At 33.7% G+C, this 72,089-nt stretch overlaps 1 protein-coding gene, 1 long non-coding RNA gene and 2 other non-coding genes across 4 annotated transcripts; 2 read left to right on the top strand and 2 right to left on the bottom strand.

The window, feature by feature from the left end:
• Nucleotides 1–1,459: 1,459 nt before the first annotated feature.
• Nucleotides 1,460–1,620, top strand: LOC145033063 (U1 spliceosomal RNA). The gene has a single exon (XR_013677308.1). It is a non-coding gene; the product is annotated as a U1 spliceosomal RNA (small nuclear RNA).
• Nucleotides 1,621–26,081: 24,461 nt separating this feature from the next.
• Nucleotides 26,082–26,184, bottom strand: LOC145033085 (U6 spliceosomal RNA). The gene has a single exon (XR_013677328.1). It is a non-coding gene; the product is annotated as a U6 spliceosomal RNA (small nuclear RNA).
• Nucleotides 26,185–47,140: 20,956 nt separating this feature from the next.
• Nucleotides 47,141–48,788, bottom strand: LOC145031410 (uncharacterized). The gene is made up of 3 exons (XM_078979954.1): nt 48,567–48,788; nt 47,644–47,748; nt 47,141–47,507 (listed from the first exon to the last, which is right to left on the bottom strand). The coding sequence occupies exons 1-3, from the start codon at nt 48,579–48,581 to the stop codon at nt 47,319–47,321; spliced, it is 309 nt and encodes a 102-aa protein (XP_078836080.1). The 5' UTR covers nt 48,582–48,788; the 3' UTR covers nt 47,141–47,318.
• Nucleotides 48,789–66,417: 17,629 nt separating this feature from the next.
• Nucleotides 66,418–67,461, top strand: LOC145029025 (uncharacterized). The gene is made up of 4 exons (XR_013676323.1): nt 66,418–66,568; nt 66,881–66,985; nt 67,066–67,136; nt 67,210–67,461. It is a non-coding gene; the product is annotated as an uncharacterized LOC145029025 (long non-coding RNA).
• Nucleotides 67,462–72,089: the final 4,628 nt, after the last annotated feature.

The raw sequence follows: 72,089 nt of genomic DNA, 5'->3' as shown, positions 1-72,089 counted from the left end.
TTGGGAAATCCAAAGAAGGTTTTCCTGTGCGTTTATCAGAAAATATTTTTAGATCCTAATACACTCAATGTCAGATTGCTGTCAAAAAGCACAACCCGGAAAACACAATATGCGCTCTGGCCACACCTTCATAACTCCATACCTGGATTAACCACCCCTTGAATTGGTTATTCCTAAACAATTCATGAAGGGTATAACGAACATACCCAGTCTCCACATTGGATCAAGAAAAGGGTCAGAAGGATCAAAAACCATCATGGAAGAAAAAAATAAAGGAAAACTAGGGAAAAGGTTAATGTCTAAATACATTAAGCCATGTTTTTTTTCCACTTAACCCATCAAGTCATTATCTTAGGATTAAGTAAAGAAGAAAACAACTATATATAGATGTCCATATTAATAATTTGACCCATTAAGCTCATTAATTCCAAAAGAAACAAACCCTTACCCTCATTCCATCAAAAAATAAAGTCATATTTTTTATTCAACATCACCTGTAAAGAGAAAGATAAAATGATAATTTACTGTTATTGAGCTTCACTTGTACATGATAGACATAAGCCTAAAGTGGTCCTTTAATTACTTTTTTTTACTCTTTTCTTCCTTCCAGGAAGCCTAGTTATAGAACCGGAGAGGAGAGAACGAGAGGTGTACATGGAAGTTTGCTTACTTTCATAAATGTCTACAAGAAAATAGGGAAGATACGACCACTCAACACAATATGATCACCTAAGACGAGCATATCAATTCAATAGCAAAGCCAAAAGACGTCAATACCTTCCATAAATTGCAAATAATTTCAATTTTTATTTTACAGTTTTAATATTTACAAATAAGTGAAAATTTTGGTTGTAAGAACACAACTCACTATTCACACAATTTTGTTTTCAATCAAGTATCGACTTATATATTTGAAAATTTGGTTAATATCTTAATATTCCTTATTGCATGGACTCAACTAAGTACACACTCATCAAACGTCAAAAGAGTCTATGCTCCAAGTTCAATAGCTCATTCCATACCCATCTCACACTATTCCAATGTTTTCTTTTGTATGCTTCCAATGATGTGTTGAAATCACATATTACTGACCTCTCCAAATGAAAAAATAGAAAAAAGATTCTCATTTACAAAAAAACTTAAAATTATAGTCCCTAGGTCCTACGAAATACACAACCTATCATTATTTTGGCTTATACTAGGCTTTATAAAAGAAAAGCTTGTCGTGTTTATCAAAGCTTATTAATTTTTTACTAAATGAAAAGTATAATGCATCATGGTTTGAAGTATTAATGCGTTTCCGCAAGCTGTTATAAGTAAACGTGTAGAAGCCAATGAGCTTTTCAGATTTTGAATGTTGAGACTTGAGATGCACTTTGGTGTGCTCCCACATCGGCAAAAAGAATAAATTGAAAGGGAGAGGGAGCTGAATAAAAATGGAACGAGGCCATCGTTTTAATTACTTACCTGGATGGGGTCAATGAGTGGTCAAGATGGCTCATGGCTTAGAGTAGTGACCTTCATTGCACTTTGAAGGGGTGCTGCTTTAAGGTCGGCCCAAGTGGTCGAACCTACATCATAATTTGTGACAGAGGGGGCTTGCGTTCGCGCAGCCCCTACCAAATATATTAGTTTAGATTTTTTATCTTCTTTATTTTGTAATGAACAAACTAAATCAACATTGCTAATCGCATTATCTTCTTGATTCTAGTTGATAGTATATGTTTTATTAATTCGAATTAATGTAGTCATTGACCTTACAATAATTCTTTGTACACGAATTATGATAGTCTTTAATCACATTTTGATGTGTAGGAGTGGGACTCTGGCAAAAGAGATTCCATATAATCCATCAACATAAATTTTCTATTAGATTTAGGAGGGTTGAGACTTGTGGGCTAACATGTAGTTTTAAGTAAGTGGTATGTATCAATTTATATTAAAAATAAATTATGTAATGAAGTGAATTATAATTTGTAAGGTGGTATTTCGAACTTGTAACGAATATGAAGTAACTACCAATCCTTTTTTCTCTTTTGAGTTGCTTTGTTGGATCCACAGAAGGAAGAAGACGAGAACGCTTGGAACAAATTATCTGGTATATCAAAGATGATGGTCATGAAACAAGGGTTTAAAAGAAAACGAAAAAAACTATACATCCTAAATTTAAGCAACTATCCTAAGAAAAAGGAAGATGATGGCCATGAAACAAGAATTCATGAGGGATGAAGACTACTAGACAGCAACGCCCCTTTGATTTATCCAACTATCGTTGGGCTAATTCTGGTAGCGGGTTGGCAATATCTGGTTCCTTTTGGGCTGGCTCTCAACAACTTGGCGTGCTTGAGTGTCGATGTCCACAACATTGTATTACCCTTCGACTATGACCTTGTCCTCAGGTAGCTAGCAATACTAAGAAAAGGATAGTTGCGATGCATTGTTGCAAGATTCACCCATGATACCATGTAGCTTCGGCATTAGTGGTATCGCAACACTACAACAAAAGACACCATGTAGCTTCATCGTCAGTGGTACCAATACTACAAGAAAAGACTCGTATACCGACGACATCTATGCCTATGACACATGTTGTCGCTACAACGTACGCTATACCGACGACATGTTGTCGATATAGGCTTGACCAAATTTGTTTGACCTAGGTATCTGTGCCGATGACATGTCACCGTCATAGCTTAGGCGAGAATGAAAAGGGTTACACGGTTTTCTCATGTCATCGGCATAGGTTACGGAAAATATAATTTATATTTATCTATAATTCATGTTTGCATAAAAAAACGTTTGTTGAAAGCTATCCAAACGGCATGTTATCAATTCCGGCAACTTGTTGTCGAAACAAATATCTTTTTATATTTATTTGCAAGTAGGATATAGCGCTATTTACTTTAACCTAATACCGACGATATGTCAATTGGGTCTAATCTCAAGGAACAGGTCAGTTGACCCATTTGCAACTGCACATCCACACACATTCTCTCTCAATCTCTCCACCATGGATTCTACACCCACAACCCTCCAAACACTCTCCTTCACTACCAACCACAAGTAACTTCTATGTCACTTCTATTTTCACTTTTTTTTTTTTCTGGTTCGATTTTGAGATTTTCATGTTTTTTTGCTTTATTTCCCGATAAGGCAGTCATTGGAGGACCATCGGCGACGACATCAAGTTCGAGCCGCTCTCCTTCATCGTCGACAACAAATAAATTTTTGTGATTTTTCAAGTTTTTTTATTTATTTAATTTTTTATTTGGGGTTTTTCAGTGACCACCGGCGCGCACCGGAGGACCACCGTCTACTGCCCGCCAATGAATTCTGGGCACCATAACAGGGAGAATAGGTAAGGTTTATAGCTTTTTATTTTAGTTTTGTCTTTGATTAGGTGATGTTTTTATGTATTTAGAATATTTGATTATGTAATTGTTGGTGTTGACCGGTTGTTTTGGATGTATAAAATATATAATATGTAAGATTGTGTTATTTGTTTAGGCTTACTAGTTTGAGTACATATAAGATGAAGTGGAAAAGTGCTTGTTTGATCGGTGTTTAAAGTGTTTCTATTTAATTTCATGATAAGTGCTTAGTGATTAATTGATAAAGTGTTAAATTGAGTAAGTGCTTAATTGTTAAGTGTTCAACGTGTTTCCATTTTCATGATAAGTACTTACTTTGTTTTTTAAGTGAATGCTTAATGAATAGTTGTTATTGGTTTGTATTGTAAAATGCTTAATAGTTAAGTGTTTAATATGTTTTTATTTTCACGATAATATGTTATGAAAGTGCTTAATATTTTTAATGACTTAATTGTAATCATTAGGAATTTAGCTTAATTAGGTAATATGATTAATTAAAGTACAATGTTGTAATTGAAACAAAACAAAAGTAAATTGTTATAATAGAAAAAATTAAAAATATATATTTAAAGTACAATGCTATAATAGGAAAAAACAAAAATAATATAAATATGAAAAAGAAGTGAAAATAAAATGTTTTATCAAACTAACTAATAAAAGCATGTTGTTATTAAAGAGCCTAACTGCAAAGGTTAATAATTACAACATACTTTTATTAGTTTGCTTATTAAATCATTCTATTTTCACTTGTTTTTCATATTTATAATAGAAAAAAACAAAAATATATATATATTTAAAATACAATGTTATTATGTATAATCTAATAAAAATACATTCCTATTAAAGAAACCTAACTGCAAAGGTATGACTATAATTAACAAAAAGATTAAATTAATAAGAAATTAAAATTAAACGGTACATTATTTAAACCATAATATTATGTATTATAATACTAAAAGTAAGATGCTATAATAGAAAATAAACAAAAGTTTGATGCTATAGTTAACAGAAATATGAAAAGACGTTTAATCATTTATTTTAAGTTTAAGTCTCTTATGTATAACCATCAAGAGCCTAGAAATATCCATCCAAAATTGATTTAGAGATTAATTGTGGGATGTCCCCATTTCTGGACTATTTTTTGACTATTTTATCTCATTTAGGATGTGAATATGTATTGCATGATTGTTTGTTTAAGAAAAATTTGGTTGTCATTTTTCTTTGCTGCTCGGGTATAGATTTATTTATATACTTGTAGAGTAAACTTTAAACTCTAAATTATGTTTTGTAGCCTAAATATAATTTAACTTTCAATAACTATGTATATAATATAATTTTCAATGATGAAATAGTAATGACGATCGATAAGAGTTGGATTAGAGAGAAGAACCAAAAGTCTTCAAATTTTTTGGAAGGTCTTAATAACTTTATGAAGATTTTTGAGAAACATGTCATTTGTGAAGGCAAAGTGCGGTGTCTGTGTAAAAAGTGTGTAAATATGTATCAAATGTTGTTGCATATGGTTTATGCCCACATACATGATTGTGGGTTTCTAGAATCGTATACTATGTGGGATCATCATAGTGAGAAAACATGTTGCTTTAGATTTAGGCTACAATTCGATTCCAAGAATAAAAACTCGAGTAACTAATGAGATGTTTTATGTAGTCAATGATGTTATGGTAGAAAAAATACAAATAAAGAAAATATCGATGAGGAGGAACGAGGTATAGATCCAGAATTTGATGTTTTTTTTCGGATCTCAATACTGAGTTATACCTGATTTTAGTGACATGTCTTCCCTAAACATTTTGGAAAAGTTGTTGCATATTAAAATGATCAATAGATGGACAGTGTAACGCCTACTCATTTGGTATGTACCTTTAAGATATAGTAAATAATCTTAGCTAAAGATGTTGTAGTCATAATTATGATCTCGGGGATATAAGGAACACATAAATCTAACTTCGTTTGATGAAGTTACGGTCCTTTGAAGTTTTGCGTTCAAACCTATATGGCAAAATGCGTTCTAAATAGCAAATCAGAGATTGGTTACTTATTAGCTTAATTGATCTAAAATAAAGTCGTAGTAAACGTAAAAGTGAACTCGTGCATATAAATAACATCCAAATTTGACTTCGTATAAGGAAGTTATGATTTCTTAAAGTTTCAGCGTATCAGTGTCAACACAGAAACCGAAATTAAAATCGGTTAATTGTTAGGCTAAACTATCAGTGGTATCAGAGCCTTGATTGGTTTCAATTGTATTGATGCATTGCATATCTAAAAAATTCAATTTTTGGTGTTTTAGAGGCTGGACTCGACGAGTCCATAGCTGAACTCGCCGAGTCCAGGGTGACTCGACGAGTCCAGGCTTGACTCGATGAGTCAACTCGTCAGATAATGCTTATCTCGGGATTTCTTGCTGTTTTTGCATATGGATAGTTACCTTATCATGTTAGATCAATATTAATCCGATTATATGATATATTTGACTATATTTTTGATCTAAATGAAGATATTTATCAATTAATAAGATAATTGTTTCCTTATAAGATAATTGATTAATTATTTTGAGTAAATTGATAAATTGTTTTGCAAGAAATCATTGAATAAATCAAATATGGATAATTATGTGATTAAATGTTAATTTAAAATGATTGGTTATTTGATCCTTGTTGTTATGAAAAGTTTCTTATTTTCCCCTTTAGGTTTTATAGTTTAAATTTGAACCCAAAAGTTTTGAAGTTTTGAAATTTAAAAACCCTAATGTTTTGAAAAAGGTTTCAAAACTTGCCCTCAAGTTTTGGAATTTAAAAGTTGATTAAAAGTTCAATTAGGAATGTTAAATTCTAAAACCCTAGTAATGTTTTGAAAATTTCAATTTACACCCTTATGGTTCTATTAATTAATTAAGGTGTATAATTAAAAGAAGTTTAATAAATCCATAAATGTTTAGGTTTGCAATTTAATTGAATTAAAAGTATAATTGTTAAATTTGACCACCTACTATTTTAAAAGTGTAAAATACACCCTATACTATATATATAACATTAAAAGTCTAACATTATATATATGTATGAGTAAAAGTCAGTCTTACCGTTAGTAGGCTTCATTCACGAAGCTGGTCTATAAGGGGTGTTTAAGGAAATTGCCTATAATATGGAGATTGAATGGGTATCCACTCTTACCCACCACACTCTTTACTAGTGGAGGGTCGTTAGCCGAACGGGTAAGATAGGACGAAACCTTCCATTATAAGTATAATGAAATACAAAGTAACTAAATGTTTTTCAAATTCCCAATCTTAGTTACTTAGGAAAAAGTGAATTGATGCAATTCCATGAAATTACACTTTGTGCCCTTGCGAAGACGTTAGTGGAGCGTGTGTGGTTTACCGGCACACTAAATGGTTCTAAGCAAAGGTAGCAAAGGGTGACTCAATGTTTGTCATAGTTCGGTGGAGCGTGTGTGGTTTACCGGCACATCGAATAGGTGATTGTAACATGTGAGGGCACCATGTAAGTTTGCATGGTTATTCACACCCGCTTTGTGATCCTCGGCATCCCAGTCACAAACAAGAGGGGCATATCGACATTTAAACATGCCATTGAAAGTTCAATGAATCTCAAAGGATCTAGGAGTTTTCATAGATTTATAACTTAAATTTCTTTTTCGTTTTTCATGGTGGAAATTAGTGAATCGTCATTCACTTACCTTTAAATATTCTGCAACTAGATTACGGCATCCCTTTTCTTGGTTGTAGCGTATTGTGTTGGGTCCTAGCCTTAGTATCTCATTTGGGTAATTTACTAAGGACTCAATCGATCAACTAACTTGAATTTGTTTTCTCCCGTTTTGTAGATGTCAAAGTTCAACAATCATGGTCTTCCCAAATCCCGTGGAACAAGAATTCCACATGAAGATGATATTCCATGATTCGATCGAGGAACAAGAAATCATGCTTCACTTCCTCCTCCTCCTCCAATTGTTCTCCCTAACCCACAAGATCGAAGAATTGAAAGGTTCAATATCACTAAAGCCCTATTAGAAATGAAACATGAAGATGGTAAGCCCGTGTGTGCCCACGTTCTAGGAATGAAATCACACATTGATAGGTTGATAATGTTGGGTGTGTCATTCCCGAATGAGTTGGCTGTAAATTGGGTTTTGCAGTCACTTCCTGAATCATATAATGAGTTCAAAAGAAAGTATTATATGATGGATCATGACGACAACCTCATTGACCTAACCTACATGCTCATTGCTGCTGGATCAGAAATGATTTGGCGAAGCAATGGAGCGTATTTGTTGGGAGAGTCAACCGACCATGCTTCCAAGGACGTTCTAGGAGAACCGACCTGCGTTTGCTGCCAAGAGAAAGGGCGTTGGATAGAAGTCTGCCCCAAGAGCCTGAAAATTCCAAAGATGGGAGAGTCAAAGAGTATGGCTGTGCTTCAGGTAAAATCCATTATCTAACTTAATTAAGTTCCTATTCATTGATTCTTAATACATGATGTGATAAGATTTCATTTGAATGTTTTGAAGGATCGGTGAAAAGAAAGGAAGCTTGATAAGAGAGCAAGATGAATCTAATCACAAGAGATGGATCTTGATCGCATGGACTTGAAGATTGGATTTTGAGCTTAGATAGTTATGATAGAGTTGTTAGAAATTTTCTTTTTACATAGTTTTCAATAGATTTTGCATTGTAAGGACAAATGTTTTTCCGCTGCTTTTATAAATAAAATAAATTTTGTTTGACTTATTTATTTATTTGTTTACTTCCTTGCAATGAAATCGTTATGAAAATTGATGTTTTCATATTTCTACAACGAATGGATATGATTCTTAGTTATGTTATTTATGGAAATGTCGAGAATTTACCAAATAGGGAGAGTTTCTCATCGCCCAAGTTTCCATTGGATAGAAACTTGGAACCATGCAACTTGGTTGCACGATGAATGAGAAATTTCATATTTTGGAAATTAGACTAGTTCATTGACAAAGTGTCAAGTGAAGGACTAGGAGACCAAGTACACAAAGTTGCGTGTTGATCAAAGTCCACCATAAGAGTAACAAAGACATTCGTCATGATTTACTAAAGGTTTAGTAAATATGATTGAGTGTAATTCTAAATTGATTGAAAATGTTTAAATCAATAGCAGAACGAATAAGAAGAGTCAAGTAGGCAGAAAGATAAAAGTTTCTCCATTCTAAGAAGAAGGGAGAGTACCTTTTATGCTTTATGATAGGTCTTAATGATTAAGAACCATATCTCAATTGATCCTCTAAGTAAGTCTTAGTACAATTGTATGTTTGAGAAGAGGAATCAAGAATTGAAGAAATGAAAAAATCAAGAAGTCTATCATACTTCGTTCCAATAACAAGTCTTAAAGTTAAGATTGTGGCAATGAGTGAAAAGTATTAAAGGTTTATAACATTCATAAAATGTGGAAAGTTGTGATGTCTTGAATAAGACAAAGACCAACTTGGACCAATTTATGAAGTGTTTTGATAAAAGCTACACTAACTCTTGAATATTTGATTGTCAACAAATGTTTATTGACAAGAGAATCTTATATGTCAAGGAGTTAGTGGGAGTCTTAATTGTCTTGAAAGGTTTCAAGAACAAATCAAATAAACCTTATCGATCATCAGTAGCACACGAGTTGAGGTTTACAACCTATCGTGTTGAGAATATTTTGATTCTGTGTTGTTCCAATTGAGTTAATTATGCATGTGAGTCCTATGTGTACTCATTTTGAATGCATAAAAGGCAAAGCACCTTAATCAATGAAAGGTACATTGATAGGAAAAGGTGAGCTGCTTAACTACTTGGAAGACGTGGTGGGCAGCTGTACTACCATAAGGCAAGAAATCAAGATTAAGAAAGTTTGGTCCATATGAGTTTGAATTTGTTGTAAACCTTGGTTTTAACAAATTCACATGGATAGGAACAAAATACACCATTTAAATCTAAGTGTCATAAGGTTTCCTCCTTCATGAAAATGATTGTGAGGAAATGCTTTCACTAAGAAAGATTTTAAAAAGATAGTGATTGTACATTCTCGAATTCGATCATGGTTACGGTATTCCTTTCCATAATTTGAATTGTGAGATTTGGCAATTAGTCTTAATTGTTGATACACGCATATGAACTATCTAAAGGAAAGGTGTATAAGTTCAAGAAGCCTTGATAAAAGATTATCAAAGCATTAAGTATTAGAAACATGAACTTAAGAAATTCAATAAGTATTGTTTTTCTGAATGTTAAGATGTTTATGAATACATGTCGAAGCTAGTGGGAGCATAAGTGTTATGTTTTATAGTAATCACCATGATAGTGGGAGCATAAAAGTTATGATTGTATGATTATTATGGAAAGTTTTGCAAGTTGGCAATATTAATTATAGAAAAACAACAGTTATACCTTGCAAAGTCTTAAGGTTGTAAAGTTGTTTTGCTATAATTAAGCGAGAGAATATTACTTCATTTCAAATCTAAAGGCTTAGGTTGAGAAATGTTAATAAATTTAGTCAAAGGTACATAGTGTGTTCTTAAAATTTCGATTATGATTACGGAATTCCTTTTCACAATTCGAATTTTGAGAACATAGCAAATAAAACATTATGTGTCGTGTCTCATACGCTTCGGGTATAGGATCGATTGCAAATGCTTTAATGTTTGACCATTCTTAAATTTTCCAAATGTCTAGCGCATTTAGTGGGAAAAGGGACTAGAATCGGTTTTGACTAAAATAATTAAACAACCATCAAAGGACAATCCAAAGTTCGACGAGGATTGGTTGCTTGTGAGTAGTTGGAAGCATGGTATTGAATGGACCATATCGACATTATTATGAATAGATAAGATTTTATTAAGAATAAGTTGTCATATGGAAAATATGGAAGCGTGTCCATATTGGAAATTGAATATTGAAAAATCTATGTCTAGATTAGAAACTTTTATGCAAAAGGACGTTCAAAGGAATGTACCTTGAGAGAGAGACATCATATCTAAGGAATTGTCTTGTAACAATCTCCGATAGAGGACTTTGTAATATCATTGGCAATAGTCTTTGTGACTTTGGTGCAGTAACATTACGAAAGGATCGTTGCATAAAGTGTTAGAATCTAGCATATTCTATAAGTAGCGAGAATTTGATATTCTCACACTTATGAAAAAGGATTTGGAGTTGTGAAATGAGAATGATTGGAAATGTATTCAATTTGGTCTATTTCACAAAGTAAGAACCATAGGTAAACATTGTGTGCATGCTAGGAGCATGGGACAAGTGTTGGAGTTCAAGTAAGAAGTTGATTACCCGAAACGACAAATAATGAGTAATCGATATGGTGATAAATAAAAGGAGTTTTATTTATACTCAAAGGGTTGAGGCCATATGGGATTAGTATTATTCTTGTGTTTCACTTTGCATGTTTTGACTTCCAGAATAATTGAGTTTATTAAGAATAATCGAATTATTCAAACGGACCACAGTCGTTCATATGTTGGAAGTAGATATGAATGAAGACTGTCGTAAATTGGTGTGTGGATTGTCTAAAAGAGTATTAGACATAAGCAAATGTTTGCTGCAACGTTCATGAGTGCTTATGAATATGAATTTGAGCATTGGATTAAACCCACGCTCGCTTGCATCACTCCATGAATTGTATTACGAGTGATTGGTGAGACGATAACATCTTATATTCTTGAAACCGAGATGTGTGAGTTGTATCTTGCGAATCAGTTGCACATTGATAATATGTAAACGCACTAGTAACTTGGTGTTATAAAACATATTGTTGTGTGTGATTTGGTTAGTAAGTGCAAGCAAGCATTGTATCAAAGTTTATCCATTCCTTTTATCCAAAGTAGGATAAAAGCGATATCTTTGGGCCCCTCGATGATTTAGTGATGACAAACGTAAATGCTCGGCCGGGCTAGGGCTAATTTGATTTGTTCAATTAGTCAATCGTCATAAATCGGAAATCGAGATATAGTACAAAGAGAATGGTTTGAAATCATATCTCATATGATATCTAGAATGGAGGAATATATGATCCCTTATCTTAAGGACACGCGTATTTGATATTATCAGAGTTGACAGCGGCTTTGGAAAGCTACGATTGCAGATCAGGATCTGAAGTCATACGCATAATAGTTATTAGACTTATCCAAGTAGGAGACTGTTGGATTAGTGTCTAAGTCCATAACTATTTTGGTATGTACTTGACCCGATGGTGCATGGTCCTTTTGGGTTGCCTTCACCAAAGCAACTTGATTGGAGAAATAAATAGAGAGAGAGGTTGTTATGTTTTATTCATATGTTATAAGAATAATATATTATAAGAGAAATCATATTTGTTTAATTAATATTGGTCAATAATTAATTAGGAATTAATTTTGTGATCAAGTGTAATTAATTAAACTAGAGGGGCTGCTTTGTAATTATGTGATAGTTACAAAATAAGGTAAGGATTATCTTAAATATAGGGTGAACGAATTTAAGGTGATAAGGCCTTAGAATTCGACTATGATAAGGATTCAAGGATTATCTTATGGGTTGCTTGGTGGATAAACAACTAGATAAGGATAATGACTGAAACCCTATCTCTACACCTATATAAAGACCCTAAGGCTCATGAATTCGTGTATCCCTTCCCAAGGAGTCCTAAGGACGAATTCTAACCTCTCTCCTCTCTCTTTATACCTTCTCCATTTGCTCTTGGTGTTTGTAAGCCATTAGAGGAGTGACACTTGTGACTCTAAGCATTCCAAAGTCAATTTAAGGAGGAATTGGGATTGTTATTGCAACATAACACTCAAGGTAACATCTTAAACCTAATTATAAATTAGGGTTTATAGTCTTGGACTCAAAGCATGTACAATTGAGAAACCTAGATCCAAGCTTTAGGGTTTGTATGAGCACATAGGATGTCTTATGACCAAAACCCATCATAAACACCCTAAATGAAAGTTGAAGATCAGTATACAAATCCGTTGGTATAAATACAATCGAGAACAAAATTTGTATGAAAGAGTTATGATTTTTATTTGGGTTCTAGCAGTCTAAGCCCTCTAAAAATATAACTTTAAAAATAAATTGATAATTCGCCGATAGAGTCTAAATGAAAGCTGTAGTATTCGTCTATAGATACATGTGGATATAAAGAGCATAAAAATGGAGCTCGTATGAGAAAGTTATGTAAAAAATGACATGCTTGGTCAAAAATCAACTATAAATAACAGCTCATCCCCCCATTCCTCTTCACACTTTCTCTGAATTCTCTCTCAAATCCTTAGGGCGATTTAGAGGTCTTTTCTTTTAGGTTTCGAAGTATCTTAGCTTAGCAAAGCCTTGGGCATATGAGATTCCGACAAATAGAAGCTCTCGGGTTAGAGTTATGCTTACATAATTTTTTGGTTTTTGCTAAAATTTATGTAAGTTAAGCTGCACATACTACACTTTAAGTGTAACTTATATTTATATCCATAGTCGTTATTATGAATTTATAAATAAGATTTATCAATTATTCCAAGTCATAATACTGCTTGATCTACTTACGGGAGTGATGTCTAGGCTAGATCTAGTGAGGTGTTTATGTGGGATTTCCAAACAATATACTTTGTGTACCAAACGGACCCTACCTCCGGTATGATCTTATTTGGTTATTCCTTACTTGATGTATGTTGATGTAGACATTGTGATTAGTGAGGAATCTAGACTATCATTAGTCGCTAGACATATAAAACTAAGATTTAGTGATGTGTATACCTAGGTCATATCAAAGGAAAAGCTAAGGTGTTAGGAGAAGCTCTACCCAAATCACAAGTGATCTACTTTTAAAAAGTGAGTGAATGGTTAATTTCATCTTTCACATATATATATATATATATATATATATATATATATAAAGTATTGATATAGTTAAATGCTATATGTTCTTATTATCTGTGATTAAGATGTCATGTGTTAGATGAAACAATGTGAGATGATTTTTATTTAGTTGAATATGTATTTTCATACTTATAATATTGGGTAGCGATGGGTGATGAGAGATGAAAAATGACGAGAAGAGGCCATGACTTTACTATGTGATATGCGATGTAGTCCTCTAACAAAGTATATATGACGCCACAAACTATTCTAGACAGTCCAGTAGAACACTAACAAGTTCGCAACTTGTAGGTGATGAACTACGTGTACATGCGATGTACTCTTTTCTCCTATGGTTTCCTTATTGCTACGAAATCCCCAAAGCAGTATTGCAATGTTTTGAAAACCGGACCAGACATCGAACCGGTCATCTTAATGGGTCGATGGTTTAGCTGGTCCGACCGGTTGGACCGGTCCTAAAAACCGGATAAACTGGATATATATATATATATATATATATATATATATATATATATATATATATATATATATATATATATATATATATATATATGTAATGTATATGTGATTTAAATATATGTGGTTCATATATAAAATGTGCAGTTGTATAAAAATTATGTGAGTGATTTATATATGTATATTAAATATACGTGATGTGTGTGATTTAAATATATATGTAATATATAATGTGTGTGTGATTTAAATATCTTTACTATATTATTAAACATATTGCCTCTTTCTTGAAAATTAAGAGGTACAATATGTATTGCCTGGTGTACAATAATATTAAGCATATAATCAATCATATACGTATCACACTACACGGTATTACCTTACCCTAATCTCCTAAACAAACAATAGCCGCCATCAAACCAATTCTCATCAGTCTCCACCAAAGATGCAGTCCACCTTTTCCGTCACACACAGTAGCCCTAACCCTAGAAAACTTAGATCAACCAAGAAAAATTGGAATCGAGATCAATCATTTTCCCTCGTGGGTCAGATGGGTTTGAACTGTTTTCAAGATTCTACTACAGCAATGGCGAAATCAATATCTCAGTATCCAACGTCTCCCACCGAAGATCCACGGCTGCCGACCTCCCCCACCGAAGACGTCCCATCATCCAAAAATGAAGTTAAGTAAAGAGCTTTACGTTGCGGGAATGTCCTGGATTCGTTGTGGTTCAAACCAAAGAAGATAGAAAAATCCTTAAGAGCTCAGGGCTTGAGAGGAAACTCTTATAGATTCCTCTTCGGAGACCTGAAAGAGATGACACAACAAGCCAAATCTAAACCCATCGATTTCAAAGATGATCCCGTGCCTCGTGCTTTGCCCTTCGTTCATAAATCCGTTACTGCTTATGGTACGTTTGAATGTCTCAGTGCCAATGGGTTTACTTCTCCCTCCCCCTCTCTCTCTCTCTCTCGCTCTCTCTCTTTCTCGCCTCTCTTTTTATCTCTCGATCGCCATCAGAAGGAAATGGAAACCGTCTTCTTTCCATCTCCTTCCTAATCAATTCGACAGGCGTTTCAATTTGACAGGCGTTTCTACTCATGCCTTTCTGTTAATCCCATCCATTTCGGGGAGCCAAATTGAGAGGGCTCTGCCGAAACCCTAATTTCAAATTATCAGCGATGGTTAAGCTCGAATTGTCAAGCACATTGAAGAACTTGAAGGTAACTATAAGCCGATTCTTGATTTTTTCAGATACTTTTCAGCCTTTACTATGCATAACCTTGTTCTCAATCCCCAGATTTTGAGTTAAGACTCAATTACGTTGTTCGTTTTTCAAATTTTTAAAAATACTTTCTTTTTTTGATTTTCTCTGTGAAATTTAAGGTGTTGTTCTTATTTATCTGTATGATAGTTCATGCAAAGGGGAGCTAATAAAGAGGAGAAAACCAAAAAGGAAGAAGAAGTCACTCTTAATGGAAATTTCCCATCCTTTATTACTACCAAAAAATGGTATAACTCTTCGTTTTAATTCTTTGGTTCTTTGAGTTGTTTGACTCTGCATACCAAAAGAAACCACACTTCGCTTTTCCGGATCCATGAGCCATATTTCACCACCTTATGCTAATATTTTAAGTTATTTGCACAAAAGAAAAAATCTACATGTATTGAACATCATAACATGCTCTTGGTGTTTTGCTTTATATTTTTCACACTTCTCGTATTTGCACAAAAGAAAAAATCTACCTGTATTGAAAAAATCTACATGTATTTTTCCTATTTTGATACTCTTTTATATTTTGCAAAAGAAAAAAACCTCAACCAGTTACCCTAACTTAACTATATGTGTGTATATGTTTACAGGTATTGAAATGAGAACCATTGAAGTACCCATGTTCAAACCATCATGGGTCATGTTGATCATGGAAAGGTAATAAGTAATAGTTAGTGGATTAAATTGTTTATAAAAGACTATTTCTTGCTAATATCATCCTTAAATATATGTATATATGACTAAAATGAAACGGTTTTCAGTTTTCTCTATCACAACATCATACCTTGGTCATTTTATTAAATTATAACCTTTTTCATTTTTGTCTATTTACCCTACTTTCAGTTCCTTTATGGGAGGTTGAACAGTTGTAAAGTGTTGTTGGGGCTTTAACAGGAAGGATATGCTGTCAAAAGTTCAATAAGGAGAAAGGGTAATTTCATCTTATTATTTTTAGGTACAATATTGGGATTTTACCATTGGATTGCAATATATTAGAAGAGATGGTGTGTCGGGATATGAAAAGGGCATTATGGTCTATTTTGATAATATGTAAGAAAAAGGCATTATGCATTTTGGTTGCAGTTAGAGTAGAATCCATGAGAAAGAAGAAAAAAGTCATGAATTCCTGAAACGACCTTGCAAGTGTAGAAGGGGTTTTATATGGACATTTTGATAGGTGAGGCCTCTATCACTGTATATTAATCAAGAAGTATTCAAGCTCTTATTTTTGTTCATATTTTAATGCTTTTATGAATGTGGCAGTTCCCTGTGTCATTTGAACTTCAGTGGCTTACAATGATCCTAAGCCAGAGTGGAAATAAGGTGTTTCAAGCTCGTATATTTCTATCCTTTTGATATGTGTTTTGTCTATTTCATTTTTTTACCAGGAGCACATGTCGAGTTGTCCAAAAGAACGACAACGTGATGTCATTATGGTATTTTTTTTTGCTGTTGGATTAGATTTATATGATGTTATAGCCATTGCTGGAAACTATAAAGTATGCGTATAAACTTGGCTAAAATTATAATTACAACTTTTGTGCATTCTTTTTTGTGATATAAATCGGTGTTTATAGTTAATTGGTGGAATTACAATTACAACTTTCATGTGTGTGTTGTGTGTGAGTATGTGTTTGACCAAAATACCTTTGGGTTAATTCAAGGAAAAACAACTTACTTTAATTATTATTTTTATTATATCATCCTACTTTTATTTTTTTCATGTTCAAATTTTATACTTAATAAATATAGTGTTGTAATAGAAAGAAAAGAAGTAGGATGCTATAATACAGTAAAGAATGAAAGTGTGTTGCTTTAATTGGAAGTATGACAGTTTAATACAAAGCCCTAATAAGAAAGAGAATTGGAAGTACGATAGTGTGATAAATAAGAAAAACAAGTAAATATTATTAAATTGTTTACAAGCTTGATAAACCAATCTCTAAGATTGAGGTGAAAGTTTGAGTTCTTAAGGTTAAATTTGTTATTTTAACCATCATTACGATTGACTTTCACCATTTTCTAACATTAACCAGTCTTTATTCTATACTTTTTTTTCAAAATTTTTGAAGCCTTGAAATTGTAAGAATTCATATCAATGATAATGCATGTACGGTCTAAATTCTTAATATATATAACTCTCTTTTTGCATATACAGATTCATGATATTTAAGCAATTAAGCAATTTGAAAAAACATGGAACCATTACTATTAGAAAAACATTATAAGCGAATTGTAATTTTAAATAACGAGTGTTTATAATCCAATTTAATCATTTTTTTAAAGATAGATGCAAATAGAATTGTAACATTTACATTTACTCCTCGGATACGATGGGATTGGACCTAATTAAATGATCCTTAAAGTGGTCAAAGGCGTGAATTTAGCTTCGTTGAAAATGGGATTTGGGCTATTCATATTTAAAATTAGTCATATTTCTATTTTTTACTAAATTAATTAAACACCAAGTATAAAGATACTATTACTTTAACAAAATAGTCAAAACATAACATCATCACTTCCAAGAAAGAAAAAACGATGGTTTCTTGAAAATGAAGGCGAATACAACAATCAATTTTATCTAAACGCAATTTGAAGTTTTTTTTTTTTTTTTTTTTTTTTTTTTTTTTTTTTTTTTTTTTTTTTTTTAAATAACTATGTAATATTGACCATCATGATAAAAAATTGTGTATCAAAGTAATCTAATTAATAATTTTTGTTTTTAGTAACAAGTAATTTATAAATGTGGTGCTAAAGCTATTATTGTTTATCATATTAGTCCAAGCTTAAAAAATATACGATTTTTAAAATAAAAAAGAAAGCAGTTAAATATAATTAACAACTTTGCAAAATGAACCCACAGTGACTTTTAGACAATCAATTTATTTCTACAAACTGTGATTTTCAACAAGCTAAGTAAGAAAAATGTGTAATTTCAATATTTTTTAATCTTCATTTTTAGTTAATAAAATATCTATTGTATTTTGGTTGAACTATGAAATTTCAAATCTATTGCATTTTCGTTAAACATTATATTTTTGTTGTTGGTCGTGAGACGTGGAACATGAGCACAGACTGTGGATTCTAGCATAGAAATGTCGCCTTTTTGGTCTTCGATTATCAAGTTGCGGTGAACCATAAATATGAGCGCACTAACCAATCCATGATTCTTAGACTATCTATTACGTGTCGGTAATGGAATTGAATAAACGATGCACGGAAACTTTATTCACATCTCTATGATATGGTAATTCCCTTTCCTAAAATAGGAAAGTCATTGAATGTTTTGATTGATACAATATTTCCATAATTGAAAATTAATATACCTGAATTAGATTTTATTATTTAACGTGCAATATTATCCACAAGAAATGACAGTGTCGATGACATTAGTAATTATTTGATGAGTTAATTCCATGAAGAAGAGAGAACTTACTATAGTTTTGATGAAGACATAGACGATATAAATTACTTATATATTGTGGAATACTTGAACACATTCTGTTTACCACCTTATTATTTACATTCTAACAAAATAAGTAAATAAAAATAAAAAACTATCATATTTATTAATTTTATTAGTATATAAAGTGTTGCTTGACCTCACACAACCGCTTAGATCGATTAAGGGACTCCTTTTTGGCGTAGATTTATCAATTACCCTTCTGTTGTGACAAAATAACACAAATCATAATTATACTGTAAAAATAAAGATTTGATCATATTTATAAAAAATAGTACATTTATACTAAACATAAAACAATGTACATTTATTTTCAATAGAAACTAATTAATGTGAGGTCGTTTGGTTTATTCTAATCCTGTTAAAAGATGAGTAATAATACATTCGCTTGGTTTTATCGCATATTAGTGGCTTAACATATTTTGAAGATTTTTATATTGTCAACAACATAAAACACCCAAACTATTTGTACAAAAAAACTAATCGTCACTAGAAAACTAATTTCTGACTAAAATATTCACACCCGGCGCTTGGCGCGGGTAAACGACTAGTATATGTAATATATTAAAAGATATGTTGTGTAAAAGCGTAAAGGAATTGGAAGCATATCGGAGGAATATGGAAGCATTTTGAGGCATCCCACATCGGCACAGAAGAAAAAGCTAAAAGGAGTATTGAGTCCATAAAAGGAGCCGTACCAGTCTTTGTAAGAATAATCAAAAATCCCGTTCAAATCGGCTGGCTCTTATAAGTCGGCTTACTGCCTTGGGCTATATATTAGAAAACCAAAATTTTGATCAGTAAACCTGTTTCATTTCTGGTTCAACCAGTCCGGTTTAATCCGATTTTTAACAAAACCAGTGGTTTTTAGCAGTTTGGTTTTCAAGCGGTTTTTGGATGTTAAGACCTGACTGGTTCAACTGGCCTGTCCGGTTCAACTGGTCGTTCTGGTTTGGTTTTTAAAACATTGTTAACCTAATAATTGCAATGATCCTTAGGATCATTCCTTAGAGATGAATATATAAGAAAAAGAGGATAGGTAACCGAGTTAATTTTTTGATGTGAAATGTGTAATTAAACAAATTAATTATGTTATAATTGGTTGAAAATCTTAATATGTGAAATGTGTAATTAAACAAATTAATTATATTATTGTTGGTTGAAAATCTTATGTGAGGCCTCACAGACTTACTGAGTTTCTTTGTATCATAGGTAGTGGTACAAAAGGTAAATGGATAGTGATGTTTGGATTTGATAAAAGATCCGAGGAGATGTGGGTCATTAATATAATAGGATGTTGTAATGCCTGTTAAGAAAAGCTTATGCTTATGTTTTGTATCAGTATGACATCCCAATTTTTTATATATTAATAAAAATCGTTTATTCGGAAATGCTTTGACTAAAATAACATTTTGAGACAAATTCTACACAAACGAAAGAATATTGTGAATTAAATAAGCATAAAGAAAAGTTTTTAATTGGCCGTGAAAATGAGGATGTCATAGTTGGTATTAGAGCATTAGTTTAATCGGTCTAAGGAATTATGAAGATTTCTAGACTTAAACTTAGAGATTAAGTGATGATGGTGAGATGTGTGTCTAATATATTTAAGGTTGAATACCTAAATAGACACAAGCATTAGATTACTTTATGATATATTCCTTAATAACTATCATGCCTTAGGTTAAATACCTTACTATGATGTGCGCTAGCATACTTTATGATAGATACCTTATGTGATAATATGTGCTATATGTTATGAAATACAGCATGCCTTATGTTGCTTACCTATATTGCTATTATTATAATGAATTTTAAATGTCTATTGCCAACCTGGAAAGGAAGAAAATAAATTTTATGTGTGTAGATTCTAAATGTTTATTGTACTTTGCTAAGTACAATAAGCATTACAAGAACATACATTCAAACTATAATGGGTATAGTTTGGGAGACACTACACTATTTTACATCATAAAATTAGGAGATATACATGTTGAAGAAGATTAGAGTTGTTGGAGAGAAGTTGCAATCTTAGTGGAATGACCGCTGGAAGCAGTAGGTCGTCGAAAGAGAAGGAGTAGGGACCGACGCTAAAGTTGTTCTTTCTCTGAGGTAGCTGGAAAGAAAAAACACAAACACACATGAAATTAAAAGAGAGAGTAAGGTGAAGCAGAGTTGTGATTGCATTTTCCGGCCACGAGAAGTCGTGAAAGCCAATAATAAAAATCCAAAAGGAATCAATTGGAATCGGAAGCCCTGGTTTGATGTATATGTGATTTGAGGAAAGTTTGAGGGTGGTTAAGGGGGGGGGGGGGGGGGGGGACAGGTGTGGAGGTGAGAGTGATGGTAGTGGTTTAGATGTAGAAGTAGTAGTAGTAGTAGTAGAAGAAGAAGAAGAAGAGGGGAGGTGGTTACCTAGTCGTCGATGTGATGGTGGGGAGAAATGAATCACCCTCTAGAAAGAGCGAGAGAGAGACCAGAACAAAGGGGAAATGGCTTATAATACCTATGGGGACAACTTGTCGTCCCTATATCCTCAAATAAAGCGACGTCGCTTCCTATTTTCCAATTAACTAGACTAATATATATATATATATATATATATATATATATATATATATATATATATATAATTTTATTTATTTCTAGTACAATATGTCGTCCTTATAAATTTTCCGTAAATGCGCCAAACATTTTTCGTTCCCTCCTTACCTATAGAGGTGATGTATCGTTGTTATAGCTTCAAAAGTCAAACATTATTTGTGAACTCTATAGAGACAACATGTTGTCCCTATAGGTCATCTATAGGGACAACTTTTGTCGTTTGTATTGGTTTCGTCCTTATAAATGTTTATTCTTGTAGCGTGATTAGGATGGTAAGATGTAATTTTTAGCCTATCCCCCGAGTCCGAAGGAAGATCATTCAAATCAAAAGTTTGTGGCAATTGTGGTTTTTGACTAGAGTCATTAGGATGTGGTCTTTATGGAACATGTGGTCTTTGAGTATGTTCATTAGGTTGTGGTTCTTGCAGAACTTGTGCTTGTTGAGTAGGTTATTTAGGTTGTGGAATTTGTGGAGTTTCATTAGGTTTATTTCTTTTTGAAGTTCCTCCACCGTTATCATCTAATTGTCTTTTGAAAAAATTGTTAATAGAACCCTACAATAAAAATATTTCAACTATAAACTTGATTCCATGTTTCAATAACAAATAATCACTAACTATTAACCGTAAGTCCCTGATTAAACAAACCTAATTGTTAATTTCTAATTTTTCAACAAAATGAAAAATAATGGAAATTTGAAACAACCTACTAATAAATAATAGGATTGAGTAATTGACTTGATTGGGTTGCTTACTTGTTTCATTGTGCAAAGTATGGGAAAGCTCAAATGCAAAGATCGTTGGCTGAAGTTGGGAAGACGTCGACAACAGAAGGATCGTCGGCAACAACTACAACCTACAACAACGAGCACCAAGGAGGAGGGAGCAGGGCTCGATGAATGCTTTGATTTCTTGAATCCATTCCCGTTTTTCTTTATTTTGTTAACAATTGGGTACAAAATTTGAGCTATGACTTATTTCTTTACAAGGTTTTGGGTTATTAATTTTGAGATTAAATATTTTAGGCTACTTTTAAAAGAGTTGGATATTAAATTTGGACTTTAAGCATTTTGAATTTATAAATTACGGGAAACCCATATTTTTTTCGGGATAACGCTGCAATATAAAAAATTAAAAAAAAAAAATAATAATAAAAAAAAAAAAAACCGTCCAAAATAAATTATGCTTCTAGATGAAATTTAAGGGGTACCTGACTATCCCGAACATCTTAGTGAATCTGCCGATGATTTCATATGCAACATCACTGGTAACGATAAATTCAATTATTCTTGTTAATTTTCTTGAACTTTTTTATTTTATTATTTTTTTAGTTTTTAAATTTCTTTTTAACCGTATTCTAAAACAACTTTTAATTTCATATATGTAAACCTTCGACCTCAAAGATAAAAAAATCTAATATCATTGAGCTAAAAGCTCTTTGGTTCCTTGAAGTTTTGACTCAACTAAATATTATCTCATACAATCAAGATGCACTATTTAAGTATTTCGATGTTTTTTTTATATAAGTGAACGGTAAGTTCGAAACAAAATGTTTAGGGTGAATGACCAAAATAATATATATATATATATATATATATATATATATATATATATATATATATATATATATATATATATATATATGTTCAAATAAGATCAAATCGTATTTTGAGAACAAATGAGAACAAAATATAATTAAATACATTATTTTTTTTTTCTTTTTCACAATATTACATCCCATTTGAAACTTCTCTACCAAGACTGGCAGACCACCGCCTACAGTCGTCTGACCGCCACCGACCGATGCTAGACAGCCACCGGCCAACGCCGGACAACCACCGGCCGATGTCGGGCAGCCACTACATCGAATCTTCGTGAAATGCCGTTGCGAACCACGTCTAATTGTTTCTTCTCTTCCTAAACCAACTCCCTCTGCCCCTCATCTTCCTCCGCCGGAAAAGAACCTCGTTGGAAATCACCTCTTTCTTGTCTCATTTTCTATCTCATTTCATCACTGGAGTTTGTTTCATCGGCCACATATCTGAAGCAGAAGGCAACCAGATCTAATTCCCAATCTGATTGCACCAGCATCCGACATCGCGATGTAGAGGTTTTCCCAATCTAACGGTGCTTGTACACCTCGGAAACTGTTCGCCATATGCAAACCATAACTCAGTCGGGCAAGACTTCTAGACTTGAAAAACCTAAGGAAGACAATCATGTTTCTAGGGTTTCGCAGACTTCTAGATCTGAAAAACCTTTGCGACGACGACGATGTTTCGATTATATGGTGACTATGACAGACGTGGTCCTACTTGGTGAAGATAAACAGATTTCCGGCGGAAAAGATGGATGTATGGCGGAGAGGATTTAAGATTACAGATCTCCGGTGACTGTAGTTTTCTTACAAACCAGATGAACGTCTCTGTCACCTGAAGCTTCTAAGATTACGTTTTTGCTACTATACGATTAAGTTTTCATTGTCAAGATCCTCGGTGGGTTTCATTTCAATCTCTCCATGAATTGCTTTTGTTTGAAAAGCAAAATTGCTATTAAGGAAAGGGAAAATGACTTAGGAGGGTAACTACCTCTTATCTGTGTTCACATATCGGTAACTTCTTCTTTCTTGTACATAATAAAGCAACTAACTTGTTTTAACTGTTTAAATTACACCAATATTACCGGCTAATACCTGTTTTAACCGGTAACTCAAAGGGAAAAGGACTTAGGAGGGTATCTACCTTTTATCCGTGTTCACATATTGGCGACTTCTTATTTTTTGTACATAATAAAGCAACTAACTTGTTTTAACTGTGTAACATCCCAAAAATCATGACAAAAAATTTCATTTTTAATTTAATACTAAAACCAAAATTGTGAATCTATTAATTTAGTACTCCGGCATCGGGCTTCGCCCAGCAACAGGCCCCGCCTGGCATCGAGCCCCGCTCGGTATACTGATCTGTCTCTCTTAGGCCCCGCCTGTCTCCAGGCCCCTTCTCTAAACACATACAATCATATAACATGCTAACACATAAAGAAACATACTCTACTGTATCCATGTCCTAAGAAAACATACTCTACCAATAATGAGATACGGAACTTCATCCGTACTCAGCTAGTTCTTGCCAGGGATTCAACAGTGCAAGGTGAGTCTCCTCACTGTGTGAATGGGTTTAAGGCCACAATGCCAACCCATGTAGTTTATGAATAGGAAGTCCCGGGGGTTAGCCCTAGACATTGCATGCTAGTATGTTATTCCAGACCAAGGTCTGATGTGGGCGAGTGGCCAAGGAATGTTTGCATGTTAGATTATACTTGTTGTCTGTGTGATACTTGTATGTGCCTGGTAAGAGGCGAGTGTGGGTGAGGTCCCGTATCTCATCACTAGTTGAGTACGGACGATGTTCTGTATCTCATTATTAGCAAAGTATGTTTCTTAGGACAAGGATACAATAGAGTATGTTTCTTTATGTGTAGCATGTTATATGATTGTATGTGCTTAGCGGGCTGGGCCCAAAGACAGTCGGGGCCTAAGAGAGATAGATATGTATACCAAGCGGGGCTCGATGCCAGGCGGGGCCTGATGCTGGAGTATTAAATAAATGGTTTGACAATTATGGTTTTAGTATTAAATTAAAAACGAAATTTTTGGTCATGATTTTTGGGATGTTACATAGTTAAAACAAGTTAGTTGCTTTCTTATGTACAAAAAATAAGAAGTTGCCAATATGTGAACACGGATAAGAGGTAGTTACCCTCCTAAGTCATTTTCCCTTTGAGTTACCGGTTAAAACACGTATTAGCCGGTAATATTGATGTAATTTAAACGTTAAAACAAGTTAGTTGCTTTATTATGTACAAAAAATAAGAAGTTGCCAATATGTGAACACGGATAAAAAGTAGTTACCCTCCTAAGTCATTTTCCCTTAAGAAAATAAAGAACGATATTTGCTGAAAAAATACAAAACTATTTACTTTAAATGGCTTTAATGCATTTACAAAGCACTTTGAATATAATTTCGATTCTTGATGCTCACTATTTACTTTCTTATCCTTAATGGTGTTTTCCATATATTTAAGGGATAATGACTTAGGAGGGTAATAAGGTTTCCAGCTTGTACGTATTAGGTCACTAAGATTTTTTTTGTGCGTATTAGACCAATATGGTTGTTATTACCGTTTAGAAATAGTCATTTTACCGGTTAAAACCGGTAAAAGGACTATTTCTAAACGGTAATAATAACCATATTGGTCTAATACGCACAAAAAAAAACCTTAGTGACCTAATATGGACAAACTGGAAACCTTATTACCCTCCTAAGTTATTAACCCTAAGTATTTAGAAAACATGCTTACTAATCAATATGACTGATTTGTTTGACTGAAAATAGTTGCTTCCATTTAAACTTATCTCACAACCCTTCCAGAACTTCTAAGTCCATAAACTCATATGATTGATGATCTTCATTACATAAATATGCAACATTTTATCAATAACTTCTTTTTTGTCATTTAGATGTTTATATGAACACATCCATATGTACAAAAACAATCTCACTTTGATACCTCCCATCAATGTCTACATTTGATAATGAATGAAAATGTAAAACCAACAGGAACTTGCAGAGGATGTCTATTATCAATTATTTTATAAAAAGCAAAACCACAACATGAACTAAGAAACTGAAGTTGCAAAATGAATAAAAAAAATCAGCACATAAACAAATACATACATACTATATACAACACAAAAACGGAAGTTTATAAAGCATGAAACTTAATGATAGGAAAAGTAAAAAACTTAAAGGAGACTTTATAGAAAGAAAGATCACCCTTACTTACCACAAATGGTTGAAGACATCAACAAGAAGATCAATATGACCATAGAATCCACATGTTGTCTGATCATGACTTCAGTAGATGAACTACTAAAATGTAAGAATTGCAATTGAACTCTATTAACATTTGAAAAGGGAATTAGGGTTCCAGAGAAGACGAAGAAGGGTTAAAAAAAATTTGGACCATTTCTTGATTTGTGTGTGTCATCCTTGCGCAGGGGCCATGCTAATCTTCTTTGTATCGTTTCAATTTTATCGGATGTCCCCAAAGGGACGACTATAGATGAAGAGCTTCGCCATATAGAGGAGTAGCAGGTTATCTGGGATGACACGAGTTCTAAACGAAGTAGTTTACTGTTGATGGTCATATATTCTCAATGTCTTTAAAATTAGGGTTAATGACTTAGGAGGGTAATAAGGTTTCCAGTTTGTCCATATTAAGTCACTAAGGTTTTTTTTTGTGCGTATTAGTCCAATATGGTTGTTATTACCATTTAGAAATAGTCCTTTTTACCCGTTAAAACCGGTAAAAGGACTATTTCTAAACGGTAATAACAACCATATTGGTCTAATACGCACAAAAAAACCTTAGTGACCTAATACAGACAAACTAAAAACCTTATTACTCTCCTAAGTCATTATCCCTATATTTAATTTCTACCTGTGCCAGGTGTAGTTATCATTTCTTTTTCTTGAAAATCACTTTTTTCCTTCAAAAACTTGATGTGCACGAACGTACCCACTAATTTTAATATTTATAACCTAACAAACTTAGACTAACTATGCACTTATAGGCAGTGTACCTAGTCAGATTACAGTATAGCTTAGATAAGTCGGGTGTCGATCATAGGGAATGGTGTTATTAATTAATATATTCACTACTAAATTAATCTAATTATTAACAAGCTAATAGGGGTTTTTATCTAATTTTCCAAGTTTAGATGAACTTAATCCTTTAACAGAAACTTAATCAATAAACAAAACACTTCTGTTAGTTTGAATCCACTTTCACTCAATGGTTGTACATTAGCTATAACTATTACTGTTGGTGACCAATTAAGAAAGTATTAGTAATTTAGTTCTAAATCTACTAATTATTAATCAATTCATGTAATTCTATTTATGTTCATACAATAGTTAACACATAATCAATTATTAAATAAAATTGGAGCCATGAAGATTGATTAATCAAAACACAATTACAGTCATAATATGAGTTCTCTAACACAACTTAATTTAATTATTCAATTACTAATCTAAGATTGGTTTGATCTTAGCTCCAATAACTAGTGTTCACTATATTATTAGGTATTCAAGTTCATGCAGATTTGTGTTCACTAACTACACAGAACAAGAATTCAAGGCAATCAAATAACTAATTCAAGCATGGTAGGTAAAATCGATCAACACAAGCATATCACCAACAAGTAAAGTTAAGTCTAATGCATTAAAACCATGAGTTCCAGCTTCATCTAGCTAACAGAAGCAGCTAGATGTAGCTGGACATATTAACAGCTAAACAAATGATTACTATAATCCAAAACATGTTAAAGTGTACCAAACTATGAATCAACTTATGTACTTCTGCTTCCTTAGTGTTGAAACCAGCTTCCAAGTCTTTTTCTCCTCTGAATTTTCATCTCCAGGAACCCCTATTAGCCACCAAAGTTGTCCGAGTCGTAGGGTTCAATGATATATATAGTTTTATTTCTCCGGATTCACCTCGTGAATTCGTAATATTCGTATTCAACACGGATTCCTGATCCACGATGCTTATCCCTCCAAAAAGCCAAACTCACGACGTGAGTTTTATAAGATTCACCTCGTGAACACACTTTTTCCTGATTTTTTTGTCCTTCAAGTCTTCAACCTCCAAAGTTCCATTCTTTAACGCTTTTAGTCCCTTTTCTTCAAAATGTCTTCTTTTTTGCTGGAAAATACAATATAACCTTATAAGTACCATTATTCTATGCAAATAACCAATATATATATATATATATATATATATATATATATATATATATATATATATATATATATATATATATATATACACTTAAATATTACCTAAACAATATTATAAATATGGCAATATCACTAGATCAAGAGTTTTAAAGGTTTTGTCTTTTTGTCTATTTGTTGCTATAATACGATTGACATGATTGTTTTCTCATTTGCATATAATGCTTATTTTTTTTCCCATATCTGCATGTAATTCTTATTCTTTTTCACATATTTACATTTAGTATGTTGACATATCACAATTATTAAGAATTGTTAGTTATTTATGGACATATTTTTATTCAAACAAATATAATGTTTCGTAAATATAGTTATTGAGACAAATAATAATAAAGTGACATATTAAATACATATCATACGATCTCAATTACTGAACTGAAAACAAATTTTGTTCTCATGTAATTTATCATATGTGATTATGGGTGTGTTTGGCACAGAGCTTTTGGAAGCGTTTAGGAGTTTCTAGCTTTTAGCTTTTGATAAAACGCTCTAATTTAAACAAAAAGCTCCGTTTGGCGGTACGAGCGTTTAGCTTTTAGTTTTAACAAAACGTTACGATTCTAAAAGCTACTTCATGTAGCGTTTAACAAAACGCTCTAGAGCTTTTGAAATCAATTTCCATAATTACCCTTAAAAATATATTTATATATTTATTTATTTTTAATCAATTGTATTTTTATGTAATTTTATATATTTCAAAAGCTTCCAGCTACTTTTTCCAAACATTCATATAACAAATAAAAGCTACAGCTTCCCGCTACTAGCTACCTGCTACACCCTACCAGCTACCCGCTACCTGCTTCCAGCTACCAGCTACTTTTGCCAAACACGCCATATATGTATAATCGTATGTGATTAAGTAAATGAGCACAACTAATGAATCGAGAAGGAAAACATAAATCTTGTCCACATCAAATCATATGTGATTATATACATATAATCATATGTGATTAATTACACAAAGCAATTATTCAGTCAAAACCGCAAAAAAAAAATTTATCTACATAAATCATATCTGATTAAATACAAATAATCACATGTGATTATATGTATCCAATCATATATGATTTATGTGGATGAGATTCATTGTCACATTCTCGATTCAATAATTGTTCTTTGTCCACTGTAATCATATGTGATTAAATACATATAAGCATATGTGATTAGATACATATAGGGTAAATGACACACAAAACACTATTTTTACTCATAAATTCGATTTTCACAGCGTGTTTTTTTTATGTCAATTTTGACACTGTGTTTTCCAATTTGTTACAATTCTGACCACTTGACCGGTTAACCAGGTGACGTGGTATGCTGACGTGTCAAATTTGATTTTTTTTTTTCACAAAAAACACTAAGTTTTCACTTTTTTTTTTCCGATTTTGACACTAAGTTTAATTTTTTATTTCAATTTTGACTCTATGTTTTTTTTTGTTTCAATCGAACATCATTTATCAAATTTTGTTCAATTTTATCTATTTTCCATTTGATACCGTATGAATATATTTTTTTCTATTACATTTTAAACCGTCTAAACATATTTTTTTCTTTTAAAAACCATATTTTTATTTAGATACAAGGTGTTTTTTTTCTTACATTCAAAGCATTAGTTATATTATGAGAATCAAACTAACCATAAGATTCTAATAAGATGTAAAATTTTGATGGGTTGCAAACTTGATATCCGAGTTTTGATCGACTACACGCCTCCAAACCTCCAAACACATTTTAAAGTTGCATATGTAATATAAAATACAATTTTTATGTAACTAATACATATTTATACATAAAAATATGGTTTGAGTGTAAAAAAAATGTTTTTATACAAAACTATGGTTTTTATATGAAAAAAACATATTTATACGGTTTGAATGTATTAAAAAATATTTATACGGTTTCAAATAGAAAATTGTCAACATTAAACAAAATTGGAAAAAATGATGTTCGATTTGGAACAAAAAAACGTAGTGTCAAAGTTGAAAAAAAAAATTAAACTTAGTGTCAAAATCGAAAAAAAATGAAAACTTAGTGTTTTTTGTGAGAAAAAAAAATTCAATTTTGACACGTCAACATATCATGTCAGCATGCCACATCATCAAAACCGACACGTCATCATGCCACATCAGCATGCAACCTGGTTAACCAGTCAAGTGGTCAAAATTGTAACAAATTGGAAAACACAGTGTCAAAATTGATACAAAAAAAACACGGTGTCAAAATCGAATTTCTGTGTAAAAAGAATGTTTTTTGTGCCATTTACCCATACATATAATCACATGTGATTATATGCACAAGAACAATAGTTGAATCGAGAATACAAAGATAAATATTGTCCACATATATCATATGTGATTAAATGCATATAATCACATGTGATTATATGTATCTAATAACATATGATTTATATGGACATAATTCATTTTTGCTTTGTCGATTGAATGCTTGTTCTCATGTATTTTATCACATGTGATTATATGTATAATTGCCTGTGATTATATGTATAATTGCGTGTGATTAAGTACTTGACCACAACTATTAAAACGAGAAAGAAAAAAATAAATCTTGTCCACCTCAAATCATATGTGATTACATACATATAATCACATGTGATTAATTACACAAAAGCAATTATTCAGTCGAAACCGCAAAAATAAATATTGTCTATATAAATCATATGTGATTAGATACATATAACCACATATGATTATATAAGATACATATAATCATATATGATTATATACACAAGAACAACTATTAAATCGAGAACTCAAAGATAAATATTGTCCACATATATAATATGTGATTAAATGCATATAATAACATATGATTTATGTGGACATAATTCATTTTTGCTTTGTCGATTCAATAGTTCTCATGTAATTTATCACATGTGATTATATATATAATCGTATCTGATTAAGTACATGAGCACAACTATTGAATCGAGAAGGGAAAAGTTAATCTTGTGCACCTCAAAACATATGTGGTTATATACATATAATCACATGTGATTAACTACACAAAAGAAATTATTCAGTCAAAACCGCAAAAATAAATATTGGTGGTGGTGGGTAGTGATGAGTGGTGGTGGCAGGTGGCGGTTGGTAGTGGTGGGTGGGTGGTGGTGGGTAGTTATGGGTGGTAGGTAGTGGTTGTTGGTGGTGGTGATGAGTGGTGTAGGTGGGTGGTAGTGGTTAGGTGGTGGTGGTGGTGGTGGGTGGTGGTGGTTGGGTGGTGATAGTGGTAGGTGGTGGTGGTGATAAACATATCATTTTTATGTTAATTACATAATTTTTAATCACACATTATCTAATTTATTTCTTTTTTTTTCTTTTATTAAACTTTGGTGTATCATTTTTAATAAATCTTTCAAGTGGTTGATCCTACGTCATAAACAATCAAGCTCCACATAGCCCCTCGTCTCTTCCTAAACTTGCCTTCATCAAACCACTTTTCATATACTATTACATACAAAAAAAAAAACAGTAAAGATATGCAGGGCCAGCTTTAGGTGTATACAAACAAAGTTAGGGCTTAGGGACCCCATTTCTAGAGGGCCCATTTAACCAAATTTTGAGTCCATGTATAGTGTTAACCGGCTAAGCTAATCGCAACACCTAAAATAACACGACAGTTAAATTTCTGATCTTCTTCCTCTCCATTCTTCAATTCTGTATACGGATTCTAGACTTCTCTATTGTTGAACAATCAGATTTTTGGTTTTGTGAACCACTGCTGAAATACATTGGACTATTGTGTTTCTTTGAAAAATATAGAGAAAAATGATTTGAAAGGCTTTAGATTATGCAAACGAATTGACTTTAGAAATGAAAGTAAAATCGGCATTTGGTGAAAAATGTATCATTCAAAGAAATAAACGATGTGATGAAAATGTTGCTAATGAAACTATTAAAACTCCTCTTCAATTATTTAAAACTGGTTACTTTTTATATATAGTAGATAAAACTATTATTTCATTTGAGAATTCTTTGAAAATCAAATTTAGAGTATGTACGCAACAAGGTGACCAAAATACATGTTTGTATACCTTCTCGACTTCTCTTCCGGTGGCTTTGCAATTACCCTCGTTATCCGTGACCACTTGCAAAACGTTGCTCGGTCCAACCTCATCGATAGCTCCAAGAAGATACTTAGAGATTTCCACTCCTGTTTTTTCGACCCCCGAGAAATCATCCGCGTACATGAACATAGCACCCCGGACATTCACCGCAAGAACATTGATGAGTGGCTTATGTTTGACATTAGACCACCCATCAGAAACTATAGAAACCCCTTGCATGTACCAATTATCTTTGACTTGAGTTAGGTCTTTCTCAACATCTCTCATGCACTCATCTAACAATACGGTTCTTGTTTTTTCACTAGACGGAGGTTTGTATCCCTCTGGTGCCTTCTTGAGTGCATTGAGCATTTCAATAAATTGTGGATTCCGCAAGAGAATAAACGAGATACCATTAGCACACAATCCTCTAATTATTTTCATGTCAACCACATTTCACTCCATAAGACCAAAAGATTCCTCAATTCCTTTTTTTGATGTTGCTTTTTTCGAAAGTATAGAAATCTTCAAAGATTTTGAAACACCTTCGCTCTCATCTTTTTTTAACCTTGCTCAAAAGTCTTTGTAGCTTTTCCCGGTCCTTAATCATAATTGGACAACTTCTTATTTCTATAGTCTTCCCAGGTTGAGCCTCAAAGAAATGTGTGTGAATTCTAGTATAGGAGCTTGTGTTCTGGACTTTGCAGTGTTTGCAAATCCATATCTTTGCCCCCCCCCCCCCCACACCCCTGAATTTTTACCAGTTTCAGAACCAGTAAAAGTGACTTCTTCCAACAGAGGCCTGCTAGCATCCTTATTATTCGTTTTCTTGCTTCCTAATGTACCTAATGCTCTTTGGTCCTCATTCTCAAGATCAACAAAAGCTTCAGGTGGTGGTTGTGTTTCACTATCTTCTATGCGGTTAAAAGATTTGCCAAACACCATTTTGACACCAAGAAAATCAATAAAGAAACAATATAGTGGAAAGGGTCGACTGTGCGATGAAGAAGAGTAACAGAAAAAGAACCACAATAGAGTAATCGACTTAGAATAATGGGTGAACCGGTGAGTAGTGATGTGGGATAAGAGCCATGTTAAATAGTTATTGGCATCGAGATTTAATGGAAGAGTCGACAGTAGGAATTGAAGAAACATACCAGGAATCGATTGGATGATGACTTTATCGTAGAGTCAAACGTCGTTTTTTCTGGGAGAAGTACTTTCCCGCTCAAACCAAAATCGGCGACCCCAAGTCCAAAATTGGTGATCCTAATCACGTTTTTGTGCAATCAGGATCGCTGATTTCATGCTTCCAGGACCGAATTGAAGATTAGACGGGATCGGAGGGAACACGTATCAGAGAGCGTTTCGGCCACCGATTGGAATGCAATCGAACTACGTTTGGGAACGGGGATCGTTACTCATATGGCGATCTATGTGACTATGTTTCAAACTATTTGATCCAACTTCAGATTACGAATTTTTGTTTTGGAAAATGTACCCATTTATAGCAAGAATTTCCAAATACAAAGGAATTTTCATTGTCAAAATTGGATATAGTTTTTAAAGTACAACATCTTAATGAGCAAAATATCGCAAGTGCAGTGTTTTTCTAAATTGGGTAGATTATCACAATACAATGCCTTAAGGAGGGGAAAAGCAAACTATATTGTCCAAGTACTTACTAAATAGGATTTCAAGATTAATATTACTGTTAAATGCAAGAACTGTACTTTCGGTCAATTTTCAATCTTAGGAATGTACATCTAAAATCAACCTTTTAGGGCTTAATGGGATAATGCATGGTAGCTGTGTATGAAAATGATAAACTGTGAATACTTAAAAATGAGAGTTTATAAAACTAACAAACATATATAAAACTAAACTGAATACCTTCTAGGAACCTTTTTTTCATCGTCTAATTAAGTGAATTCGAAAAAACTAAAGAGTCAACATTAGATATGGCGGGTCGAACCAATAAAAACTGTCCGGTTTGCAAAAACAGACTTTCAAACAGACCAATCAAACGCCTTAAAATCAGTAAAAACCGTCCTATTTAACCCTCAATATTGGATTTTTGAAAAACAATTTCCTACAACCAAAATTGTAGGAGTATGTGTGTCGTTGATTTTTTTTATTTTGCTCCAATATTTGCTTAAAATTGTTTATTGTTTCCTATAATAAAGAAATGAAACAACTAAAATCAAGGAAACATTTTTTTTCTTCCCCCTGTCTGTCTGCTTTTTTTTTTCACAAAAAAAATCAAGGTGCGGTTTTTTCACAAAATAAATCAAAGTGTGATGTTCTTCTTCACTGCCATCCTTGTTTCTTCACAAAGGAAAATTAATAAAAGAGTCTTCGATATTCATTTAGTTGTAGTTGTTTGTGGTGTATTGCTCCTAATATATTTTAAGTTAGTTTTTGCACTATCAAATGGTCGACATAAGTTGTAGTTTCACTCGGGGTGATAAAAATATTTATTGTATTGTTGCTCTCTTTTCTGTTGAATATGTTTGAAGCAAATGTTAATCCTCTATCATTTTTTTCTTTAGAAGCATCATCTTCATCAACCACCACATACACATTCATATGTTTTCCTTCAACCGCTTTAATTACATCGATCAAGTGTCTAACATTACCATCATCAATTATGGCTATATAATAATGCATTTTAGGATGTTAACAAGGAAGATTAATATTAGATTTATTTAACAAACCAAGCTTCCTTTTCACCAAATATAAAAATTCACTAAAATAGTTAATATACTCCAAAAAAGTCACACCAAAATTGCATATTCTAAAAATCCCCCAGGTGTCCAAACATATATTAGTTGAGACTCAACTATCTCTCACCTCCTACCGATTACAAACACAACAAAATATGAAGTAGAACTCATTTAGTAAAAAAAAATATAACACGGAAAATTATAAAAACTAAAAATACCGATAAACTAACATTTTTTATAGAAATATTTTTATATATACTAGTGTAAGAAAAAAATATTATGGTAGACTTTCAAGTTAATAAGAAAAGTTAAAAGTAGGATGATATAGTAAACATATGCACAAAAGTATGTTGTTATTTTTTTCATTTAATCATTTATGATTCGTGCTTCACATGGGTTGCAACCCTTACTTGCTATAATTGGGGTAGATTTTTCAAAGTACGCTACAATGATCAGAAGAAACAACCATTAAATGCTATAATAAACAATTAAGTTTTAAATGGACTACTTTTTGTTTTAAACCTTGGGTTGGATACACACAATATACAAAGTTAACATTATCATACGTGGCCCCAAAAAAATATGTAATACATAAATATATTGCCTATAAATTTAAATTTTAAAATTTTATTTTTAATTCCCATGAAAAGATAGTTTTTCCTAAAACTTATCATTCAGTGCAAAAAATCGCCAAAGAGAAAAAAATATCCAACAACAACGTAAAGAGAAAACAATCTCTAACAACAACGCTTTGCATTTGTTGTTAATTATGTGTGTTTTCAAACTCTACCACTATCGGTGATTCCATCTACGCTTTTGGATTAAAATTTATGTTTTGAAAAACACTACTATGCATTTTATTCTATGGTTATAATCACAACACATACATTCCTCACCTACATATAACAATGTTATTGTTTACTCACTTTCCCCAATTTATCATCTACATATCGCGGATTTCATATGTGCTTTAAGTTCTTAAACCATAATGCGTTTGATTCTATTGTTATAAGCACAACACTACATTTATCACTTATGTTTCAACTAGGGTATTGGTTAGTCACTTTCAATAATTTATTATCATGATTTATAATAGTAGGTCTAGTTTGACCTTAAAGAGTAATAACATAATGAAAAAAATTGAATTAACCCTTTGATTCCATTAAACCTCTAAATAGACTAAGACATCTTGCTAGAAACAATGCTCAATGTGTTAACAATTTCACATCCCAACTGAATTAATGAATATTCTTTGACCAAGTTTACTGAATTTAAATCTAAAAAAGTTTAATACAACATCTTTTTCCCATCCGTTAGTGGATATCTACTGTGTTTAAGCTATTTCTTTTTCTACAACTAAACAAATAATGTATCTGTGAGGCCCTTTTCTATTTTCTCCTCAACCAACAAAATTCTTTTACTCCATTTTCCCAAATAAGCAACATTCTTTCACATACTTGTGCATAAATACTATGAAGGGGAAGAGGTTATTGTCGATAGAGGACCTCATAAAAGAAAAAATAAGTTATGTCAATCTTACTGATGTCATTGTGTTTGTTGATGGAACGATACAATCTCCTTCGCTTATTCTCTTCTTAGGAGAACAAAATTACATCCTAGTTGTGACTTGTAGATAATCCATATGCTTTCATTCGATCTTCATGATGCCAGCAGCCCATCTGATGCAAAAGTATGTTGTCATGTTGGGGTGGGGGCACATGTCAATGCATGGAGTTGCCAGATGACCAGATTTTCCTTTTCTTTTTTCTTTTTTTCTTTTAATCTTTTTTTGGTCACTTATACCCTCCAGACAATTAACCTTCCCTAAAAATTATAAAATTTTCGCAATTAATTACCAAAATGTCATATCATCTCGTGAGATTTTGAATATAAATAAAATCAAATCTTGACCATTTATTTTTTCAATCTTAACGGTGAAAATTGTCCTCGTTCTTACATGTAGGGGCCAAATGTGTATAGTGATGAGTCAAAGTGTCAAAGTCTATAAGGAGTCGAAATCATTATGACTTCAACTCTCTATCTATTTTACAAGGCATTGTTATATCGATACTTAGATGTTTAGTCCTTGCATTTTTTTGTAAGTCAGATGTACCCTATAAATAGGATAGGTGCATAGAGTAGAGTAACGTTCAAACACTTGGTGTATTTTTCTCTTGTATTCTTTTCACTCGTGTACTCATTCATACATAATCGAGCGAACATATATTATTTACATCTTGTGTTCATTTACAACTTTGATCATCTTAATCATTTGTGTTCGTAATCATTTCTAACACACTTCAATTAGTATCAGAGCGGATGTTCTTGAAGTGTTCTTGAAGTTTTCAAAATTTTGATCCATAATGACAACATGATTTGGTGAATCATAAATTGTTGTGAGTTGTTCATTTTTTAGAGTATTTTGGTTCTAGAAATCGAATGTTCTTTGATGTTGATTCAAATTTGATTTTCCCTCTCTAGAATTCATGTGATTTTCACTTTCTCTCTCTAGAAGTCATGTCGAAATCACTTTCTCTCTCTCTAGAATTTTGATCAATTTTGCTTTCTCTCTCTAGAGATTTCATTCAAATTCACTTTGTCTCTCTAGAAATATTCAATTTATTGTGATCTTTTCATTTTTATTCGAAATGGAAAAAGAATCATGTGAAAGATGGCTTGTATTTCATGGAGATGATCCATATCCATATAGTTTTTAAGGACTTGTCCATTGTTTTACAAACGAATATCTTAAAGAATATTCACTCATTTGTTGTGGTGAAAAATATGAACATGGAAAGATGATTTTTTATCCTTTTGATCATGATAATCATAAAGTGTTGCTTAATCGTTTGGTTACAACTTATCATGAAAGAAGGAGGAAGAAGAAAGAAGATGAAGTCATTAAAGTAATTCATCTTGATGAATGCAAATATGGTGTCAATACGCTTGCACTTTACCCAGATGTTCATGACAAGGGAATTCAATGTTAATCTCATGATGTTGTGAATTTTTTTTGTTCAATTAGATTTCAAATCGATGATTGTTTGTATTCTTGTGATTTGTTTGAAGGAATGGTTCAATATTGAAAGCCTTCAATCCAAGATGTTCAAATGTATCAAACTCGAAAAGATTTGATTCAAAATTGCAAAGTTGAAGTTGAGAAGAATGAGGTTGTTCTTGAAATCAAAACTTCAAGATCTAAAAAGATGAAGAGGAAGAAGAAGAATATAAAAAACAAGAAAATTTGGGTTTCTAAACAAAATTATTCAAATGTCATTTTGAAGTCGAAATCAATGAAGAAAATTTGGGTTTCTAAGCAACAATCATCAAATCTTGCAATGATTTCGAATTCCAAACCCAAAATTGTTTAAGATTCTCAACTTCGTTATGAAGATGAAGTTAGATCTTGTAGAAATGAGAAGAAGTTCCATGGATGGTACAATGTGCATCATGGGTGGTACAATGTGCAATTTGGGGATTTCCTGATTCCAACCAAGGAACCTAAATCTTCGATGTTCAATTCATGCATTGCAAATGGAAAAAGGATTTTCAAGAAGGTTTCACAAATTCTTGACTAGATTTCGAAAAATTCTTGTTGAATTCGATAACTAATATTTTTTGAAGATCCGAAGATGAACGATCCAAGTTTACTCAAAATTCAAAACAAATCAAAATTTCTATTTGATTCAAATTTTAAAGCCCAAAACTAAAATTCGAGCCACTGTTCATTTGATCCAAAATTCGATTCACATAATTGAAGCCCAAATCCAAGTCCATTATTAAAATCTCATTACTTTTTATTCTATTAAGCCCAAGCAAAGCACTATTTATTCACATATTCTTTTCTTTCGTTACTATTCATCGCTCATAATTCACGCTCTTCAACGAAAAGAAAATTTCAAGTTGAAATTGAGATGTTTTGGTGTCAATTTTTGAGCAGAAAGAAGAACTGGAACGGAAATTTTGATTGTGATGTTACGAAGTCGATTCAATGGAAGAGTCAAACTAAAAGTCAAAGTTGATTTTTTGGTTGTGATTCAATGACTAGAAGTTGAAATTGGTTGTTGGATGCTTGAATCAAAATTAGATGTTGAGATTTTTGGTATCGAAAGTGAAAAATTGATGTATTTGATTTTTTTTACTCTTGATTGATGTTGAGAATGGATGTCAAGTTCGAGTGTAGATTGTTCGGTTGAGTCGGGAACACGTCAATTGATTCAGGGCTATGCCAAGCACTTCAGACGTTGACAACAAATCATCGAGGGTCCCAAAGATATTGCTTTTCCCGTTAAGATAAAAGGAACGAATAAACTTTGACTCATATGCTTGTATCTTTTACTCACCAATTAATACATGACAGTACGTTTTATAATTTCATGTTATTAATATGTTTTCGTAATACCAATGTACAACCGACGTGTAAATTACAACTTATATATCTCAACTTTAAGAATATAAAATATTATCATCTTAGAATTGCTCATGATAGAACCCATGAAGCAAATCTCAGAGCATGGGTTTATCCAATACTTAAATCTCCATTTCTAAGTACTCGTGAACGATGTATCAATTTAATTGCTATGTCTAACCTCCTTAGACAATCTACAATCCAATTCATGACAATCTTAATTCACTACTTGCTGTCTTGAATTTGACGTTGGGTGAAACTCCCTGTCTTTATTGTCCCGATAACCTTCACCGTTGTGATCTTTTGAGCACTCCATGTTTCGTATTGAGGCTTTCCACGCTAGAGATAGAACTCCAACAAAGACTTATTTGCTTTCGCATTGGATGGACCTACGTTCGCTATTGGATCAAAGCATCGGAAGAGGAAGGCTTTTGTAGTCATAGGCATATCGAACTGCGAATCAACGATATTATCTAACTCGAACGAGGAAAGAGTTTCGGTCCAATGAATGTTTGGATATTCAATCGTTTCATTCACAATATGTTCCATAGTCCATACCAGAAATAAGGCTTTTCGGCTTTTCAAAGTAGCATGTGCTTCACATTCAGCCCGTTCTTTCTCTTCAGCCTTTCTCGCAATGCGAGCATTCTCATTCAAGACCTCATCACGAGCCTTACGCTTAAGCTTCTCAGCTTTGTTTTCTTCTTCTTCTTCATCATCATCCTCCCTAACCTTGCCTTTACCCGTTGAACTTGAAGTTTCATTAACCTTCGGTTCATTCGCCTTTGGTATCTCCTCATCATTACCTGAGGAGCCTGTGGGAGGTTTCGTTGTTTCTCCCCCTTGTTTCGGATGGTCTGGAGACACCAAAACACCCTCTAATCTGTTCAACATGGCCACTACAGGATGAAGTTTTTCAGCGGGGTACCTGCGAGTGGTGAGGAGAGATGAAGCGCCAAAACCCTTTTATACGATTTGTTTGGTGAGAGAAATCCGGAGAGAGTGCATCGGTTACTATAAGGTCGCCTGTAAAAGTGTGGCTAAAAACTGTTGACGTCAGAAACATGTGTCAGGCGGCGTAAAAGTAGCTGTCTGTTCAAATCTTCACGCGCCCAAATCAAATCTTATCTCTTCAAATATAGTCGTTTGAAATTCCCCCTTTCGCAGTCATTGCCGTGTTAACACTTTCGCAGCAAAACGTGAATTTTCAGATTTAGACTGTTTTGATAGATCTGTGAAATTCAAATGAAGTATGAGAACCACGAACCAGACTTTGGAAAATCATAAGGATCTTCATCCAAGAGTGTGCCAAAGATACAGAAATAAAGCAAAATTAATTTATGGGATATTAGTGATGTCTAATAAGACACGAAGTAGTGGATCCCAGGCATGAATCTTTTCCTTCAAAGTTAAGAGAGACTGAGAAGTGTCTGTGGGGTATCCCTTTGAAATACGATCAATTGTTTATTAGGAAACATTGAAAGGCTTCTTTTGATTAGGCTTTAAAATTGGATTCATCTTCAATCACACTACGAAACTTGATATAAGTACGAAAGTTGGATGAAGTACTTGTCTGACCAATGTAGTCATAATAACAAGTAGGTTTGAAATTATTTCAGTGACTTGGTTAATTTGAGAAATCTAAAAAAAACAATTAGATCTTATGTGAAGAAATGTCTTAGGACTAGAGCATTTCATAAAGATCTCGCAAAAGAAAAAGAGATTCCTTGGAATAGACTACGAAAGCGGACTTTCGTAAGTGCCTTAGTGAAAAGTGTTGAATCGTTTATTTATTCACCATCAATTCATTAAAGTGTGTTGGATTTTGGGTTTCACTTAGTTTGTTGTGAAACTAAACTAAGATCATTAACACAAATGTTGTGTAACCGTAAACCTCAGTGGTAATGACTGAGAGTCTCAAGGGTTACATTCATGAAAGCGAAAGAGATGGAGAAATTTGGAGGTGGTTCCAGAGAAGCAAATGTACATCTGCTATGCGAAAGTGACAAAGCAAATAACTCTTAACTCAATGTGAGAAGAGTAAGTTAGCTCATGACTTATGTGAACTTAACAGTCTGATTGGGAAGAAACAATTGGTAGAATCGATTCATTAAGCCTTCAGCATAGAGTTGTTGAGGCTTAGGACAACATGCAACAATATGCTTCTAGGGACACTTAGCTAGTACATAGGTAAAGATATCTATACCTGCCCCATCATGTGAACTGAGAGTAACTGCGAATGTGAGCTTTCATGAACTTCTCAACAATATTTTTGGTATTTTTAGAATTTTGTGAAAATAGAAGAAATATTAGAAAATAAACACAAAGAAAAATATTTTTGTATTTTTGTTTTTCTGAAAAAGAAATAAAAACAGAAAGACATAAACTATTTTTGAAATTTTGGATTTTTTGAAAATGAATTAAAAACAGAAAATATGAAAAAACGAAACCATGATAAGCAATAATATACATAATATACAAAAGGATACAGGAAGAACTGAACCACACATGAACAATTGACTATGAATCATTGCGAACGTTCACACCGATTCACAGCGTCAAAGTAGACTACGAATCACTGCGAGCGTTCGCACCAAGTCGCAGTTGTAAATTTATGAGTGCGAAAAGTGGTTTCGGAACTGATTCAACTCCCATTATTCCTAGACCTTGAAGGATTCTATTGAAGGTTGTTTCAGGCAAGTCTTTCGTGAATATGTCAGCTAACTGATCAGCAGATCTCACAAAATGGATTTCAATGTTGTCATCTTCCACATGATCCTTGATGTAATGATACCTCAGTGCTATGTGTTTCGTTTTTGAGTGTTGCACTGGGTTGTGACAGATGCGAATGGATTTTCGGAGTCACAATATAGTGGGATTCGTTTCATGTTCAAGCCATAGTCACGCAGTTGACTATAAATCCATATGACCTGGGAAGTGCATGAGATTGCAACAATATACTCAGCTTCAACTGTTGAAAAGGAGACACATGTTTTCTTCTTGGATTGCTAACTGACAAGTTTGCCATCAAGAAATTGGCATCCTCCAGTGGTACTCTTTCTATCCAACCTACATCCTCCAAGATCAGCATCATTTTCATACATGATGTGGGATGTACGTAACCAGAAAGGTAAAAAGAATACCTTAATAAAGTCAAAGGTTAGTCATTGTTATACTATAGTTTGTAGTTACTTAATGCGGTTATGCTTTTAATTTGTTTTATTTGAGGAATTTAATATAACTTACTTAAATCTTGAAGTAGGAAGAAATACTATTTTGCACCCTAAATTCAAATTAAAACACCTCTTGAAAGGTTGAAATGTTGGTTCTTTATTTGACACTAAATTATTATTATTATTATTTTTACTTTATTTTATGCTTGCTTATGTCTGGTTCCAATATGGATTTGAGTAGATAATAATGTTATATTGTTCTTTATAATTTAAAATTGGATTATGGGATTATGATAGGTGGTAGTGCTTCTATTTATTTTCTAAATTTCTAATTCTCCAAAAACCAACATAAACATATTCTTTTTTTTTTGAACCGGCAAATCTAATCTACTCCTAAGCTAACAACACCTATTCCACCTATGTTCATGACGGGACTTGAACCCTCGACCTCAAAGAGGGAGGGCACCACCTGATACCGCTGGGCTACAATCCCTTTGGTAACGTAAACATATTCTATTTCTAATGTTACTATGGTTTTATCATTAAATCTCTCCATCACAAGTTTGAGTGGGGAATTGGCTTGGCATCTAAAGTCTAAACATTAAAAGTAGGGATGAGCAAAAGGACCGAACCGGCCGGAACCGGACCGGAACCGGGAACCGGCTTCGGCCAAAATCAAGAACCGAACCGGCCCGGCGGTTCTATCGGTCCGGTTCTACCGGTTCCCAGTTCCTACCGGTTCTTGTCGTGTCTTCAAATGTTGGAACCGGTCCTTGAAAAATAACATCATACGGTTCCGGTTATATCGGTTCCGGTTCCTACCGGTTCCCGGTTCCAAAAATCTACAAAAATAACGTCCCGGTCCCGGCCCGACCGGTTCCATTGGGTTCCGGTTCCGGTGCCGGTTTCGGTTCCGGTACCGGTTCCGGCCGGTTACCCGGTCCATTTGCTCATCCCTAATTAAAAGTATTGTTTTTTGCTACTTTTAAACCAATAAATGTATATTTATAACTAAACATTTTCTTTTTTTATCTTTATGCCAATGGCTCAGAAAGATCAACAAGGAAAATTCCCAACAAAATTAGCAGCCCATTCCCCTTATGAAGCAACATGTTTCTTGCCAACTTGCTCTATCATTTTTTTATACAAGTCCGGTTTTCTCCTGATTTGTATATTTAAAATGCCCTGATCTTATGTACAATATATAGTGGGTATACAATCCAAAAGATAATATGTGCTCAACAATACATACATTAACGATGTTTGTTGTTGTTTTCACTTTTTAGGTTAGGTACTGTTGTATAATAAGAAGTTGATTCACTTTTCTACTTGTGAAATATATGATAAAAATTTGTACTTGTCTTCCTGATCACAGTCCTTATGATAGGTGAGGTTTCAGATCATTGGTTTTATGTGTTCTTGCATATGTTTTTCTTTTGTAGTCTTAGCTAATTATATTAAAAGTATCGTGTGATATTTGTTTTCTAATTTTAGCCCATGTACGTTTAAAGCTCGATTTATGGATAATGTTACTTTTAAATTATGATTTTTAATATACGTGATCATTTATGCACAATGGGTATTTTTTTAATGTTTGTTTTTTGTACTATATGAAGATGCCTAATGACATCTTTCATATTTGTTTAACTAGATGCGGGCTTTAAAATAAAAAATCTTTATATATTTTACACACATAATCAAATAGCAATGTACTTTAGTTTTAGATAATTTGTAATCTTTTTTCACTAAACCAAATCTAAATAAAAAGTGAGAAAAATAGGATGCTATTAGATGCAAAACAACATTGATAAAAAAAAATAACCAACATTGTTAAAATGCTCACCAAAAAGATCAAAATTATCATTATTTTCAAGATTATTTATACTTCATGCTATACAACTCTCGTATCATTATAAAGTTTTTTTTTGTTCATTTTTAACGCATCCAAATGACAAAAAATAAATCAACAAATTTACTAAAACGTCTAAAATTGTCAATTTTTTTATGTATTTACTTGACCACGAATAGTTGGAACCACAGACAAAAACCTTTATCTTTTTGTTTTTAGTGTTTCATATTAGTGCTTAATATTAGTATATTGTCTAAAAAAACAAAAAATGTCAAAAAGGTCAAATCAATCAAAATCATCAAAATTGTTATTTTTTTCAAACATAATTATATGTTTTTAGTATAAGACTTTTTTTGATCTTGCATTCATTTTCAAGTTTTTTGTTAACTTCTAGAGTAAATTACTAAAAAGCATCCTTATGGTTTGGTAAAATTTACATGTTTGGTCACAACTTTTTTAGCACTTAGATTGTCCTTATGGTTTGATTTTATTGTGTTTTTTGATTCTATGATTTGATCAAAATTGCACGTTTGGTTCATAACTTTATATATAAGGAACGGAAAATGCAACAAAATCAAACCACAAAGACGATCCAGGTGTAGAAAAAAATTAAAGACCAAATATGTAATTTTGACCAAACAATTATGATGATTTCAACAATTTACTATTATTTCTAATTTTCTATTAACTCATGTTAAGATTATTTAATATTTAATAGTCTTTTGGATTGAAATTTAGTCCCAATAAAAGAAAACTTTCAAGTGCTCCTTATGTTTTGATTTTATTGTGTTTTTCGACTCTATGGTTTGGTCAAAATTGCACATTTGGTCCGTAACTTTATATATATAAGGGACGAAAAACGCAATAAAATCAAACCACAAAGACGATCCAAGTGTAGAAAAAAAAATTAAAGACCAAATATGTAATTTTGACCAAACCTTTAGGACGATTTCAACAATTTACTATTATTTCAAATTTTCTATTAACTCATGTTAAGATTATTTTATATTTAATAGTTTTTTGGATTGAAATTTAGTCCCCATAAAAGAAAATTTTTCAAGTGCACCACTTTTCAATTATAAACATTGTTATTAAATCAACAATATGTTACTCCCTTCGTCCCAAAATTATAGTTCATGTTTTCTTTTTAGGTTGTCCCAAAATAATAGTCCACTTCTAAAAATAAATAACATTTTTATCATAATACTCCCTCATTATTACTTAGCCAACTAAGCATTTAATGGAACATTAAATACAAAGTAATGACAAAACTATCAGTTTATTATATAAAGTTAGTAGTAATTAGGGATAACTACAGTAAAGTCCCAATATTTTGAAGAAACTTTTGAAAAAATCCCCAAAAAAAATTTTTTAATAAAAAAACCCAAAAAACCGGATAATTCCTTCAATTTAGTTCTTTTTGACCTTTTCAGCAGGTTACTCATGCTACATGGCGTACCAACTGGACATATGCTGATAGGGGTGCTGACATGGCATGCCACATCAGCAAGTTAATCTTGAATATGAAAAAATAATTTATTTTTAGAAAAATGAGGCAATATGATTCGAACCCACAAACTCTAATAAACAAACCAACCAACTTCCCATTAGGCTAGTAGGCTAGAAGACAAGCTATGCATTTACTCCTCAAAACTATATATAATGTATAAAAGTATAAGCCTTTAATACATTTATTATTATTATTATTATTATTATTATTATTATTATTATTATTATTAAAAACGTAATTAATTTTAATATTTTGCAAAAATATATAAACTTATTTTTTTTACGTATTAAATATATAAACTTAATTTAATATTTTGCAAAAATATATTAGTATTCTTATTTTGCAAAAAAAATATATTATTATTATTATTATTATTATTATTATTATTATTATTATTAAAAACGTAAATAATTTTAATATTTTGTAAAAAATATATTTATACATTTAAAATAAATAAAATATGTAAAATAATATATAAAAATACTTAAAAAAATACATAAATTTGTAAAGCAGTATATAAAAACCTAAAAAATAAGTTTATATATATATTAAAATTATTTACGTTTTTAATAATAATACTAATAAATGTATTTAAGGCTTATGCTTTTTATACATTATATATTTACTTTGAGGAATGATTAAAGAAAGTGATTTCTAGCCTGATGGGAAGGTTGGTGGTTTGTGTGTGAGAGGCTGTGCGTCCGATTCTCACTATCTCTTTTTCCTTGGAAAATCATAGTCTTATGTGTTTATAACGTTATATACCAAGTTTGAGGATTAAAATCATAAAATTTGTTCTAACCTTGTGGAAAGGTGGTTTTTTTCTTTATGACGGGTCGTTGGTTCGAATCCCATTCCCTCAAAAAATCCGATTTTTTCATATTCAAGATCCTACTCATGCCACTTGAGCACCATAGACTATACATCAGCAAATGTCCTCTTGGCATGCCATGTGGCATACGTGTGACCTGCTGAAAAGGTCAAAAGGAACTAAATTATCCGGTTTTTTGGGTTTTTTTATTAAAAAAAAAATTGGAACTTTTTCAAAAATTTCTCCAAAATATTAGGATTTTACTGTAGTTATCCCTATTAATTAGTTATCCCTATTAATTAATGTATGGCAAATGAAAGAATCAAAAGCCGACAATCGGAAGTAAGCTATAAAAATTACCAACCAATGAACTATTTAACCATTGTCAACTGTTCATTTTTCCATATATAACCTTGAGTCGCCGTAACTTTTGTTTTATACTTTGAAATAAATTTCATTATTCTTTCAACTCCATACGTTAAATATTTATGTATCACTTATCAAATACCTTGATAAGAAGAGATTGGTACTATTTTTTATTATAATAAAAAACTTTAACTACATAAAATATGGAGAACAACTTATTTCAACAAGTAATTGAACAAACTAAAATGGAAACAAACTAGATACTAAAAGGGGAAAAATGCGTTTAATAGCAATAAACTATACTTTGTAAAAAATAAATAAATGAATTATATTGCTAATTATTGTATTTAGCAATATAAGTAACAAATAAAACTACACATTAAAATGCATAAAGGCAAAGAGATACACTATTGTTCCCTTACACGTGAAGAGAAAAAAAAGAGACTGTAAATTAATTTATAGCTAACATTAAAGCCACCGACTACTCATTCCGGGATCTTTTTTTTGTTTCCCTTTTCCCCATAAGACTGTCAGTTGTCCCGGTTTGGGCATGGTAATTTCCTGTTTCTATATGAACAGAGTTGCCAACCTCCGGTTGTTTAAGAGGCGAATCAAGGTTTGAGGTGGCATCAACTGCAGCACAAAGATCCCATGGATCCACATGAATTACCTGTGCAAGTCACTCAGTTAATTAATTAGTAGATATAATAAGTTTGATTAAGATCCCATGGATCCACATGAATTACCTGTGCAAGTCACTCAGTTAATTAATTAGTAGATATAATAAGTTTGATTTTTAACATTACCGTTCCATCAGCTAAGATGATGGCATGCGTTGGATGAACATACTGTCCTTTCATTCCTGAATACTGTCCCTCAACCACAGTAACCTCGTCCCCATAACTGTATTTCTGCACATAACCAAAATAGACATTGATTTTAGTATAAATGAGGGTGTTGATTGTCGGGGTTTTTCAAGCAAAAAAAAATACCCAATAACCATACCATATTAAATTCGGGAAAAAAAAAAGTGTTAAATTCTTTGAAGGCGAAACTCAGTAATTCGATTTGCTGTTACTTTAAGCATAGGCATGTAAATTCTTTGAAGCATCAATCTAATCATCTAACTACCAATTTGTCCCTAATTAACCTGAAACCCTAACCGATCTACCCGAATTGAAAACGGGTTGGTCTGTTTACAATTATGTTACCAAATCAGTATGAACAAATTAGTTTTGAAGCTACGAATGTCTGAAGATTTTTAAATGACGAGTATACTAATTTCTAAATGACAAATTGCACTTAAAGGGACTTGTATTCATTCTTTTATATGAAGACCATCTTAGAGGCATGCAAGTGGAATGGTTATTTATTCGCATCCTTCAACTACTCTATTGAATCTTTCAACCTTAACCTTAGAATATGCATATGTGTATCAAGTATTCACATTCTTTTCCCTTTTTTTTTACATACTTCGTATAATCCCCTCTATAAAAATCAAATGATGGAGATGTGCAGAACCAAGAATTTAGTTTGATCTAAATATTACTAATGATGCTTGAAAAGAAAAACGTCCTTACGGATTGATTTTAAGATTCCCATGGAACATGGTTTTTTTTTATGTAGTATTCATAATAATGTTCGCAAATTAGGGTTTTCAGAACGATATTGGGAGAAGACTGAAAAAACAGATAGAAATCGACAAAGGAAACATCAAGAAACTACTTACCCTGTAATCATCCATGCGTAGTTGTTGCTGACGATTGTTTCCTCTTGGGATTGATTGCTCTTGATCGATAAAGCAGCAGAATGGGAAGCTTTGGGTTTTAACGGGAGTGAAAAAAGAGATTTAATAAAGTAATTTAAAGGCAATCACTTTGGGCCACGTTTCAGACTCGTCCCATGACCCATCATCACGCCTCTCACTCGTATTTAGGGTTTAACATGAGTATTAGTTTAATTTGAGAGAAATAACTAAAAAAAATAATAACATTACGAAAATAGTCTTCAAAATTGTAGATGGATAAGGGTCATATGTGATTTTACGTCGTTACAAATCGTTAAAACATGGACGTACAAATGTACAATCGTTAAAACATGGACGTACATTAAAAGTTGTACTTTCACAAATTATCAATTTGTTGGGTATAAAATTGACAAAATTACTCCAAATCGCAGTTGAACTACAGTCCATCTGAATTTTTCTGCTGCTCATTTGTGATTTTTTTTACTACAAAATTGATAAGTCTTACTACAAAATTAGTAGGATATATATATAATTTGGGAAAAAAAATTTCATTTACCAGTTATTTTTTTTTTGGAAGATTTGTTTAAAACCTCTATATTAAAAATGAAAGAATATTTTGTTTGCGTTGTAATTGGCGGGAGGTGGGAGTTTGTACGGATAAATCTTGAATATTTATGTCCACAAAGAGGTATTTTTGAATTCATTTTGATATTTTCAAAGTATATTAGTTATAGTGGTTTTATATCTTTGGTGAAAATGAAAACCGATTTATTAGATAGATATAAAATTAGTCTTCGCTTCCATAATCCTAAATTGAATCATTAAATAGTCATTGTTGAAGACATTGATGATAGAACGTTGGTCAAGATGATCAAATCGGTTGGAGGAAAAGATGTGAAAGTGTTTATGGTGGCTGATAAGGATAGCGAGAGAGGAAATGAGGCGCTTGCTAATTTTTCCAGCGATAAATGGAGAAACAACTCAATAGGTACTTTCATGAATCCTAGTGTACCTCAATTTCATTGTATTGCTAAAAATGTAAATGTGATGCATTCACTTATTCACTATGTGTATCCTAAAAATTGCACATACGTTGGTAATGATGATGTTGCTACATATCTTAATGACGTGGGTGCTTGTTATGTTAACGTTCCCCAACAAGAAGTTAAGGTTATCAATAGGGGTGGAGTACTTGAAACTAAAAAGAAAAAAGTTATGATTCAAAAAGATGAAAATCTACATGGTTATGGGGATTTTGTTGATCTTGCTGATGTGGATTTAGATATAAACGACTTAGAAAGTAATTTTGATGGAGATGAGTTAGGTGATGAACCTAAACGTAAGTTTTATGATAACCTTTTTTGTGGTATGGCCCTTCTACCATAATGTCCCGTTGATGGTAATGAAAAAATCACATCACATAGGGTAACTCTAATCAAAAGATTGAATGCCTCCAGATATTTGAAAACAAAGACCTTCTAAAATAGGCAATGGGAAAAAACTATCTTGAAGAAGGTTTTCAGAAGAAGACAAGTAGATTGAACAAATCAAGGTAAGAGGTTGTGTGTGTTGAGAAAAATTGTTCTTGGATAATAAGAGCAAAAGGAATCAAAGTTATGATGGACTTTTCCAAGTGAAATTTTTTGTTAATGTACACATCTGTTCTTTAACAATGTTGCAACCTAATCATCGACAAGCTAACAAAAATGTGTTGGGTGAATATCTTGTTGATGTTTTGACTGAAGACTATAGTAGAGTATATTGGGGAGAAGAAATTGTTAACGATGCGAACACATAATTGAAAATCAGTATCTCGTACCATCAGGCTCGGAGTGAAATTCAATATGCACTATTGATGTTAAGGAGTATCAAAGAGGATTCATTTACCAAACTTCCAGCTTATTTCCACAATTTGGTCAAACATAATTCCGATACAGTAACACATATTCAAACAGATGCTAAAGATCGGTTTGAGTTCTTGTATATCGCACTTGGTTGTTCGATCAGTATTACTATATTTTTATTATTATTAATTTTGTGATGTAGTTAACTATAATCATTATATTTGAATAGATCCATAGTGTATTGTAGGTACGATCTTTTGTCGATTGTTGTAAGCCGACCCTTATAGTAGATGGAGCCCACCTAAAGGGGGAGTTCAAAGGTACCATCTTACTTGTAGTTACTAAGGACGGACAAAACCAAATATTACCGGTTGCATATGGTATATACAAAAATGAGTGTACAGATTATTGGACATGGTTTTTTCAAAAACTACATGATTGCATAAGCAATATAGAGGATCTTGCAATTATATCCGATAGGGCTCCATCTATAGCGACATTTGTCGCAAACATTTTTCCTAACGCGCATCACGAAATATGTGGTGTCCATTTTCATTTCAACATAGTATCTAGATACGGATAGAGTAAGACAGTTAAAGCAATTTTTTAAGAGGCCTGTAAAGCGTATACAGTTGATGTTTTTGATGTTACCATGGACAAAATTAGAAAGAAAAAAGAAGATGTATGGGAATACTTACAAAGTATAAATCCTGAAACTTGGTTTAGGGCACATTTTAGAGGCAACCGATACAATCTTACATCCTCCAATAGTTCAAAGTCTATAAATGCATTATCTAGACATGTTGCTCGAGATTTTTCCAGGTATATGAGCAATTATCTTAACTAAATTATGGGAATTGTTTGGTTGGACTTGGGCCTTTGGGACTTTCAAGTGAAAAGGACCGCGAAGGCCATGCACGTACGCCAGCGTACTAGGAGTATGCCCGGCGTATGTGTGCAGCTCCTAAAACCCTTAGATCTAGGTTTTACCCCTATATAAAGAACGTAACCCATGTTGGTTCAGCCTCCCTTCACTCTTAGCCAGCCACCATGAAAACCCTATCTTATTTTGTGTGCCTTTGTGTTTTAGAAGCCATTTCAGAGTGTTTGTGTGTTGTGTTAGTGAGAAGCTTGAAGAAGAAGAAAGGATCCACCAAGAGCTTGTAGATCCAGATGATTGACACCATTTCTGACTCTTTTGAGGTATCAAGTTCCATACTTGCCCATTGTATGCATAGATTTGTTCATGGGGGTGTTTAAGGTTACTTTTAGACTCCATTGTTGAGGCTTCTTGCATCCTTACAATTTCAAATCACAATAGTTGTCCTTTTGGGCTCTTAGAGGCACTAAGAACCATAAAAATCGGATCTTGATGGTTAAGCCACAACCATGCAAGTGCTAGTTGGTCTTAAAGCTTGTTAAATGGACCAAAATCATGTTTCGCTCCCAACCATGCATGCAAGAACATAAAGTTTGTGACTTTATGGTTTAGGAGATCTTAAAGGACCTGGATCTACAGTTGGACGTAAGGACTTACTGGATTAAGTCATGAATGAAGTCCCAAGGAAGCTGGCCAGTACGTTGGGCGTACTCCCTGGTACGTCGCGCGTACTGGGTTAACTCCCCGTTTTAGTCATGGCTAGCGTACGTAGGGGTGGCAAATCGGGCCATCGTGTCGTGTTTTTGTCTGACACGACACGACACAACAATGTTTTATGTAACACGAACACGACACGACACGATGTCGTGTTTTTTTTTTAACTGACATGAAAACGAACCGATTAAAAAATAAAGAACACGACACGAAACGACAAAGATAACATGATAAAAAAAACTAGTTTATTTAATTAATATTTAATCATATATAACACAAAAAGCACAACAAATAAATGTTAATTGTGTCAATTTCGTGTCGAATTTTAAACACGAACACGACACGACACGACATCGTGTTTTTTACACTTAACACGAACACAACACGAACACAAATTCGAATTCCAGTTTCGTCTCAATTTCATTTCGTGTCATGTATTTTTGTCGTGTCGTGTCAACAATTGCCACCTATAAGCGTACGTTGGGCGTTCATGCCAGGTACGTCACGCGTATGCATGTAGAGAGGATATTTTGGGTTTTTGGGCCTTAAGGGACTGGGCCGGGACTGTTGGGCCCTGTGGCCCACTGTATAGTATAGTTTTGAGTCTGGGAATTTGGAATTAGAAGCGTTAGGCCACTTAAGATTATTTCATTTTGGGCTAAGGACTTAGGATAATTGTGAAAAGGCCCATTTGAAGGGTTGGGCCCAATTTAGAAAATTAGGCCATTAGTGGGCCCTTAAGGAGTATTGTTGGGCCATAGGAGGGTTGGGCTTAATAAGCTATGATTGGGATTTTTTTAAATGTTCCAATTGGACCAATGGGTAAAATGGTCATTTTACCCTAGGTTGTGTTATAGACTCTGATTAAGTGTTAATGTGACTGTGATAGCCGGGAGTCATCGGAGCAGTTGATTACATAATATTTTTCCGCAAGATTCGACACGCAGTTTACGAGGTAAGTTACCTTTCAGTAGCGGTGGGTCTATGGCCACAATGTCGGCCCACTAGTAGGAATTGTATGTTAGATGATTGTCTTTGTGATATTCATCTAGGTTACTACTACCTGATATGTTTATGTGCTAGCCTGATATGATATATGTGATAGTGGTAGTAAGAGGGGAATGGTCCCCGAGTTCGGTTGTTAGGACCGAAGGGTAGGTCAGCACCCCAGAACTGCTTGACATGGTAGATCGGCACCCCATAATGGTCGGACAAGGTAGGTTAGGCACCCCATAATTGTCCGACAGTATGTATGCTATGTGATTGTATGGTATGTGGTATGATGGGGAAACTCACTTTATAGTTTTTAGTTTTATTTTAGGTACCTCTTCAGCGAAGGGGAAGGAGCCGGCGGGGTAGCTGCACATCACACGCACACCAGATTTTCGCCCTATGTGATTCTTGGGATTGTACTCTGATTTTATTACCATCTGATGATACGATATTAGACATGTTTATTATGGTTTTATGGATTGATATAATATCTACAATGTTTTTGGTAAGCGATTTTATAAGTTAATTAAAAAACGAAATTTTTGGCTTTAAAAATTGGGATGTTAAACATGCACGTAAGGTGCCTATATTGATGTTGATCGACTTTTTTCATGCAACAATGCAATAGTGGTGCTTTCAAAGACGAAAATATACCGATAGTAAGTTCTAATATTAATGTTTATGTCAAATGTTCTTAATCTTAACTGTGTAATTTTCTCTTTTTTAGCGGAAGCAACAAAAATACTCACCCCTTGGGCCGATGATATTGTAAAATAAAAAATAAAAATACTTTTACTAATTAGGATGTTCGCTTGATCTCAAGACTTAGATGCGAGGTCAAAATGAAACAACCAAAACGTATGACCCAAAATTTTCTTTTTTGATTAAGTAAAACAGTAATTCCACACATTGTTTATACATCCCAAATAAGTAAAAGTGTCAAACATCATGAAAATCAGAGTATGTCCCACAAACAAAATCTTTATGGTGTGTGCAATGCAGTCAACCCGAGCTCTTCCCCTTGGAACCGGAAGTACCTGAAACATAAACTAAAAACCGTAATCACAAAGCTTAGTGAGTTCCCCAAGATACCACATACCATACATATCATAAAATGGGACTCTCCCAATGAGATACAGGCCCCGACCACACTCACATAACGGCCCTGTCCAAATGAGATACGAGCCCCACCTACACTCATATAACGACCCCCGCCCAAATGAGATACGGGGCCCGCCCACACTCGCATAATGGGCCCCTCCCAAATGAATCATACATATAACAACAAATACAAGTATCAAACAAACAACAAGTATATCAACATAATCAAACAAGGGTCGGCCTTGGTGCCTTAGACCCATTAAGCCCGGTGAGGAAACTCACCTCAAATGCTAAATCTCACAGGAAGAAATTCCTAACTGCTGCCCTGATGACTCCCCGAGCTATCAGAACGAAAATAACACACAATCAATACTTGGGTTCCAAATTCCGCAATGTAAAAGGCCCAATCCTAATTAATCACCCAAGGCCCACTTGTGGCCCATTTTTCCAAATTACGCCCAAATCCCTCCAATGGGCCTTACCATAAGACCCAAAAGGTTTCCTTAGTCCAAAAGTCTTAAATTCAAATGGCCCAAAAGGCCCAAGCTATAAAGTCCAAGAAAAGTGTCCCAACTGAAGCCTAAAAACACCAAGTCCAAACTGCCATAGTACGCGGGGTGTACTCGGCTGTACGTTAAGCGTACACGCTGCATGGCTTGTACGCTGCGCGTATGAGCTTGTACGCCCAACGTACTTACTTATTAAGCTCTTTCCTTCAATAAGCTCCATAACACTTAAGACTAAGGGTCCAAATCACATATCTGAGCTATACACAACATCTTAACCCATAAAGTCGACAACTTGGTGGCTTTGCATGCCCGAAAAGAGCCCAAACTTGAAGTATAACACCCTCCTTCCTTAGAAATGACCAATACTCATCCATGGTTGAATTAAGGCTTCAAAGATGGCAACTTTATGACTTTAGGACCAGAATAATACCAAGAGTGGCAACTCTAAGCTTTAGAAACGACCTTTATCCACAAGACCTCATCCATGGGACCAAAAAGGTCCAAAAACTCAAACACAAGAGATCTAAGCATTAACAAGGCAAGTTCTGAGCTTTATACCTCAAATGAGTGCCACATGATGATGAAGATTTGGATCTTCAAGCTCAAGCTTCACTAACTCTCCTTCACCAACTTTTTATTCTTCTTTCCAAGGCTCCAAGCTTCCAAAAATGCACTCCATAAGGTTAAGAACACACAAATATGATGATGGGTATGATTTTAGGGTTTTTGGACTGAAGAGGCTGATAGGGAGGCTACTATAAGGGGACTTAAGGACAATATATAGGGATTAAATAATAAAGTATTATTGATGAGTTTGTTTACTGCCTTTTGTCAATTGTTTATTATTGTGTTTCATATTTTGCATGTTTTACTTCCCGAATAATATGATTGTTCAAACTCCACATTCGCTCATACTTTTGGAAGTAAGTAGTGAATTAAGACTGTCATGAATTGGATTGCAGATTGTCTAAGGATAGACATAGCAATAGAATTGTTGCATTGTTCATGAGTACTCAGAAAGTGAGATTTGAGTATTGGATAAACCCACGCTCAGAGTATTACTTCATGGAATTCATCATGAGTAATACTGAGACGATAATATCTATGATCTTGAAACAGAGATATATGAGTTGTAATTTGCAAGTCGGCTATATATTGGTGATACGAAAACGCATCAGTAACTTGGTGTTATAAAACGTATTGTCATGTATGGTTTGATGGGTAAAAGATAAAAGCATATGATTCAATGTTTATTCATTCCTTTTTCCCTAATAGGAAAAGTGATATATGTGGCCCCCTCGATGATTTGGTGTTGACTTTTGTGTTGGGCCCAACCAAGACTAAATTGATGTGTTCAATTAGAAGTCCTATGTCATTGCAAATCAGAAATCGGGAAACATAGATCCTGGAAAAAGAGATTGATTATATTCCATGTATTATGTCTAGGGATATCTAGTAGAATGAAGGGTCATGTGATCACTTATCTTAGGACACGTAACTGACTGGGTCAGAGTTCGGCAACAACTTTTGGAAGCTACAATTTGTTGGTCAAAGTTAGAAGTCATACTAGAAATTATAGTTACAGCCTTATCCAAGTGGGAGACTGTTGGATTAGGTGTCTAAGCGCATAACTATAATTATGAAAGCAGAGATATTGATTTATTATAAGATTAATAAATTAATATAAATGATTTATTAATATGTTAAAAGATTAATATATTAATTAGAAATCATAATGTTTAATTAATAGTTAACCAGAAATTAATTAGAATTAGTTTTGGGGTTAACTGTATTAATTATAAAGTGCAGGGACTAGTTTTCAACTATCTAATAGTTGAGTGGAAGGTTCCAGAACCTCCTTGGAAGGGGGTAGATGAAATCTATAGGGGAAACCCTAATGATTTCGTCCAAGGGGCTTGGATAAGGCCTTTGGATAAGCTTAGGCACCAAGCAAAGGAACATTAGGGTTTTCCCTAAACCCTAGATCCCTCAGCTATATAAGGAGCCTCCTGGCTCTCAGAATTGGTCGCTCCTTCTTTGAAGAAACCCTAGGGCCGATTTTTGCATACCTTAACCTCTCTCCTTCAAGTTTCCTTCTTGCTAGTTTTTGGGTGTGACTCCATTAGAGGCATTGCATTTATGGTGCTAAGCTTCCAAGAAGATCAAGATCAAAAGGAATATCAATTTTTTGCTATAACAATTGAAAGGTATGTAACTCTTAAACCCTAATTGGTTAATTTCTAAAATAGCCTCTCTCCTTAGGATTCTTGTTTTGCAATTCAAAGTTATATGTTCAATAGTTAAACCATAGATCCAAAGTAGGTTGCATGTGAACTTAGGAATTGTTTTTCTAGTTTATTTGTTTTTCCTAAAAACCATCAAACACCGGTGGTCTAGGCTGACATACCCCAAGTTCTTTAAGTAATGATTGTACCCATATTACTTCAGCTGTGCCATTAGCCAATGCTTTATACTCTGCTTCTGTACTAGAACGAGGCACTGTAGGTTGCTTGTGTGAGCTCCACGAAATCAAGTTTGGACCAAAGAACACTGTAAATCCTCTCGTTGACCTGCGATAATCTGGACAGCCTGCCCAATCTGCATCTATAAATACACTTAACAATTTTGAATTGGACTTCTTGATGTGTAACCCAGTATTCATCAAACCTTTTATGTATCTGAGTATACGTTTGACCGTTTCCCAGTGCATATTAATGGGTTTTGATAGATATTGACAAAATTTATTCACCGCGAACGATATGTCGGGTCTTGTTAGAGTTAGGTATTGTAATCCTCCAACCATGCTGCGGTACATAAACGCATCATCTTCATTTAGTAGTTTTCCATAATTTTGCACAAGCTTATCAGTGACAGATATAGGAGTTGAGACATTCTTACAATTCTCCATGTGAGCTCTATGAATAAGATCAGATGCATACTTGTGTTGTACAAGAGTTACCCCCCTTGAATTGTGAGTGACTACAATCCCTAAGAAATAGTTAAGACGACCAAAATCCTTGATAGGAAATGTTGATGAGAGATTATGAACCAGCTGATCAACAATTTCTTGAGACGTACCGGTGATGACAATGTCGTCAACATACACCAACGTATAAATAGTGTGATCACCATGATGAAAAACAAAAAGAGAAGAGTCACCCGTTGATGAACAAAATCCAAGTTGGTGCAATTTGTTACTAAATCTCGAGAACCATGCACACGGAGACTGTTTTATACCATTAATCGATTTCCTCAACTTGCACACATAATTAGGATAATGAAGGTCTTCAAACCCGGGGGGTTGTTGCATGTAGACAACTTCATGTAGGAGGCCATAGAGGAATGCATTATTAACATCAATTTGACGAAGATGACAATTTTTCGAAATAGCTAGAGAGAGAACCAATCGAACAGTGGCTGTTTTGACGACTGGACTAAAAGTATCATGGTAGTCAATACCATATTGTTGTGTAAAACCCTAAGCAACTAGTCGCGCCTTGTGTTTATTAAGAGAACCATCGAGATTCTGTTTAGTTTTGAATATCCATTTACTTCCCACTATGTTGACATGAGGAGGTTTAGGCACCAAGTCCCATGTGTGATTTTTCCGAAGTCCAACAAACTTGACCTCCATGGCCTGTCTCCACTGAGGGTCGAGTAAGGCAACTTTGTGATAAGCTGGTATAGCCAGGAAGGCTCACCAATTCGGATTGTAAACAATGGTGCCATCCATAAAATGTTTCGGGCACATGGTGCCTGTCTTTGCTCGAGTAACAATCCCTGGTTGTGAAGAGGGCTGAGTAACAGGAGGCGACGCTGGAGGAGGAGACGGCGGAGATGGTGGAGGAGACGGCCGAGGACACGCCGGAATGTCGTGTGCATCATTGATAACCTGTGTAACATGAGTATTAGATGAATCTGTGACCATGGTTGGAGTTGACTGAACAAACGATGTTGGTGGTACATTCAAGGGAGAGATCCTAGGAATTGGGATGACAACAACAGTACCTGTGGCTGAGCTGGGAGTATTTTGGATTGAACCTGTAGTTGCATGAGAAGAGTTAGCTAATAATAGAACTAAGTCATATTTGTTCATGTGGTCATTCACAAGGCTAGGTTCGGTTTGTGGATACGAAACACCTTGAGCTATGGAAGAAGGTGTTGACTCGATGATGGGTGTGGCAAACGGAAACCTAGACTCATCAAAGACTACATCCCTTGAAATATAAACACGACCAGTTCGTTATGCATTGAGCAGTACCCTAAAAAAACACATATAGTAGATCTAAAAGCAAGCTTATGAGCATTATATTTGCGGAGACTCGGCCAACATGCACAACCAAAAGTACGCAAAAATGAATATTCAAGAACAATGTTAAGAAGGCGTGTAATGGGAGTAGCGTTTTTAATGGTACGACTAGGCATTCGATTGATTAAGTAACACGTTGTCAAGAATGCTTCATCCCAATATCGAAGAGGAATGGAAGAATGAGCTAAAAGAGCCAAGCCTGTTTCAACAATGTGGTGATGTTTGCGTTCAACCATGCCATTTTGTTGCGATGTATGTGGGCATGATACGCGATGAGCAATTCCACATTTTTGAAAATACTGGTGAAGTTTATGATACTCACCACCCCAATCAGATTGAATAGTGCGAATTTTGGCATTAACAAGGCGTTCAACATGATTTTGAAAGGTGTAAAATACTTGTTCAACATCATATTTACGTTTAATAAGATAAATCCAAGTGTAACAACTATAATCATCCAAAAAAAACTAGCATAATAATTAAAACCACCACTAGACACTTGAGCTGGACCCCAAACATCGGTATGAATAAGCTCAAGTGGTGAAGAAGTAACATGAACATAATTATTGTAAGCAAGTTGATGACTCTTAGCATGTTGGCACGTATCACAAACTGAAGACTCACTAAAAGAAAAATCTAATTTATTGGATTTTAAAATAGACTTGACAATTGCTGAGGTAGGATGACCAAGGCGTTGATGTCACCGAGAAGATGAAACTTTAGTGCTTGACTGAAAGACCCTAACTTTCGTATTTCTAAAAGACCCAAACCCTCATACTTCACAATATTGTTACTCCAAAACATGCTACATGCATATTCATAAAATAATATTTTACATTAATAGTTTGATTACAAAGATTGGATACAAACCGACTATTACAAAGTGTTATATATTACATAACTACCCAGGATATTATAATTTATACAAACATAAACTGAAGTACAAAAGTACTATTACAAACTATTCTAAATCTCCCAACAGTATACGACCATACTGATTACTTATCTTCTGCAATTGTTAAACATTGATAGGGTAAGTGGTGACACTTAGTGAGTTCAATAATAGATACACTATAAAGTTATGTCATATATATATACTTCAATATGGCAGAAGCAAAGAGAAACAAGGAACAACAAAGGCATATATGAATCATGTGTTAAGCTTTCCATATCAATAAATGACTTGATTCAAAGATATACAATCAATGAGACATAACAATTTCCATACTTGATATACATCAATAAAGCTTCAGCCCAAATGGCACAGAAGACATACGATTTCTAATTGAACATCTTAGTATATTTCAGGCTTATAGCCCTGTCTAAACACTTGCCAATGCCATAGAATAGAAGTCATTCTCTTACGGAGACATGCTCTACATCGCCAGAGGCTACGTACCAGTACCAATGTGAATCTAAGTCCTTTCACTGAGCACATGGTCAAAGGTATTACTTTTGCTATAAAAATAGTGAATAAAAATAACACGGAAAAATAACCCGGAATAATAACACTGAAAAGCACATAGCACATATAACACATAACATACAATTTTTCCTATATATTGAACTCACTTTGAATTGACCGGGGGTCAAAATAGTAATTTGGTCAGCACTTCGGCTTCAAATATGACTTACTATGTTGAAAACCGGGAGCTTTATTGAAAACCAGGCTCTGCGAAGGTAGGGCTTCAAAACTGAAAAGATAAATTTTCTGGGCTTCTCGGGAACTTTTGGGCATGTTTCGGGTGCTAAAATTGATACCGAGGCTTCAGGGGATGTCAAAGTAATAAAAATATAAGAAAAAGCGAAGGCGGTGGCAGCAGGAGCGAAGACCAGGTGGCTCGCATGCGAGGCACCACGCGGCTCGGTTCGCAGGTCTACACGGGGAGGGCACACGTCAGAAGTCTATTGGACCGAGGCCTCGGATGCGAGGGTCGCGACACGCATTGCCAGCTGCTCGGATGACTAAGTTGCTTCGGACATGGGGCGCCTTCGCGTGCGAGTTGACGTGGCCGGATAAGGTCTATGGGAATTTTCTCGGAATTTGTGCCAAAATCTTCTAAAATTCATAACTTTCGCATACGAACTCTGTTTTTGACGTTCTTTATATCCACGCGTAGGTGGGAATATACTCTACAACTTTCGTTTAGACTTTGACGGTTAATTTTGAATTTATTTTTAATATTATTATTTTTAACAGACCGGGACTGGTAAATTCCTTAAAAATTCATAACTTCTTCATCCAACATCCGTTTTCGTGAGACTTTTTACCGTTGTACTACAAATGAAGAGACCTTAAATTCTCATTTAGATTGTGTCGGCTAAATATCGCTTGATCTAAAATTCGAGTTTTTAGCTGTCTACTGCTAAGTTGAAACTTAGAAAAATCATAACTTCCTCATACGAAGTTAGATTTTGGCGTTCTTTTTATCGAACTTCTCGGTTTAACGAATAATACGAATTTCATTTAGATCACTAAGGCTATAAGGTAGTTTATCAAAAACTCACTTTTTACGTCATTCGGCGTCATGCCGGTTTTGTCGCGGATCTTCGATTGGTCATAACTTCTTCATTATAACTCGGATTTCGATGAGGTTTTCGCCTAAATGCTTCTAACGAGATTATCTACAACTTTAAATAATAAAATTTTACTTGTTTCAAATTTTATATTTTCGCTAAATTTCACTATATGGCATTTGACTGGAATCTCATAAGACTTCCAATACTTTCTGAATGATTTTAAGCATAGTTTTAATTCATTTCTACTAAAAACCATCTATTAGAACTCAACATTCAAATTTACATAATATTTCGTAATATTATTCATTACAAAACACGATTTCAAAACGTTTATGTTACATTGACCCAACATATCGAGGAGTATGACGAATTGGCACCGGGAAGAGACCTCGTTTGCTTTTACCGATTAGAAGTGTTTTCCTCGTGTGGATGTCCTTAACAAAGAAAAAATTAAGAAAGATTTCAATAAATACATTGTTATCATTAACAAGTTTAGCAGCGGAAAGAAGATGTTTGTTAATGTAAGGGACACGAAGAACATCTTTAAGAATAAGAGGTCGACCTAAACTGTTAATTTTAGAATGACCAACATGAGAGATATGCAAACCTATGCCATTAGCAACTTGCACTTGATCTTTTCCATGGTATCTTTCTGGAATGGACAACCGATCCAAGTCATTTGTTAGGTGATTTGTAGCACCTGTATCAAGATACCAATTTTGATCATTGTTGTAGTTGCCATGATAGTTTCCATGGATAGCATTGTTTGCACTTCGATAATCTTCATTCTGGTATGCATGATTAAACCGGTTTCTGCAATTCAAAGCTATGTGACCTGGAATGCCACATACTTAACAACGTGGGCCCCCACCATATCTTCCTTGACCACGCCCTCTACCACGGTTCCCATTGTTGCGGAAATTTGATCAAGAATTGCCACTTTTTGGACCATTATAACCATTTTTAGTTTGATTTTTGCGAGGGTTGGTAGTCTCATATTTCGTAACAGTGTTTGTGGAAGAAGAAAAATCATTGGGGCCATTCATTGCAGTTGTTTGAGCTTCATGTGCAATAAGGTATGAGTAGAATTCAGATAGCTTTACTTCCTGACTATTACTTAAGACTGTAATAGCTATGAATAGATCTCCATGTCCTGGACCCAAGCCAGCTAGAATATAGCCAATAACCTCTTCATCAGACATGGGATGACCAATATTGGCCATGGTGTCAGACAATCCGGTCATCTTTTGGTAGTATTCAGAGGCAGTCATATCACCCTTTTTTGTATTTGAGAGTTGGGTTCGAATCTGAATAGAATTACCTTTGTGTTGAGCCGCAAACATGGTGTGCAACGAAGTCCATAACTGGTTGGAGGTATATGTGCAGCGCGTAAGCTGTGATAGCACATCTTCAGTCATGGAAGATAGTAAACCTCCAAGAATTGCTTGGTCTTGAGTGATCCACGCATCATAGGCTGGATTGTCTTCTGCTTTCGTAGCCTCTCATGTTCTAACAGTGATCTTGGTTGTTAGGGTGGCTATGGTTCCATCGAGATAAGCAAACAATTTTACTCCACGTAGGATTGGAACAACTTGGGCTTTCCACAGCAAGAAATTTGTACGGGTAAGTTTGCAAGAAACCGCAGTAGCAATTTTGGAAGAGTTTATGAAGGTAGTACCAGATGCGGAAGCCATGATGAACCTGATCTGTAAGAGACGATTGAGAAAGGGTAAAATAAGAGAAGAAATTGAGAAGGAGTAGAATAAAGAAGAGAAATTCATAGTCCTAGGAGTTGGGCTCTGATACCAAGTTGAAAGATATAATTTGGCTTAGAAGATCCCGTAGGAATTTATTGATATGTGTGTGTGTGTGTGTGTGTATATATATATATATATATATATATATATATATATATATATATATATATGAGTTACAACTTATAGATCCTTAAACATAGGATCTTGAATACAACATATAATATGATAACAACTAAACATTATCTCTTCACATCTATCTAATCTTATCGGCTCCATTCTGTTTACACCTACTACTACTGGCAATGTTTCTTATAATATCTTGCTGATTTGGGTTAATGTTTTTTGAATAATATGAATAGATTAGGTTCTTATGATGACTTTTTTAGGGGATACTTTTCTTAATCCATCTATTGATGACTGTTGATTGATTTCACCAAAGAAAAATAAAGGGAAATTATGGATATGGAGTTTGGTGAAGTTTGGTTTGCTTTGAAGGTTAGATTGTAGTTAAAAGAATTTGATTTAATGATTTTGGTGATTTTAGTTTGCGTAATTTGTTTTTTACGCTTTAGGTACTTTCTATATTGACCTTTTGGTTTCCACTTGGCGATGTTTTTTTACCAGATAAGAGAGATCGAAGGAATTCGCCTCCTCCTTAATATGTCATCAGGAAGTATCCATATTTTACCCATTTTCTCCATTTTTTATTTTCTTTGAACCCTTAAGATTATTAAGTCTCTTAGACAGAAGTGTTGTGTACTAAATCAGTGATGGTTGTGTCGTCTATGATCACATAAATCCGATAAGGTCGTCATTACGGTATGTTTCTTGACCAATAATGTATGGCATTAAACCAGATTATGTTTGGATTGCAACGGCCATAATAGATGATATTATGCATGAATTATGTATGAACCTATGAATATTAATCTTTATAGTTATCAATTTGCTTTTTAGCTTTAACCGTCTTTTTTTGTTTGTAGTAATTATTTTTTTGTAGGCCAACAAAGGCAAATGCAGTGCAACCACTTTCACAAATCGTTCCAATTCCAAAGAGCCAAATCACACCTTATAGAGTTGTGATCATTGCATGATTGATCATTTTGGGAATTTTTTCCATTATAGAGTAACAAATCCAATTGAAAGTTCTTATGGATTGTGGTTCACTTATGTTATTTGTGAGATATGGTTTGTAATCTTAGGTATTGGATCAGTCTCCTAAATGGTATCCTATTAATAGGGTACACCAACAACTAAGCATTGTTGTATGGTGATTGTTATTGACTTTTGTTTGCATTTTAAACTTAAGCACAACCATATTTCTCGTTTCAAGGTATGTTTCTCTATTTTCTACTTGAATTGCACATTCAATCATAATGAGAGCTTTTTGAAGTTTTTGGTCTTTATGTATCATTGTGATGTTTTGTTTTTTAATATCAATAAAAGTTGTTAATCAATTTAGGTTGACATCAAGGTGGTCCTTGAGACTCATGCGACTAAAGAGAGCTGATGGTTCAAATTTAATGATAATGTTTTTCTTCCACTTTCATATTTTTTATGTATTCATATAAAAAACCAATCTTCATTTGTTATCTTATATTATGAATGATTTTTTTTATGCTTCCAAATGACAAAGTATGTATTAGTGAGATTACAAAATGTCAAATCTCATTTCTTTGAAGATTTTCAACATTTATTTTAGTATGAACCAAAAACGTCAAATGACCATTCTTTAATCTTCTCCCTCTTCCGTCCCAATATGAAATGAAAGTCTTTTTACTTTCTTTTAACATCTCAACATTTGTGACTAAAAATTTTGGATGAAAAAATAACAATCTAAAAATGTGCTCTGTCCTAATTTAACCTTAGGTATTCATATAAAAGTCTTCTAGGCTTAGGCTTAGGTTAACATAACATATCATGAATACATTTTGTTTTTAAATTTTTATTAATATCTTAATTTTAATGATTATTTATTTTATTATGTTTAATAAACAATAACTAAATGGTTTTCCAATTCATTTGCACAACTATTATACCTTTATTTTCTTTATGCAGTTTTAGAAAGTTAAATTTAAAAATCAAATAAACAGTACGTAAACATTTTGATTGTTTGTTTATAAGTTTAATATACAGTTATATAAAAGAAACTAGACAAAAAAGTTGTATTATGATTTTAGTACTACCAAAATATTAAGGTAATTAATTAGACAAAAAAATAGTATTTTTTATTAAATAGTTTTTTTACATTACATATTTTTAAAAAACTAACAAAAAATTATTTTATAGATTGTAAACATGTTAACATGGACTTTCCAAACCCTAATAAGAAGATCAAATTAAATGATTTCTATTTGGATAATAGAAATAACAAACATATGTCTAACACATCAATCGATCAAGTTTCATCTACTACAAACGTGATTAACACATAATATAACGGTACATTAATTTATTTCGTTTACTTTATTTATTGTTATATCTATTACAATATAATTTTTTCACGTAAATCATAACTAAAATTCGATTATTTGTTATTGCAAATTTGTTTATCAACATTGTTATTTTCGCCCTTAAATATTTTATGAACGTAATAAAATATATTTATTTATGTAGATTCAGGTTGTTTGTCTTTTTCTTAATTTTAGGGTGTGTTTGGTAAAAGTAGTTATAAGCTGAAAGCGGGTAGCGGGTAGCTGGTAGCATGTAGCTGATAGCTGGTAGCGGAAAGTTGTAGCTCTTATTTGTTATATGAATGTTTGGCAAAAGGAGCTGGAAGCTTTTGAAATATATAAAATTACATAAAAGGACAATTGATTAAAAATAAAAAAGTATATAAATATATATTTTTAGGGGTAATTATGGAAATTGATTTCAAAAGCTCCGGAGCGTTTTTTTAAAAGCTACATGAAGTGGCTTTTAGAATTGGAGCGTTTTGATAAAACTAAAAGCTAAACGCTCATACTGCCAAACGAAACTTTTTGTTTAAACTAGAGCGTTTTATCAAAAGCTAAAAGCTAGTATTCAAATTTAAATTTCTTTTATGTCTACACATACATAACATATATCCTATATTCAAATTAATATGTATTAATTTTAAATATCAATATAAATGTCTCAACAAACTTATATCTTATTAATTTATTAAAATTTTATAAATATTTGATTTTTCATTAACATTTTCAATTATCCATATTATTTTTATTTTTTACCGTGGTTTCCAATATAAACTACTATTTTTCGCTCCCGTTAATTACCTTTTTGCTGCCTTATCGAGTCGATTCAGAGAAAATAATAACCAAGAGCAAGCAATCGTCAAGACTCAAGAACAATAACGCTTTCATGGATATTAATAGGGTTAGTTTGTCTATGTGCTGTCGTTGATTTCTATATGTGTTTTCAATTCTTTCCCAATATCGTTCTGAAACCCTAATTTGTGTGATTCTATGGACTATGGTTATCATCTAGATATTGTTGATTCCATTCTTAAACCCTAATATGCGGCTGATTCTATTGTTATACATTGTTTCCCATCATTGTTGGTTTTTATTGTTTGCTTTGACGGTTTCTGATTTTGCAATTGTTGATGATGAGTGATATAAACCTTTTTTTTTTTTTTTTTCCCTAATTTCCCAAATAAGCAGAGCATTGATTCAAATACTTGTGCAGAAATACTATGAAGGGGAAGAGGTTATTGTGGTTGGAGGACCTCATAAAGGAAAGAAAGGAAGTTATGTTAATCCTACTCATGCCATCTTGTGTGATAAGGGAATGGTAGAAATACAATCTCCTTCATTTTCTCTTGTTATGAATGGAGTTATGAGAACAAATTACATCCTACTTGTGATTTGCAGATAATCCATCTGCATCCATTCCAGCTTGTTGACACCAACCCATCTGATGGAAAATCCATCTGATGGAAAATGTATGTTGTTTTCTTTCTTACCAATTTTATTGTTAATTATTGTTTGATCATGTTATAACACAAATGTTAGCAGCTGCACCTGTTATCAAACTAAAAGTAGAACACCAAGGCCAGACGGATGAATATGAGACTTTTGAGAGATCCATGAACGAGTAATTGGTGGCTTTTATGTTAGGTCCTACAAAAAATTGATTTCCGCTATATTTCTAGTGTTTTCTTTTGTATTACAAGTTTCGTATTTTTCGAGTGTTTTCTTTTACATTACAATTACAATAATGTGAATGCTTATTCTCTGGATTTAGTTAATAAAACGAATGTTTACTAATGTGGGACGATAAATATTTCATCATTTTCTAAAGGTCATTAAATGATTATTGTGAAGTGAGAATTGCAATCTTTCTTTCCCTTTCCCTCGACTAGTCGTGCACCATGCACACTCATCACACAAATCAAAAAGTCCATACAACAAGATTTTGTAATTGCGTCTCTCTCTGTTTTTTAGCATTTTAACACAGTTCCAATCTCAAGAAATCAACTGTAGGGTTTTTTGTTAAGTTCTTTGTAATCATTTTACTTAAAGACTTTCTACTAGCCAAGTTGATCACAAAACAAAGAGTAGTTAAACACTTACCTTGTTATTGTTATGACAAGAAATGACCTAAAGCCAACTTAGGCCAGCGCCAACCATATTTTTGTTGGGGGCAATATTGAAATTTGCAAAAACACAAGGCCTTACATATAAACTTAAAAATACTTGGGAGTATTTATATATAGAGTAAACTCATTGTAGCCCAACTAATTATCGGGTTTTGTTTTAAAAGAACCCTCTTTTTTTTTTTTTTTGAATTATAGGGATATAAACTTTGTTTTTACATTTTAAAAGGTTATTATTTTTGAAATCTTTGACTTGCTACCGGCTAACAGTCTAGTCAACATAACTTAGAAACATAGTCAAAACAAGTTAAAAGCCATGTCATTAAATCACACGTCCACCTCATCATGTAAGATGCCACATCCCCATCATCAATTAAGATGTCACTCTTTTCCTCCCATTCCATAAATGCAAGAGCCAAAGCCTCCTTTGTTGCTCCCGCACTCCCTCGCTAGTACGTTGACCATCATCGGTGCTCACCTACGTAGCGCCGTCAGGAAGCCCTAATTCACAACCATTTTTCGCTAATGACCACCATCGAAGGACTTACCATCAACATCCAATGTCATCACTTTCTATAGATCTCTCATCCTCATTGCCACCTCCCTTGTTCGTGAATGCTAACGAACACAAGGATCTGCCATGGATAATCCCAAAATAAATCAAACTTTTCACGGCCACCTATGTATCCTGAATGTAGACCCTAAAAGAAATTGAAAATCAAAATCTATGGGTTTAGGTGGTCTCTTCCCCTTCGAGTCAAGAACATGGCTATTTCTTCCTGTTGTGCGTGTCTCTCACTCCCTTCTTCAATTGATGGTAAGGAATTAAGAACAAGGGCATCTAGAACAAAAACAAATCAAGGTTTAGGAACAAACGATTCCAAATGGTTTCCAAGAAAGATTATCAACGAACAAAATAAAAAACTAGTTAAATATGCACTTTTATTCATCTTTGATGCACGTTAAGTGTTTTGCCCCTTCCACAAACAAGCGTCAAGTCAATACAGGTTTTGATTTTCAATTTTTGTTGGTGACTGAAAATAAAGAATGAGATTCAAACCAAGTGTGACATCCCTATTTTTCTCGACCAGAAAATACCGATTTAGTTTATGCTTTTAAAATAAAATCAGAGTAATCTTCCAAAAGATGTTGTGGAATTTGTTCTCAAAACAAAATATAATAAAAATTTGTCGAAGTATTTCTTAAAGAAATAAATTTTCATTATATAACAAAACCTCGGGATGTCATGTTCCGATACAAACCAAAAGCATAAACAGTACATTATAAGCCTTACAACAATTATTTACAACTACTGGGCTATAATCTAAAAATCCCTCATCATCATCCAACTATGCTCTGGGTATGCTACTTGTAATATAAAAAGCTGAGTGGGTCAGGCTTGGGAGTCTGGTGAGCATATTGGGTTATCAGCCCACTATAAATAAATTTATTGATTTTCATCAACTAACAATAAATTTATTAATTTCATCAACGAACAATAAATTTATTAATTTCATCAATCAACAATAACCCTGATTACACGTTCCCGTTATCCTCACTTTATTTCCCTAAACATAGACCTAGCTTAAGGATCATCATCGGGTTAACAACACTGCTTAAGGGATACTTCTGCAGTTTCTTAAGGTTCCACCCTAAGAATCCTCTATCATTCACTCATTCATTCCAAAGGATTGTCCTAAGGTATAGGCACAAAGTCCATCGTTGCCAATAACATAGCTGCCAACGTTCTCTATTAGGCACATCTGTCAATATTATCCTTTAGGCGCAGCTGCCAAGATTGTGTTTTTCTCAACCAGGCACAACTGCCAATATCAACTATTAGGCGCAACTGCCAATGTTATCTTTTAGGCGCGGCTGCCAATATTATCATCTAGGCGCAACTATCGGGATTATGATGTTCTCTATTAGGCGCAACTGTCGATATTATCCTTTAGGCGCAACTGCCAGGATTATGTTGTATCTATTAGGCACAGCTGCGAAAATTATCTATTAGGCGCAGCTGCCAGGATATTTAGATTACAACTTGTGAACACTTAAATAAAAAACACCTAAGGGTTATGGCGCAACTGCCAATATTCATCTATATCATCTTTCGTTCCTCATTATTTATCTGCTCATGTTCTACCCAACATATTCGTAGATATAAAATACATATACAATTTAAATCATTTAAAACATGTATAAAATATTCATTCAACATCCATCTCAAATAAACAAACAATATATATACACATAGCACGTATTTTATATAAAATACTCCATATCTATATGTAAGATGAAAGTGACTATACACTCACTAGATTTAACGATAATCGGGCAGCACTTCATTTTTTAAAACGATCATTTCCGATAAAACCAGGATGTTTTTCCCAAAAACTGGACTTCACGCGGGCAGAGTTTTGGATCGAAAATTCTTTTTCTCGGGATCTTCGGGCTCTCCGGGACTTGCTTATGATGCTAGGATGATATATTAGGCTTGGGGGTATTTAGTAGCAAAAAGTAAACTAGAGGGCCAGAAGAGTGAATTTTGTAAACAATAATACGGCTAGCTTCAATCACTACTTATAGGGGCTGAAAAGTCGAGTTATGTTAGGCGTAACTTTAGAGTATGTTGGGCGTACTCCTTCTTTAGTGTGACAACCGTCAATTTCCGGTCAAGTCAAAGTCAACTTAAGTCAACAAGTCAAACCGGTCAACTCAACTAACCCTTGTGTACTAGGGTTTACGTTGTGTAATTATTAAACAACTCGCTATTCTAAGGAGAGATCATAAATCGAAAAGTACGTACATCTAGATCTCCTTAACCCAAATCTATGGTAAGTGACGAGCCAAACCGATAAAACAATATTGCATACTCATCGGGAGTGTGTAAGATCCTTAAACAAGGCTTAACGGGGTTTATGGACCGTGCATTGCGAAGCCAGACACTCAAAAAGGTCACAAATGAAACCTCTTTCAATCGTTTTCACTCTATCTTTTCTTGTCGAGAATCTTTCCCAAATCTCTCTAAGTATGTGAAATCTCTCCCAAATATCTCTTTGTATGATAAATCTCTCCAAGAATGTCAAATCTCTCCTAAATCTCTCTAAGTATGAGAAATCTCTCCCAAATATCTCTTTGTATGAGAAATCTCTCCAAGAATGTCAAATCTCTCCCAAATCTCTCTAAGTATGCCAAATCTCTCTCGAAATCTCTCTCAACTTTCTATAATCATTCGGGGCACCCAGACCCTCGAATGTGGCGAAAACAGCCCAAAACAAAAGTCTAAGCGAAAAACGGACTTAAGGAGCCGAAACCCATCTTAGGACCCGAAAGTCCTCTTAGGGACCGAAACCAAGAAGACCCGAACCCGAGAGGTCCTCTCAGGGCCGAACCTCGCACGAGGGGAGGGGGGGGGGGGGGACCGAACCCGAAGCCACTGTTCATTCGGCTCATTTCGGTCTGACCATCTTCGCCTCTTACCTTCGGACCGAGCCTGGCATGCGAACCCGAGCCCTCCCTTCGCTTCCCTCTGTTTCGCTCCTTTCGCTTCCTGCTCGGCATCAGCAAGGACCGAATCTCAGCCTAGGGAACGAACCTCGGCCTAGGACCGAGAGGTCTCGCTGGGAACTCTTTTTCTCCCGGTTTTCGACTAGTTTTGCGTTTAAGGCCCGTTTTTAATTATTTTAACGTGGGACTTTCACCCAAAATCATATTTTAACATAATGAACCATAAATATTCACAATTTAATCATATTTTCATAAAAATCTTTATTTAAATAATAAAAGCTAGTGGGTAAAGTACAAAGATGTGGAGTGTTGACTTTGATTTACCTTATGACACAAGCAACCACTCTCACACCCACTCTATGACCAGCCACACCTCCCTACCTTACCTAGGTCACATCAATGTCCTTTCCACTCAATTAACACCCTTTCCCATGTTTTTGAGAGCTAGACATTCATCCTCTCTCCTTACTTCTCTTATTTGCCCTCATTTCACCAAGGATCCAACTCCACTTTTCTCTCAAACTTTCTCCACCAAATTCGAGATTCAAGGCTGATTATCAAGTGTTCTTCCACTCTTGGTAAGTATAATTCATCCTCCTTGTGATTATTGCATTTCATTCTACTCAAATCATTGATTGCTTACACAAACTCCATAACTATGATGTTAGATTCTCGAAAATCTTCAAGGCATCTCCAAGTGTTCTTGAGTTAAACACTTCCATTCTTCAACACTTATCTACTGAAATCACATAAGGTGAGTTCATACCCCTACATTTTCCTGTTTTCTCA

This window comes from Lactuca saligna, chromosome 2, assembly GCF_052625555.1.
Source record: "Lactuca saligna cultivar CGN05327 chromosome 2, ASM5262555v1, whole genome shotgun sequence".
Classification (NCBI taxonomy): Eukaryota; Viridiplantae; Streptophyta; class Magnoliopsida; order Asterales; family Asteraceae; genus Lactuca; species Lactuca saligna.
The sequence above is the reverse complement of the archived record's forward strand: the minus strand, read 5'-3'. Positions and strand labels throughout refer to the sequence as shown.

Coding starts and splice junctions, on each gene's coding strand:
- LOC145031410 (XM_078979954.1), bottom strand. Junction 47,508..47,643: donor TCATCTTAGCTGATGGAACG/GTAATGTTAAAA, acceptor TGACTTGCACAG/GTAATTCATGTGGATCCATG.